The sequence below is a fragment of the Nerophis lumbriciformis genome, linkage group LG06 (assembly GCF_033978685.3).
Source record: "Nerophis lumbriciformis linkage group LG06, RoL_Nlum_v2.1, whole genome shotgun sequence".
Classification (NCBI taxonomy): Eukaryota; Metazoa; Chordata; class Actinopteri; order Syngnathiformes; family Syngnathidae; genus Nerophis; species Nerophis lumbriciformis.
Genome location: NC_084553.2, coordinates 12,174,271 through 12,246,359, shown reverse-complemented (window position 1 = coordinate 12,246,359; position 72,089 = coordinate 12,174,271). Strand labels below are relative to the sequence as shown.

General features: G+C 39.6%; 1 protein-coding gene and 1 long non-coding RNA gene across 2 annotated transcripts; both read right to left on the bottom strand.

Moving 5' to 3' along the window:
- Positions 1-32,472: 32,472 nt before the first annotated feature.
- On the bottom strand, positions 32,473-36,947 carry LOC140678871 (SLAM family member 5-like). The gene is made up of 6 exons (XM_072913394.1): positions 36,899-36,947; positions 35,365-35,655; positions 34,906-35,154; positions 34,690-34,788; positions 34,455-34,544; positions 32,473-34,357 (listed from the first exon to the last, which is right to left on the bottom strand). The coding sequence occupies exons 1-6, from the start codon at positions 36,945-36,947 to the stop codon at positions 34,014-34,016; spliced, it is 1,122 nt and encodes a 373-aa protein (XP_072769495.1). The 3' UTR covers positions 32,473-34,013.
- Positions 36,948-64,162: 27,215 nt separating this feature from the next.
- LOC133608271 (uncharacterized) lies at positions 64,163-70,188 on the bottom strand. The gene is made up of 5 exons (XR_012050503.1): positions 70,069-70,188; positions 69,852-69,956; positions 69,556-69,603; positions 69,288-69,348; positions 64,163-65,588 (listed from the first exon to the last, which is right to left on the bottom strand). It is a non-coding gene; the product is annotated as an uncharacterized lncRNA (long non-coding RNA).
- Positions 70,189-72,089: the final 1,901 nt, after the last annotated feature.

The following is a 72,089-nucleotide window of genomic DNA, read 5'->3' as shown; positions in this document are numbered from 1 at the left end:
TCCTATACTTAACAACCATAAAAACATTACAACCCTCCCAAATATATTTCACTATATACATTCATTCATACAATATATTACTTTCATTTACTTTCACGTAAAAAAAACACTACTTTTTAAGGTTTTGCGACTTTTATTTTATTTTGTAGTCGTAGCGACATCCTCCCGGTCAACTTCCTTTATTTTCACGTTATCGAAGTGTGTATGCAAGTGACGTCGAGGCCACATTGGGGCCTTTGCACGTTTACACTGGAGTCTGATAAAAATCACATTTTACTTGCAGTGTAAACAGGCAGCTGGAAAAAATCCGATTGAAATAAAATCAGATTTGGACAACTTTGGCTTGCAGTGTAAACATAGTCTTTGTCACCTGCACTTTTTACTGTCCGAAAACAATTTAACACTAATAAATGGAGACAAGTCAAACACTGGCGCCAGGCAGAAAAAAGCCCCCCAGGCTGAAACTTGTCTTTTTAGACCACTCACAAGCTTGTTGATTGGCTCTCTGGGCTGCCTTCTGCCATCATTTGAGGATGTATCATTCAAAATGGAGATAAAACAATCATCCATACCTTGTATTACTATTTACAAACTACAAAAAAAAAAAAAAATATATGTGTTTATTGATTATTTTACTGAATGACTTTCAGTTATGTGCACTGTTTTTGACGGTTTTGTCATTACGGGGTACTTAAATGTGCAAGTGGATGTAGCCAATGACAGGCATGCTAAAGAACTCAGTGTTGTCCTTGAAATGTTTTGTCAAACTCGCATGTAAAGGAGCTCACCCACAGCAGTGTGCACACTTTTGATTTGATCATTATCAAGAGTCTTGGGAATGTTGTCGATCCTGCTTTATTGGATAGTTTTTGTGTTTTCTTTGACTTGTCGGTAGACCTAAACCAGCAGATAGGTCTGTGGTTGTTCGGGGAAGACTTAAAAATGACAGCATACGGACACAGTTTGTGGAAATGATTAGGTTTGAAAATGCCAGTATGTTCATGTTGATGATCTGTTGAACTTTTATACGTCAAGTGTTGTAAATGTTTTGGTTAGAATGGTTAATAGTAGGCAAAAGGCGCCACAGAGAAATGAAGACTTGTTCTCGGCACAGAAAAGGGAGTGCCGCTAAGCTGAATGGAAATGACAAAGTCAAAGCTCCAAGTCTATTATGAGATTTACAAAGAAAAGTTAAATGTTTGCAATCAGTAAATCAATCAACGTTTATAGATACAGCTCTTAATTAAAAATATCTCAAAGGGCTTCACAAACCACAATGACATCCTTGGATCTGATCCCAAATCCGGGAAGGAAAAAACTCAACCTAATGGGAACAATGAGAAACCTTGAAAGTGACCGTAGATGTGGGCACCCCAACCAGACTTTGTGTAGAACAAGGGAAAATATATATAGCCACTCTGCAGCTACATAGTCAAAAAGAGCTGGCATGTTTCACTCCTGTCACTGACAAAACAGTTGAAGAGATCATCCACAGTCTGAGTCCATCAACATGTCGTCTTGATGAGTTACCCACTAGATTTCTTTTTTTTTTTTTTTTTTTTTTTTTTTTTTTATGTCCTGTCCAGCTTCTCAGGCAAATCATATAGTTGATGTAGATGCCCATGTTGGCTGTTCAGATTTACTTTACAAAAGAGAAGTGTAGGATACTTCTCTTGTTGCTTTATTTGTATTTGACTTTATTAAATGTATTTATATTATCATTTAGTGCAGCCGGGCCGGAGCAGGAGGGGATAGAAAGAGAAAAAAAAAGAAGACAGAGGGGGAAATTGTGGGGACAAGAGGGGGATTAGACAGAGAGACAAAAACAACAACAGCAAACAACAACAACAACAACAATAGAGCAACATCAGCAAATATGACATGTACAAATATGATGGTAAAAGTAATAGCAAATAAGCAGTTAGCGAAAAATAAAAAATAATACAGAAATAACAATGAGCATTATTACACTACAAATGGATCAATACAAATACCAATAGAAATAGCGCTATTGATAATGAACAATACCAATAATTTACCTTTATTATCAACAATACAGTTGTTTAAATGCAACAATACATATACATAATGATAACTTGAGATACGAAAGAATGCAGAAAAATGGAGGGGGAGAAAGAGAAGCAACCTACATTAACCTTGTAGATTGTTATAGTCACAATAGGTTAAGCTTTGTCAGTGTGCCATGTGTTACACCCAGTTTACCCTAGGGCAACAACGTTAATATATGTTTGATGAAACGTGATTATGTGCATGAGTGTAAGTATGCATATGTACTTGTATATGTACAGAATGCGTATATGTGTTTGTACAGTGAATGTATATGTACAGTATGTGTATGTGTATGTTTGTATATTGAATGTGCGTGTGGATGTACGAACATTAGGTAGGTAAATATGTACTGTATTTGTGTATGTATGTGGGAGCGTAGGTACCTATGTACGTATGTGAGCATATGTGAATTTGCATGTACAATACATTCGACTCCCAGAGTGCGTGGGAGCCAGAGCACGGCCCCATCACCCCCGAGAGCCCAACCCACAAACAGGAGGCGTGGTGCCCAGGGAACCAGGGACCACCGCCCCCACGCAGCCAAGCCGGCCAGCGACAGGAACCCCAGAGCCCGACCCACCGTACCGCCCACAAGGGCCAGCAGCAGGCCGCAGACAGACGCACCCGGCAGAGGACAGGGCACGAGAAAAGCAGGGGACAGCCAGACCCCAAGCCAGCGAGAGACCACACCCCACACGGGCAGAAAGGCGAGACGCCCCGCTCGAGGGACCCAGAGACTCCCCGCAACCGGACGGGAAGACCGCCCCCGCCCCACCGGCAACCGGGCCCCCACGAGCCCACCCCCCACCCCCGGAGAGCGCGGCGAGGCCAGCCCCCGGCCACCCCACCCAAATCGGCCGCCGCAGGACCACCCAGGCACAGGGCCACGGGAACCACCCACCCCACCCGCAGGGACCCCAACGATGGAGATGGAACAACCAGCAACCGCCCCGCCGAGCCCCCCCCCCTGAGGGAGGGGAAAATTAAAAAATAATATTAATAAAATATATTAAAAAATAAATAAATAAATAAATTAATTAATTAATTAATTAAAAAAAAAAGAATTAAAAGAAGATCACAGACATGCTGACAAACAAGGTCACTACCCCAGCAACTGGCCGACTCGCAGCACCTCGGAATACCTTGCAGCACCAAGCTACCACAATAGACGCAGGGACTAGGCCCAACAGGCCCCAATCAAGACGGGCACCCGGAAGGGATGGACAGCAGGACCCAGGAGCTCCAGACACGCAGTTCGGATGCAGTAGCCTGAGGCGTCGACCCCCGTCTGACAGGCAGGCCCAGAGCGTACCCCCAGAAATATACATACATACATACATATATACATACACATACACACATACACGTATACATACCCACACATACACATATATACATATACATACACATATGTACACATACACATATATAAACATACATACATACACACACATATACATACATATACACAGTTCGTCAGCCCCGACAGCCATCACGCGCGCGCGCTGCCATCAGTCACAACTTCAGCCACACCCCTGCACCAGACCCAGCAGCCACGGGCGCCCACACCACAAACAAACGGCAGCAGAAACAGCAGCCGCAATAACCCCAGACAGCCAGCACCAGCCAATCAAATCAAAGCGATAAAAAAAAAACTGCGACCAGCAACCACACGCCACCAGGGCCATGGAGACCAGCCGGCGCCAGCCCGCCGGTCAGCCCGAACGCCAACACGCAAACAAGAGACACCAACAACCCCCCCAACTAAAAGGCCCCCCACCCCAACCCAAACCCGCACAAACACACCACCGCCCAAACAACCGAGACACAGCATCCAGACCAGACACGGGGGCTGCGCCGCCACCACACCAAGTCACCAACAGAGACCCCACAGCGCAAGGTCGGGCCACACGGGCACGGACCCCATCCAACAGGAAGTGAGACCCGCGCGACGCCACACACAAATAAATAATAAGATTAAAAAAAAATAAAAATAAAATAAATAAAATAAAATAAAATAAAAATTTTAAAAAATAAAATAAAATAAAAATAAGTAAATAATAAAAATAAAAATAATAAATACATTAAAAATAAAAAAATATATATAACAATAATAAATGAATAAAAGCCTGGCAGGCCACCAGACCGCAGTCCCCGCCGGCCGACGAGGCAATGAGGGGTGCGCCGAACCCCAAACCCCCCATGCATGTGTACAAGGCCCCCAGAGTGTCTACTGTGTAGTTAAAATTAGGAGGTCAGCCGTTACAGCCGACCTCCAGTCCCTATTGATGTGTGTACTGTAGCGTGAGTCAGATATGTATGCTTGTGGGAACTAATAATGCGATTAAAATTGGGGGACATCAAGGTCATGGTGGGTCCCAACCAAACCAAGCCCCCCAAATCCTAAGTGTCTAATATGCAGCTAAGATTGAGGGATGGACGAGCAGGGGACAAGACAGGAGGACTGGAGCCCCATTGGAGGCATCCTCAACCCCCCGCCATGCCTCACCGCAGGACAATCCCCAAAGTCCTATATATGTGTGACTGTGTGCGCTATAAGTAGGAGGAGTAGAGGGCCCGGACATCCCCCCAGTCCACGCGGCCGACAACCAGGAACTACGGCCAGGAGGCCGCCACCCCCCGCCACAGCCCGTGACCCACACCAGACCACTTTAACGTGACGCCACGCGAGCCCCTCCCCCCGCCAAACAAAGCCAGCCCCCGCCCGCCCCAACCCAACCCTGCAGAGCCCATACCGGCAACCAAACGCAGAGAAACCGCACAGCCCCCACGCCCAATGCAAACACCGCATCCCGGCCATCCACACAGCAACGTGCCCATACGAGTCCCGGCCAGGGGAAGGAGCCCCCCAACGGGGAAAGAAGCCAATGCATCCCGTCCGCCCGCCAGCCCCCAAACCAGCCGGCAAGCCAACGCCAGCCAGTCCCACAAACCCACAAGCGCACAGACACCAGCCACAGTCCCCCAACCACTCCAACCCAACACAGCGATGCCAACCGCTGGTATCACCGCAGCAACCATCACCACCACCGCCCGTCCGCAGCGTAAACACCCGCGGCCGCCGAAACCAAAACAAAAAAGCGACCGACCCCGTAAACCACAACAACGCACACCCCCGGCTACCACCGAGGCCACCAACCCACCTACCCCAACTCATCCACAGCCAGGCCAATTGAGCCACCGGACATCCACACCCATGCACACACCTACACATTCATATACACATACATACACACATACATATATGCATATACATATACATACACATCCACACATATACACACGCATGCATATACATATAAACATACACATCCACACATATATACACATTAATACACCCACACACATATACATAAGCCCACATATACACAAACACATACATACACAACACACACAAAAAAAAATAAATAAATAAATAAATAAATAAATACAAAATTAAAAAAAAAAAAAAAAAAAAAAATAGAAAGAAAAGAGAAAAAAATAAAAATAAAATAAAAATAAACCCTTTAAATAAAATAAAATAAATAAAAATAAACAAGAGGCCTGGTCGCCAACAGTGCCCAACGCCACCAAACCCCGCAGCCCCTCCCGCACGTCCAGGCCCCCCCCGCCCACCACCCACCAGGCATCCCATCCGGCAAAAAGCCATAAGGGCCCAGCCCTGCGCCCACAGCCGGCATGCCACGGCACCTCAGCAGACCCGGCGCCGCGATCAGCAATGCACACCGGGGCAGCGACACATACATATGTACCTACATACATACACACAGATTTCACCATACATATATACAAACGTACACACACCCACATACACGCGTACCCATATATAATTTAACAGAATAAGTTAAATATATTAAATAGATTAAAAAAAAAAAAAAATAATAATAATAATAATAATATATATATATATATATATATACATACACACATACATACATATATATACACATACATACACATACATACATACATTCATACATACATACATATATACATACATACATATACATACATATATATATATATATATATATATATATATATATATATACACATAAAATGAATTAAAATAAATAAATAAAATTAATAAAAAAATAAGGGCAGAGTAAAACACAGGAGGGGGACTCCCGCAAGGCAGTCGGGCAGCACCGCCGGGGCCCCAACAAGGGAGGCAAGCAGTCCCCCCAACCCGGCACCAGGCAGGCCCGCACAGCCGCAGCGCAGGGCGACCCCGGGCAGACCCCGCCCCGCGCCCCAGGGGAAGGAGGAAGCCCACGGACACCCGGAGCCAGAGGGGCACGAGCCGACCCCCGCCCGACAGCGGCAAGACCCCAGCCCCACGGGCGCAACCCCCCGCCCAGCTACCCACTAGATTTCTAAAGTCTGTGCTGAGCAGTTTGTTACCACAATTTGCTCATCTAGTTACCATCTCACTTCAGACTGGAACATTCCCCAAGGTCTTAAAATTGCTGTCATTACACCCCTTTGAAAGAAGAGTAGTCTAGATATCACAGAAATTAACAATGTTTGGCCCATATCCAACCTGCCATTCTTGGGCAGAGTCCTAGAAAAAGTTGTATACCAACAACTCAGTGACTTACTCCTGTTTAACAATTTGTTTGATACTTTTCAATCTGGCTTTAGGCCACACCCAGCACTGAAACAGCGCTGATCAAGGTGACAAATGATGTCCGCCAGAACACAGACGCAGGAAACGTCTTAGTCTTATTACAGAGGTTGGAAGACATGGTGGCAATATCTGGTTCTGTCCTTCACTGGTACAAGTCCTATCTGGACCACATTTTTGGAATTGGCAACTGTGGTAACCTTGAGACCCTCTTCATGAAACCTAATAATCAAGTTAGAAATCTGGGGGTAATAATGAACTCAGACTTGAACTTTAACAGTCACATTAGGTCAATAACATCAGCAGCTTTTTACCATCTGTAAACATCGCCAAAAACCAGGAGAATAATGTATAAGTCAGTCTCAGAAAGACTAATCCATACCTTTGTCCCCAGCAGGTTAGACTACTGTAATGGCCTTCTCACTGGGCTCTCTAAAAGCAGCTTAGTATATCCAGAATGCTGCTACTCGAGTCCTGACTAGAAGCAGGAAAATACGACCATATTAGTCCAGTGCTTAGGTCTTTGCACTGGCTTGTGTTGCTCAGAGAAACAGCTCTCCAAGTCTTTTCATGGTCTTGTGCCAAAGTACATATCTGACATGTTAGAACCATATGAACCATCTCGGGCTCTGAGAACCTCAGGGAGTGGTCTCCTGCTGGTTTCCAGAGTCAGGACAAAATATGGCGAGGCTGTGTTTCAGTTTTGTGCTTTCTTGTAAATTTCTGTAAAGCACTTTGAATTAAGTCGTATACGAATTGTGCTCTATAAATAAACTTGCCTTGCCCATTTATGAGAGGCATTCCACTCTTCCACTACCACCACATTCCTCTACTTGGACTAACTGCCCAAAACTTGTTGCCAGAGACATCTCGGGGATTTTGAGTCTTTCTGCGCTGCAGATGAGTTCAGTGTGTACAGTTTTTAAAATCATATTATTAATGATAAACGATTAATCTGCATAAATGCACAGACTTTGACAGCCCTTGCTAAACAAAACATTGGTACAGTCAACCGGTACAACAAGTTTTACATGTTGGAGATATACTTCCTGCTTGTCCTACCATAATGCATGATTTTTATTTTCAACAAACTAAATCTGAATCAAAACATTTCAAACAGTTTACAGTGTATTTGTTTCCCTGTAAATCCATAAAATTGGTATAGAACCACTACTACCTGGTGGGATATTAACTATTTTTCTTTTAAAGAAACTTGTATGAACAAGGTAAATGAATAAATGCATCATTGAAATCGTCATCGTTCACACCTTACAGAAATACCAATATTAATAAACTGTACAACCTACAAAACATATCAACATGGAATTCTATCGAAAATATATTCTTATCACCACAAAAACAAGAGTATTTATAAAACATGATGACATAACTTACCTAAAATGAGAGAAGTCATGAAATAAACTAAGACATGTTGAGTCATTCTTGATGATCAGCTTTCACAAAAATCTATTTGATTAAAATTTGATGTTTTTTTAATGAACTGCTACTGAACTGATATTTACAAGTGTCTATGAGGCTGTGATTGAGGCTGTGACTTATGAAACGTGAAACCAGTTTGTGAGCTAGACACATCAGCAGTAGACTTTCACAATAAGAGCAGAACAACGAGGTATAATAACACAGTTTAAATTGGCACTCATCTCTTAAATTGTTGCTCATCTCACAGGATATGTTGGGTTTCTACTATTTACAAATCACTACAAAATTCGAATTTGTTATTTGATTATTTTATGGAAGTACTTTCATTTGTGTGCACTGTTTTTGACGGTTTGGTCATTACAGGGGACTTAAATGTGCAAGTGGATGTAGCCAATGACAGGCATGCTAAATAACTCAGTGTTGTCCTTGAAATGTTTGGTCTAAGTCGCATGTAAAGGAGTCCACCCACAGCAGTGTGCACACTCTTGATTTGATCATTACCAAGAGTCTTGGTAATGTTGTCGATGCTGCTTTATTGGATAGTTTTTGTGTTTTTTAGACTTGTCTGTTAGACCCAAACCAACAGATATTGAAATTCATGTTGGAATCAAATAGTATTAAAATGTTGAGACAAATGTAAAAAAAAAGACCAAAAACAATTCACCACGCTGGTATGTGTGAAGACAATCAGGTCGGTCTACAAGATGTCTCTTATTTATTTTTCATCGAGTTGGCAACTACAATCTCTACTAAAGATGTGAAAATGACATTCTTCTAAGCAGGGCCGGCCCGTGGCATAGGCCGTATAGGCAAATGCTAAGGGCGCCGTCCATCAGGGGGCGCCACGCCAGTGCCACAAATGTTGGAGAAAAAAAAAAGAAAAAAAAGTTGGTACTATTATTTCTAAATACAAAAAATAATCCCACGTCAATTAAAATGCAAAGTAAAGCCTATTTAATAGAAATATTATTTGTTACAACATTACCCCCCCGCACGGTGCGCCCCCTCCCTTTCCGTATCATGACTCTTTTTGGACGTCACCACATCAAAAAATCAACACAAGATGTCAAAACGGCCAAAACTGTCAGGTGCCCAGGGAAGAAAAAAGAAAAGGAGAAACGAGAAAAGACAGAGGTAGCAGGTAGGTAACGTTAGCCTACATTAAATTATTTGTCTGTTACAGAATGTGATAGTAGCTGGCTTTTTAGCATTAAGCTAATGTTACATGATTCAGCTAATCAATAAATAGCTAGTTCTGTTTTAACGTCGGGTTAATATTGTGGAGGGGGCTAAATTGTTATGGAAAATAATAATGTAACGTTAGGTAATTACAGTACTCCCACCTTACATTCCTCAGGGACATTTGTATTAGATCTTTTAAGCAGGTGTTTTTTGTTTACATTATTGCCTTCTGGTTAGCTAATGTTTGCCCTGCAGGTAATAGTCACTTTTCCACCCCTTTATATATTAGGTATAGTTGTAAGTAAAAAAAAAAAGGTCAAAGACAAAGCTATTCGGTTTCTTGTGAGTATATACACTTGCTGATGTGGGGGGGCCACCTAAAATCTTGCCTAGGGCGCCAGATTGGTTAGGGCCGGGCCTGCTTCTAAGAATATCTCTATTAAACATGTAACATGACATTTCTATAAAATAATAATTCTACTTGGTAGTTTTCATCTCCACATGAACAAGACTTCTCCAAATGACCATCAGAACTTACCTACCACACCACAAGTAAAGAAATAGGTCAGGTGTTTGTAGTCCATTAGTAAATAATGCTGAGTCACTGTCCATCTCACAGCAATCTTACATTTACTTCAGACTATTTGATGCTAACTACATCTTTTTCTTGAAAGACAAACACAGATCAAACCTTTAAAGCTGTCAACAGATAAGTGAAAGTGAAAGTCTGCATGGATTTTCTACGTTAACAAAATCATTAAATGTGTAGGAACTTAATACTTTTCTCCACTTGATGTCAACTTTTTGTGTTTTGACATTTATAGAGAGGAACCTCCATGCAGTATTTGAATGTATAAACACTGCCCCCTACTGGCAAAATACTATTCTTACAGTTATTTTTTTTCACCAAAACATACCCTTCAGGATTTAAGAGTGTCAGACATCAGTTTAGGGCAGCACTGTGGTACAAGGGTTTAGTGCGTGTGCCTCACAATACGGACGTCCTGGGTTCGATTCCTGGCCTCGGGGTCTTTCTGTGTGGAGTTTGCATGTTGTCCCTGTGACTGCGTGGGTTCCCTCCGGGTACTCCGGCTAACTCCCACCTCCAAAGACATGCACCTGGGGATAGGTTGATTGGCAACACTAAATTGGCCCGAGTGTGTGAATGTGAGTGTGAATGTTGTCTGTCTATCTGTGTTGACCCTGTGATGAGGTGGCGACTTGTCCAGGGTGTACCCCGCCTTCCGCCCGATTGTAGCTGAGATAGGCTCCAGCGCCCCCCGCGACCCTAAAGGGAATAAGCGGTAGAAAATGGATGGATGGATGGATATTTCTAATAGAAACTTATTAAACAAACACTGACATCTACAGCATGACACATGTAATGACATCCAATTTAAATATATATGACACAGCTCAGGAAATAGTCCTCGCTCCTAAATGACAAATACAACCTGAGATATTACATTTATATTACATATTGTGGATATTTAATCTAAATAGTAAAAGTACAACATCAGTTGAATAAGCTTTAATAATGGATTAGATTTATTTTGCACTGTTATAAACACTCATAGTGCTTCACAGAGAAGTGAGAACCATCATTCATTCACTCCACACATTGATGGTGGTAAGCTGCATTTGTAGCCACAACTGCCCCAGGGTAGACTGACTAAAACGTGGCTGCCAAATAGCGGCTACTGCCCCTCCGACCACCACCAAACATTCATCCACATTCATACACCAGTGTGGGAGCAAGATGGGTGAAGTGTCTTGCCCAAGACTAGGATGGTGGGAGCAGAAATCGAACCTGCAACCCTTAACTTGCTGGATGGCCACTTTACTTACTTCATCTAATCTACTCCTCGCTAAGTTATTAATCATTTTTAAAATGTCCTAAATAAAGACATACGCCCTTTAAGGCAATAATTTTGTTGAATGCAAATAATGTAGCATTACAAACAATACATTTTGAGTTTACAATGAATGTGTTGTTTACATTGTTAAATGTGTCTTCATTTTTCATTGAAGAGTAGGAGGTGATACGGTATGTATCATACACAGCTACAAACATTGCAAAGATAGCAGCATCACAAACACAAAACATTGTCTGGTATTAAAACCTTGCAACAGAATAATCACATCTTATGCATAGCAACAAACATCATCACAGCTCATGTAATTTACAAAAGTTGAATTGGGACAGACAGACTTCTTGTGAGTTGGAGAGTTCCCATGTTTATGTCTCTGGTGTGTGTGTTTACACACGAGTCCTTTCTTAGCACGTGTGACAGGTAATAACGACAGGTCATCCCCTCCGGGGTGACAAAGGGCGGTTGTAGCTGAGATAGGCTCCAGCGCCCCCGCGACTGCAAAGGGAATAAGCAGTAGAAAATGGATGGATGGAAGTTTCTTCAGATGTGAGACATTCTTCTGGGGAGAAACGTTAGAATGTTGTAAGTTGATGACAGGTCATGTTGCTAACCTCCATGTTTGTTTCAAGAAGTTAAGTTAATCAAAGATGGCTTCCTTCACAGTGTTTTCAAACTGTCTATTATGACAATAAAGCTGATTCTGATTCTGATTCTGTTAATTCCATCAAAGGAAGTGTCTTCATTCTCTTCCACAGATATTTCCTATTTTTGAGATGTACATTTCTGTCATATGTAGAACTGGTTCCTGTCCAAGTGTTTCTTCGTTTTATGTGGCTTCTGCCCCCCAAGTGACTGAGTGCCTTTCCACTCAGGAAGTCATCTTTTTTCACATTTTCCTCTGAATTTTTCAGATGAACTTGCTGATTATTGCTGGTTTCTGAAAGTTCAGTGATAGTGTTTATGTCTGTTGAAGAGGAATGAAGTGCATGAACAGGAGCAGTGAGTAGCATGGCTCCTTCTGAATCCATCTCCTCATCCTCAGTCAAAACGTTCAATCCTAAAACACACCAAAAAAGGTCAAAATGCAAAACATTCTGAAACGGGATGAAAAATAATATGAAGCAGAACACAATAAGTGTAATGACTTAGTTTACCTGAGTTGGAGGGAGGAGTGAGTAGTTGGTCTAAGGATGTGTTTTCATCACGCTCTTTGCACACTGAAACAACAACACAAAGACAATTACATTGCAATCACCTTAGTGAGGTAAGGAAACTAACATCCCAACTAGGTATTAATTACATTTAAATAAATAACTAATATGACTTTGATTGATTGTCTTTTGTCATGTCGAGTTTCTGTACCTTTTAAATGTTGACGTTTTATGTATAAAACACAACACAAGATGATGACCAGAATGAAGATACAGACGAACATGAAAATCAGTAGAGCATCTGATCTTTTACCTGCACAGAAAAACAAAAGTCGAACTGAAATCAACTTTTCAAAGTACATTATATCCAAAATAAGATTTAAATATGTACAACCACCATTTCATAGCCATCATTATTGATTATAATTACCCAGGAAGCAGTCCTTAGCGGTGAATGAAGCCTTTTCATTGGTCAGAGGGTTGCTGACATCACAACGATAAACTTGATCATCATCTTCATTCCTGACAGTTATTGTTGAATTTGGTCCAGTCTGCTCCTTTCCTGCTGAGCTCCACTTAAACTTTAATAAATGAGGATGTTTGGACTCTGTTGAGCACACAAGTGTTGCCTGCTTTGTGTCGCTCATCTCACAGGATATGTTGGGTTTGGATACTTTGTCTGTAAGAAAACAGAAGGATGGTCAACATGAGGTCAGATGTTTTTTTTTGTTTTTGGGGTGGAGATTCATGTAGTGTTGAGTCGTGTTCACATTTGAGCTCAAATGTAACACAATCAACACTATTGTTAATGAACCTAGATTAGACAAGTTAATATTTAAAGTGCTCAATATTTGTGTTAAAATGTTCATGAATGGAAATGTAAACTTACCTATAACTTCAATTGTACACAGGAAAGTATCCTGCTCGCTGTTTATGTTCATTTCTAGGTGATAGACTCCACTGTCTTCATATGTGGCGTTTTTGATGGTGAGTTCTGCAGAGACCCGGTCCAGAGTGATTCTGTTCTTGTATGAAGAAGACACATAGTCCGCCGTGCCAGTAAAATATACCACATCATTTTCATTATGCTGCCAGAAAATTCTAATAGGTCGTTCAGAGATGGATGGCATCAAGTGTATGTCCTGACCCTTCAGGAAATATTTCACATCCTGTGCAGAAACTGTGAAAGGGACATAAACAGATAAATAGTCTTCAGCTGTAGTGGTGCACCATTATGACCCTTTTTTATAAACAAAACACAAGAGACTTTAATGTGTATAAACACAGCATTATCTACTTTGCACGATTGTAATGAGAGTAATTACCATACTAACAAATAACATGTTACCTGCACTTTTTCAAAAAAGCAGCTTTTCTCACCAGCGCTTTTTAATGTTCAAAAATAAAAAGGTAAAAAGTGGTGAAATTACTCTCTGCATTTGACCCATCCGCATATTCACCTCCTGAGAGGTGAGGGGAGCAGTGAGCAGCAGCAGTGGCCGCGCTCAGGAATCATATTTGGTGATTTAACCCCAATTCCAACCCTTGATGCTGAGTGTCAAGCAGGGAGGTAATGGGTCCCATTTTTAGGGACCGCAATGTCCCTTTGGGACAGAGGACCCTATTGTATTTCGTGCGTTTTATTATTATTATTATTCCGCCGCCTCTTTGAGCTGTAGTTTGACCCTCTTAACATGCTTCAAAACTCACCATATTTGACAAAAACATCAGGACTGGCGAAAATTGCCATCTAACCAAAAAACCAAACCCCAAAACTCAAAATTGCACTCTAGCGCCCCCTAGGAAAAACACAGACAAAACTGCTCTTAACTTCCGGTAGAACTGTCGTAGAGACATGAAACAAAAACCTCTATGTAGGTCTGACTTAGACCTAGATTTCATACATTGACATCCTTCAGCAAAAATCAACAGGAATTCCCCTTTCAAAACAAACATTTACTAAAAACAGTCACTTTTGCCTCTTTGAGCTGTAATTTGACCCTCTGAACATGCTTCAAAACTCACCAAACTGGACACACACATCAGGACTGGCAAAAATTGCGATCTAATAAAAAACCCAACCCCAAAACTCAAAATTGCGCTCTAACGGCCCCTAAGAAGAAAACACAGACACAACTGCTCCTAGGAAGAAAACTCAGACAAAACTGCCTGTAACTTCCAGTAGAAATGTCTTAGAGACATGAAACAAAAACCTCTATGTAGGTCTCACTTAGACCTACATTTCATATAATGACAACCCCCAGCAAAAATCAACAGGAAGTTTGCAATTCCCCCTTCAAAACAAAAGTTTTGTAAAAAACGGTCACCTTTTTTCAAACATTATCTCCTCTGAGTGCGTTTGTCGTGTCGGCTTCAAACTAGCACAGGAGAGAGATTGAACCCTTCTGATTAAAAGTTGACCAAAGAGTTTTAATTACTGCTCCGGTTTGGATTTTATGTGCCGTCAAAGTCGGTCCCGTCAATCGCTGCTTGCAGCTTTAATTAAAATATTTTTTGGTGTGACTCAGCCGGGGTTTGAACTCACGACCTACCGATCTCAGGGGAGACACTCTAACCACAAGGCCACTGAGCAGAACATAGCATTATTATAGTTTTTGACTTGTCGGTGGACCCAAACCAGCAATTAGGTCTGTGGTTGTTCGGGTAAGACTAATAAATGACAGCATACGGACACAGTTTGTGGAAATGATTATATTTGAAAAGGCCCCGTATGTTAATGTTGATGATCCGTTGAACTTTTATACATCAAGTGTTGTCAATGTTTTGGATACCATTGCTGCTGTCAGGGTTAGAATGGAGAAATGAAGACTTGGTCTGGGCACAGAAAAGGGTTGCAAAGTTCCAAGTCCATTATGAGATTTACAAAAAGAAGTTCAATGTGTTCAACAAGACTTTGTGTAGAACAATATTTAGTTTGGTAGCAAAACACACAACAGGTGCAACAAAACACAACGTTAGATCTTCTTTCTATTTGTACAAAGTCTACATTTATAAAGAATTATAGGAAAAACAACATCAGAACTTACCTGCAGTGAAAGTCCACATGAAATAGACCAGAACATGTTGGTAGTCCATTATAGACCATTCACTTTCACCAATTTTACCAAACTAGTTTGCTGTCTTTTGATAGCTTTTCACTGAACACAGCAAATCAAATGGGTGTGATACGTCAAAGTGAATGCCAGATAACCTACAACACCTGAGTTTTTTAACTATTGATTTTCAAAATAAGAGCATAGCCAGAGCATTCATGGTATGTTAACACTTGTAAAGTATATGAAACAGCTGATTTAAATATGTGGCAATCTCTAACTAGTTCCTTACACTTTACATCAGAGTTTTGTATTTTAACATTGATAAATTGCTAACTGGATGTTTTAATCTGAAAAAAGGTCTGCATGATTTATTTTTATATGCATGGTTGTCCGTACGGCTCATGTCTTCACTCATGGTGAAGTCAGTACCGCGGGCCACGCCCACTTGCGCTATCTCCTCTGGCTGCTCGCCCGGACACGCCCACGACCGCAGCGCACATCCAGAACAGGCCGCGCGCGTCTCCGCCCTACAGCTGCCGCCAGCTGCAATCACTTACCCACAATCAGCACACCTGGTACTGATGAGGGCGAGCTGCATAAAGGACCAGTGGACCCTAGGATCGACGCGGGAACTTATAATTTACCCTTTGGATACCGTAAGGCTTATGCTCTCTCTCTGCGTTTTTCTCTCGTGTCTGATATCCTTGTTTGTTCTCCCCTAGTTACCTCTTGGTGTACCTGCCTTCGAGTCTCCCCTTCGACATCTCCCGTTGTCCCCCCCCCCTGTGTTTTGGACTGCCTTCCGCGTTTCCCGACTCCTCGCTCGCCCCCGGACTCTGACGTCTCTCTATGCCCCACGGACCCATCGCAGATCTTGGACCCCTTTTTGCCTTGCCCTCCATGGACTTGTCTGCTCCCTCATCCAACAGCACGGTAATACACAACAGCTAACTACACACATAGTTTGACACCACTCACTCTAGGGTTTTGTCACACACTCCATTTCATTAGTTTAGTTTATATTAGTATTGTTTTATTATTATATATATATAAAATAAATCTTTGGACATACTGTCCCCTGGTGTCTGTTTGCCGTCACCTCCCCTTAGTCCAACCATAACAATGGTGTGATTAAAGTTAACTGTAAATATATCTTGATAACTCAACTGATAACCAGAGCTGAGTCACTGTCCATCTCACAGCAATCTTTGATTTGTTTGAGACTTTTTGATGCTAACTGCATCTTTTTCTTGAAAGACAAACACAGATCAAACCTTTAAAGCTGTCAGTGAAAGTGAACGTTTGCATAGATTTTCTACATTACCAAAATCATTAAATGTGTAGGAAGTTGATCTTGTCCTGACCGTACTTTTACCCAGGTAAATTCAGTTTTTCTTTTTTTTTGTCTCCTCAGACCAAGACTTTTCGTTTCTTTGGTTGTTTTATTGCTTCGGCCCTGACCGCAGTAATTGCACCAATGGCGTTCTTCCCTCTTTTTAACGAATGGGGTTCTCGAAGAAGTCCTGCACTTTGTGGCTGTGAGCACACTTTGCAACCCTAATGGCACGGTTCAGGTTGGCTCTGGCTCTTTTAAGAGCTACCATGCTGCCAGATTTAAAAGCCTTGTTCCGAGCCTTCAGCATGGCACGTACCTCACTGTTCATCCATGGTTTCTCGTTGGCCCGTGTGGGGATGTTCTTGATCACACTGACATCCTCCATGCACTTCTTCATTCATTTATTTATTAATCAAAAGAATGCAATCAACATATTTTTGAATTAGAAATATAATTTCTGACACTATTAATTTCTGCTCCAGTGTACAATTCATTGTGATGCATGGATCTGCGTGTGTAATACATGTTACTGTAATGTGCAAGAGAATATTATTCCCTCTGGCAGGGGCGCCGCTAGGGATATTGGGCCCCATGAAAAGAACCTTTACAGGGCCCCCAACACAGTGTCATTATAATTTCATCATCATTAGGCCTCCATCATGGGCCCCTAGAATCCGTCTCCTTTACCCCCCCCTTTTCGGCGCCCCTGAGTGTAGGTCTGACTTGGTAGGATATGTACAGCTAGTAGTGGACATAGAGAGAGAGAGATCAGAAAGCATAAGAAAGAATATTTACATTTGATTATAAACAATCCGGGGAGGGTGTTAGCTTAGTGTTGAAGTTACTTGAAGGTGTTCTTTTAGTGCTGTTTTGAAGGAGGATAGAGATGCCCTTTCTTTTATACCTGTTGGGAGTGCATTCCATATTGATGTGGCATAGAAAGAGAATGAGTTAAAACCTTTGTTAGATCGGAATCTGGGTTTAACGTGGTTAGTGGAGCTCCCCCTGGTGTTGTGGTTATGGCGGTCATTTACGTTAAGGAAGTAGTTTGACATGTACTTCGGTATCAGGGAGGTGTAGCGGATTTTATAGACTAGGCTCAGTGCAAGTTGTTTCACTCTGTCCTCCACCCTGAGCCAGCCCACTTTGGAGAAGTGGGTAGGAGTGAGGTGTGATCTGGGGTGAGGTCTAGAAGTAATCCGACTAGCTAGTTCTGGGATGTTTGGAGTCTAGATTTGAGGGTTTTGGAGGTGCTAGGGTACCAGGAGGTGCATGCGTAATCGAAAAAGGGTTGAATGAGAGTCTTCATGGTGCTTTTGTTGACCAGAGAGGAGATTCTGTTGAGAAATCTTATTCGTTGGTTGACCTTTTTGATTACCTTGGTTGCCGTATTCTTAGAAGAACGTCATTTTCACATCTTTAATAGAGATGCCACCCTCCTCAAAGTCAATAAGTGCCAGTAAGAGAGATACAGACCCCCTCAGGCCATGACAGAGGTGTCTGTCAACTAGTTGTAAGTCCATGTATCGTCCCAAAAGTTATGAACACATTTTATGAAGGTTGTAAAGTTACTTAGTGCTGCTTTAAATAAACACCAAAAGGTATGTTCAAAATGATTGTGTTCAGACAAATAGTTTTGTGTAAGAAACCTTTATTACATTAAAAGATTTGTCTGAACACAAGAATTCCAAACATAGTTCAAGATGAACACAATGGATTTACCAAAATACTTTTTTTTTTTTATTGGAATGGAGAGTTTTCAGCACAGGATAAATGACTGTTCCAACAGAAAGTACAATGACAAGTGCAAAAAAACATGTCTCACAACACAGACATTAACAAACTCCATCTTTACATGAAGAGAAATCAATAAAAGTGAACATATTTGTGTGCCAGGACTGGAATCCTACATGTACCTTTTATACCAGTGTTAACTAAGCAGCATTGACACTTTCCCATCGCCTCCCTCCTCCCTGATTGGTTCGCTGACACAGCTGTGCACTGTCAGGTCAGCCAGAACAAAACAGCACGCTCGTAAAATGTTGAAAATAATGTACATTTAATAAAAGTAACCGGTAAGTAGCCTATTGATTCACCCGGAAGAAAAAGAAAACAAAGACACAAATATAACGCCGTAAATAGTCACTGTCAAATCCAGTATGAACCAGAGTGAAACTAAAAAAACATAGTTTTAATTCATGTTCAAAGCATGAGAAAACATCATCAGGGTGTTTGGAAAAAGACACTCAAAAGTTCAACACTTATAAATTTAAACTGAAGTTATACAGGGTGTCACTAAGGAAAAAGTGGTTGTATTGCACAAGTTCATGTGAATCTTGCAAAACAAAAAACATTTAAATATTAAACATTTTTGAAAAAGGTTGTTTGACAGGCAGGTGATAATCCAAGATATCTAAGCACGCCACTCAAGAGACTTAATCATAGTAATGATAAATTACTATTACTTACACTCTGGACTATACACAGACACTCATCTATGTCTAAGACAATCATACATGCGGGTTCATGAGAACATGTTTTCTAAATTAAGTGTATAAATATTTTTTACCATTCATTTTTTTTTAAATATTTCATTTAGAAAAGTATTGTATTAAATAGAATTTTATGAATCATTGTAACAATATTTTTTAACATTATTCTTTGAAAATTAAAACATTTTTAATCTATAAAATATATATATTTTTGTTGTATTTAATGTAATTTTGTAAATGAAGTGTAATCAATTTTCAGATTTTTTTTCAAAATTAATCAATAATTATTTTTACTTAAAATGTATTTAATAACATTTTATTAAACAATGTAACAATATTTTTATACTATTTTTTTTAATCTGTTCAATACAATTTTCTTATTTAAAAAAAATATGATTATTTAAAAAGATAATTGTATTTACGATTTTTCAAATTGTGTGTCAATATTTTTATGGTGCCAGTAATTCACAATTATTATTATTTCATTGTGTTTGATATCATTTTTTGTAATCTAAGTCCAACAATACATTTTACGATTAATTTTTCTAAATAAATCCATTTAATACAATATTTTAAATAACAATGTTTAGTTTTGTCATCACGGTGTGCCACCTATTATGTATGCTGCAGCTACATAGACCGCGGATATGACTCATATTGTATTGTAAGTATTTATTTATTTCGGACATGATTAATACATTTAAAAAAATATCCCTGGCTACCTAACTTAAAGGGATACAAAAATCATGCAATAAAATTATGACAATAAAATCATACTATGGCATGTAATCAAATTAAGAAAAGTCATAAAATGCCCTTTCATGGACACATACTTAATATACAATACAACCACACCTCATTTACATCATCACACAAAGACAATACATGCTCTTGTTCACATCTGCCATCACTTGTAAAAACAACCATGATTTTAACACACACACCTCACTATTTACAACAAACATGCTCTCATGGGTAAATATAATACACATTAAGTTGGCATTTCAAACAAGGTGCCCACCTTAGTGACCGTGTGAGCACCTTTGATTGCTCCAAAGCCACTTTTTAAGTTCAATTGGGAATGAAGAGTAATCTGTTAGACTTTTCATTTTTGTTGTGAGGTCCTTCCATTCCTTTTTTTGAATAGGCTGATTGTGCAAAAGATGTTTTACATCTGGGTGCGCTACACTTCCCCCTGGTGGAGGCTCTCTCCAAACAGACTCTGGTGTGGCAGAAACCTAGCAGCTGGTCTCCATGGCCAAAAGGCTCACAGGAGGCAGATCCAGAAGTCACGAAAGCGGCACCCCTTGTCACACAGTCCTAAAGGGTCCCGAACCAAAAGGCAAAAAACAAACCCCACATGAAAACATGAGGGAAACACCAGGAACACAGAAGGATGACACAAGAGCACAGAGCTCCTGCCACCAGCAGCCACTACAGCGGCGACATCTTGGGAAAAAAATAATTATCCAGTTGTTAGTGAATTTGTCAGCTCATGTTGCTATAACCTCCATTTTTGTTTCAAAATGGCCTTTTAACATGGATGGCTTCCTTCACTCCTTTTTCAAACTAGTAGTTCTTTTGGGCCAAGAACCTGGCTGTAGTTTCTCCCTGAAATCTTCCTTCTCTTTGACATGCTCATTTATGTTTCCTGACCAACTGCTGTTTCGTCTTCTAATTCCTCCTAAACCACCGTGTGTCGCTCCACTCAGGAAGTCATCTTTTGTCACATTTTCCTCTGAATTTTTCAGATGATCTTGCTGATCATTGCTGGTTTCTGAAAGTTCAGTGATAGTGTTTATGTCTGTTGAAGAGGAATGAAGTGCATGAACAGAAGCAGTGAGTAGCATGGCTCCTTCTGAATCCATCTTCTCATCCTCAGTCGACACGTTCAATCCTAAAACACACCAAAAAAAGGTGAAACTGCAAAACATTCTGAAACAGGATGAAAAATAATATCATGAAGCAGAACACAATAAATGTAATGACTTAGTTTACCTGAGTTGGAGGGAAGAGGGAGTACTTGGTCTAAGGATGTGTTTTCATCACGCTCTTTGCACACTGAAACAACAACACAAAGATAATTACATTCCAATCACCTTAGTGAGGTAAGGAAACTAACATCCCAACTAGGTATTAATTACATTTAAATAAATAAGTAATATGACTTTGATTGATCGATTGATTGTCTTTTGTCATGTCGAGTTTCTGTACCTGTTAGATATTGACGTTTTATGACCCCGAAAGGAATAAGCAGTAGAAAATGGATGGACGGATGGATGTATAAAACACAACACAAGATGATGACCGGAATGAAGATACAGACTAATATGATAATCAGTCGAGCATCTGATCTTTTACCTGCACAGAAAAACAAAAGTCGAACTCAAATCAACTTTTCAAAGTACATTATATCCAAAATAAGATTTAAATATGTACAACCAACATTTCATAGCCATCATTATTGATTATAATTACCCAGGAAGCAGTCCTTAGCGGTGAATGAAGCCGTTTCATTGGTCAGAGGGTTGCTGACATCACAACGATAAACTTGATCATCATCTTCATTCCTGACAGTTATTGTTAAATTTGGTCCAGTCTGCTCCTTTCCTGCTGAGCTCCACTTAAACTTTAATAAATGAAGATGTTTGGACTCTGTTGAGCACACAAGTGTCGCCTGCTTTGTGTCGCTCATCTCACAGGATATGTTGGGTTTGGATACTTTGTCTGTAAGAAACAGAAGGATGGTCAACATGAGGTCAAATTGGTCTTTTTTTGTTTTTGGGGTGGAGATTCATGTAGTGTTGAGTCGTGTTCATATTTGAGCTCAAATGTAACACAATCAACACTATTGTTAATGAACCTAGATTAGACAAGTTAATATTTATAGTGCTCAATATTTGTGTTAAAATGTTTATGAATGGAAATGTAAACTTACCTATAACTTCAATTGTACACAGGAAAGTATCAGGCTTGTTGTTTATGTTCATTTCTAGGTGATAGACTCCACTGTCTTCATATGTGGCGTTTTTGATGGTGAGTTCTGCAGAGACCCGGTCCAGAGTGATTCTGTTCTTGTATGAAGAAGACACAGAGTCCTCCGTGCCTTTAAACCATACCACATGATTTCTATTATGTCGCCAAGAAATTCCAATAGGTTGTTCAGAGATGGATGGCATCAAGTGTATGTCCTGACCCTTCAGGAAATATTTCACATCCTGTGCAGAAACTGTGAAAGGGACATAAACAGATAAATAGTCTTCAGCTGTAGTGGTGCACCATTATGAACCTTTTTTATAAACAAAACACAAGAGACTTTAATGTGTATAAACACAGCATTATCTACTTTGCACGATTGTAATGAGAGTAATTACCATACTAACAAATAACATGTTACCTGCACTTTTTCAAAAAAAGCAGCTTTTCTCACCTGCACTTTTTAATGTTCAAAAATAAAAAGGTAAAAAGTGGTGAAATTACTCTCTGCACTTGGCCCATCCGCATATTCACCTCCTGGGAGGTGAGGGGAGCAGTGAGCAGCAGCAGTGGCCGCACTCAGGAATCATTTTTGGTGATTTAACCCCCAATTCCAACCCTTGATGCTGAGTGTCAAGCAGGGAGGTAATGGGTCCCATTTTTTAAATATTTTTTGGTATGACTGGGCCGAGGTTTTAACTCACGACCTACCGATCTCAGGGCGGACACTCTAACCACAAGGCCACTGAGCAGAACATAGCATTATTATAGTTTTTGACTTGTCGGTGGACCCAAACCAGCAATTAGGTCTGCGGTAGTTTGGGTAAGACTAATAAATGTTTGTGGAAATTATTATATTTGAAAAGGCCCCGTATGTTAATGTTGATGATCTGTTGAACTTTTATACATCAAGTGTTGTCAATGTTTTGGATACCATTGCTGCTGTCAGGGTTAGAATGGAGAAATGAAGACTTGGTCTGGGCACAGAAAACGGTTGCAAAGCTCCAAGTCCATTATGAGATTTACAAAAATAAGTTTAATGTGTTCAACAAGACTTTGTGTAGAACACTATTTAGTTTGGTAGCAAAATACACAACAGGTGCAACAAAACAAAACGTTTCTATTTGTACAAAGTCTACATTTATAAAGAATGATAGGAAAAGCAACATCAGAACTTACCTGCAGTGAAAGTGCACATGAAATAGACCAGAACATGTTGGTAGTCCATTATAGACAGTGTTGGGACTAACGCGTTACAAAGTAACGCGTTACTGTAACGCCGTTAGTTTCGGCGGTAACTAGTAATCTAACGCGTTATTTTTTTTTATTCAGTAATTTAGTTACCGTTACTACATGATGCGTTACTGCGTTATTTTACGTTACTTTTGATGTAGTATCGGCTAGAAACAGAAGCGCTGCGGTGTCGTTCTTCTGAATCTTCCTTTGTCACAAGCCGGAGAGAAGAAAAGAGGCGCGGTCTATGTGTGTGTGGGTGTGGGTGTGGGGAAAAAAAGTTGTTGTCACGTTCAGTCCACACACAGCGTGGTCATGGCGAGCGGAGTAACGGAGGAGCTTGAACGCCCCCGCCATTGAATCGGTGTGTTTATAAGTGCAGACTCGGTTGTGCAAAACGAGGGTTTTAAACACATGCTGAACGTGCTTGAACCACGTTACGACATCCCGTCGCGCACCCACTTCAGCAATAAGATTGTGCCAGATCTTTATGAGCAGGAGAAGAAAAAAGTTGTGGATGAACTATCCCGAGCATCATCTGTTGCGCTCATGACAGACGGGTGGACGTCCAGCGGAACTATAAGCGCTCACTTCATCACAGCAGACTGGGAGATGAGAAGACACGCCCCCTCTACGAGAGTCACCTTGCGCAGGTACTGACACAAGCAGTGGAGGACTGGAAGATAAAGATATCCCAGTCACACGTGATAATGCCAAAAATCAAATAATTACAGAGAATGAGGCAGGACTGGGACCACAGATAGGTGCTTTGCACATGTAGTGAATTTGGCATCACAGAAGGGAATCTCAGTCAATAGGATGGAGCGCCTCTTTGGGAGGATCAGGAAGGTTTCTTACTTCCACCCAAGCACAACAGCTGCTCATGTGCTTAAGACAAAGCAAGAAATGCTAAAGCTGCCTGCTCATACATGATGTCCCAACGAGGTGGAACTCCACTTATGATATGTTGGAGCAGCAGGCAGCTATATACTCTGCATTGACCCACAACACCCTGAAGACAAATGTCACCCTGTCTGATGATGATGTGAGAGTGGCAGGTGAGGTCCTCCAGGTGCTTAAACCCCTCAAAAGTGTTCCATCTCTACTGAGCACTGAAACTTCACCATCTGTGTCAATGATCCTGCCACTGAAAACAAGGATTCTACAATCCATGGCTCCAAGTGTGGAAGACAGCAGCATCACTCCAGATGTCAGGCTTTATGTTTCAAGGAAGATGATGTGCCTTCTTATGTTGCACTTTAACTTGTTTTTTATTCATGGTCATTGGTCCAAGTTTAAAGAAAGGAGGAATGCCTTTTTATGTTGCACTGTTTTTCATTAATTATGTTAAAAGGAAAATAAAAATGTATGTCAAGTTGATCAACAGATTGTATTATTCTCCAGTGCAATAACAGTACTGAAATGAAGGCAAAAAGGGCATTAATGGAAGCTTTAAAAAAAAAAGAAGAAAAAAAGAAGTAACTAAATAGTTACTTTTCACAGTAACGCATTACTTTTTGGTGTAAGTAACTGAGTTAGTAACTGAGTTACTTTTGAAATAAAGTAACTAGTAACTGTAACTAGTTACTGGTTTTCAGTAACTAACCCAACACTGATTATAGACCATTCACTTTCACCAATTTTACTAAACTAGTTTGCTGTCCTTTGATAGCCATCATTATTGATTATAATTACCCGGGAAGCAGTCCTTAGCGGTGAATGAAGCCGTTTCATTGGTCAGAGGGTTGCTGACATCACAACGATAAACTTGATCATCATCTTCATTCCTGACAGTTATTGTTAAATTTGGTCCAGTCTGCTCCTTTCCTGCTGAGCTCCACTTAAACTTTAACAAATGAGGATGTTTGGACTCTGTTGAGCACACAAGTGTCGCCTGCTTTGTGTCGCTCATCTCACAGGATATGTTGGGTTTGGATACTTTGTCTGTAAGAAAACAGAAGGATGGTCAACATGAGGTCAGATGTTTTTTTTTGTTTTTGGAGTGGAGATTCATGTAGTGTTGAGTCGTGTTCACATTTGAGCTCAAATGTAACACAATCAACACTATTGTTAATGAACCTAGATTAGACAAGTTAATATTTATAGTGCTCAATATTTGTGTTAAAATGTTCATGAATGGAAATGTAAACTTACCTATAACTTCAATTGTACACTGGAAAGTATCCCGCTCGCTGTTTATGTTCATTTCTAGGAAATAGACTCCACTGTCTTCATATGTGGCGTTTTTGATGGTGAGTTCTGCAGAGACCCGGTCCAGAGTGATTCTGTTCTTGTATGAAGAAGACACATAGTCCTCCGTGCCTTTAAACCATACCACATGATTTCCATTATGTCGCCAAGAAATTCCAATTGGTTGTTCAGAGATGGATGGCATCAAGTGTATGTCCTGACCCTTCAGGAAATATTTCACATCCTGTGCAGAAACTGTGAAAGGGACATAAACAGATAAATAGTCTTCAGCTGTAGTGGTGCACCATTAAGACCCTTTTTTATAAACAAAACACAAGAGACTTTAATGTGTATAAACACAGCATTATCTACTTTGCACGATTGTAATGAGAGTAATTACCATACTAACAAATAACATGTTACCTGCCCTTTTTCAAAAAAGCAGCTTTTGTCACCAGCACTTTTTAATGTTCAAAAATAAAAATAAAAAGCGGTGAAATTACTCCCTGCATTTGCCCCATACGCATGTCCACCCCTTGGGAGGTGAGGGGAGCAGTGAGCAGCCGCAGTGGCCACGCTCAGGAATCATATTTGGTGATTTAACCCCCAATTCCAACCCTTGATGCTGAGTGTCGAGCAGGGAAGTAATGGGTCCCATTTTTAAATATTTTTTGGTATGACTGGGCCGAGGTTTGAACTCACGACCTACCGATCTCAGGGCGGACACTCTAACCACAAGGCCACTGAGCAGAACATAGCATTATTATAGTTTTTGACTTGTCGGTGGACCCAAACCAGCAATTAGGTCTGCGGTTGTTCGGGTAAGATTAATAAATGACTGCATACGGACACAGTTTGTGGAAATTATTACGTTTGAAAAGGCCCCGTATGTTAATGTTGATGATCTGTTGAACTTTTATACATCAAGTGTTGTCAATGTTTTGGATACCATTGCTGCTGTCAGGGTTAGAATGGAGAAATGAAGACTTGGTCTGGGCACAGAAAAGGGTTGCAAAGCTCCAAATCCATTATGAGATTTACAAAGAGAAGTTCAATGTGTTCAACAAGACTTTGTGTAGAACAATATTTAGTTTGGTAGCAAAACACACAACAGGTGCAACAAAACACAACGTTAGATCTTCTTTCTATTTGTACAAAGTCTACATTTATAAAGAATTATGGGAAAAGCAACATCAGAACTTACCTGCAGTGAAAGTCCACATGAAATAGACCAGAACATGTTGGTAGTCCATTATAGACCATTCACTTTCACCAATTTTACCAAACTAGTTTGCTGTCTTTTGATAGCTTTTCACTGAACACATAGCAAATCAAATGGGTGCTGTTTGTAAAAGTGAAACTAAATAAGAAACTGACGTGTTGGTTATGTATTGACTTTCAAAATAAGAGCATAGCGCATTCAAGGTATGTCAGCTGATTTAAATATGTGGCAATCTCTAACTAGTTTCTTACACTTTACATCAGAGTTTTGTATTTTAACATTGATACATTGCTAACTGGATGTTTTAATCTGAAAAAAGGTCTGCATGATTTCTTTTTATATGCATGGTGTGATTAAAGTTAACTGTAAATATATCTTGATAACTCAACTGATAACCAGAGGGAATAATATTCTCTTGCACATTACAGTAACATGTATTACACACGCAGATCCATGCATCACAATGAATTGTACACTGGAGCAGAAATTAATAGTGTCAGAAATTATATTTCTAATTCAAAAATATGTTGATTGCATTCTCTTGATTAATAAATAAATGAATGAAGAAGTGCATGGAGGATGTCAGTGTGATCAAGAACATCCCCACACGGGCCAACGAGAAACCATGGATGAACAGTGAGGTACGTGCCATGCTGAAGGCTCGGAACAAGGCTTTTAAATCTGGCAACATGGTAGCTCTTAAAAGAGCCAGAGCCAACCTGAACCGTGCCATTAGGGTTGCAAAGTGTGCTCACAGCCACAAAGTGCAGGACTTCTTCGAGAACCCCATTCGTTAAAAAGACGGAAGAACGCCATTGGTGCAATTACTGCGGTCAGGGCCGAAGCAATAAAACAACCAAAGAAACGGAAAGTCTTGGTCTGAGGAGACAAAAAAAAAGAAAAACTGAATTTACCTGGGTAAAAGTACGGTCAGGACAAGATCAACTTCCTACACATTTAATGATTTTGGTAATGTAGAAAATCTATGCAAACTTTCACTTTCACTGACAGCTTTAAAGGTTTGATCTGTGTTTGTCTTTCAAGAAAAAGATGCAGTTAGCCTCAAAAAGTCTCAAACAAATCAAATATTGCTGTGAGATGGACAGTGACTCAGCATTATTTACTAATGATTACAAATGTAGCAGGTATATAAGATATATTGTATGCATTCGACCAAAATTCCCTCAAGTTTTATTTTATTGCTGTATTGTTATTCATTGTCACTTTTTTTTCTAGTTTGTTTAGCAAATAGATCGTTTTGGGAGCATTTGTCATTTTATTTTGAAGTCCTACCTTCTTCCGGTAGTGACGTCGTCGTCCTCACTTGTGACGTGCCCTGAGGATGTGAACGGCTTTCTCTGCTCTCGTGTTGAAAGAGAATATAACAAGTGCAAACAGGTTCTAACGGACTCTTGTGCTGCTAATGTTGCTGATATGTTCGTGTACACTTGTTTTAATCAGAGTTTGAGTGTTTTAGCAAACTTTTTGCCCTTCATTGAAGTTTTCCCTCCATTTTAGACTGGTGTGCTGTGTGTTAATGTTGCCGCATTACTTCCTCTTTATTTCATACAGCTATGTTTCTGTTGCTCCCAACACTTTGTTCTATTTTAATGTATTGTTTATTTTCCTATTATATAAAATATTAGACGGTGGTGTATTCTTTTTCAGTGTATTTGTAATTGTGATGTATTGTAAATGTGTTATATAGCTTTTTTTTTTGATTGATTGATTGAGACTTTTATTAGTAGATTGCACAGTGAAGTACATATTCCGTACAATTGACCACTAAATGGTAACACCCCAATAAGTTTTTCAACTTGTTTAAGTCCACTTAAATTGATTCATGATACAGCATACTTGCCAACCTTGAGACCTCCGATTTCGGGAGGTGGGGGCGTGGTCAGGGGTGGGGCGGGGCGTGGTTAAGAGGGGAGGAATATATTGACAGCTAGAATTCACCAAGTCAAGTATTTCATATATATATATATATATATATATATATATATATATATATATATATATATATATATACAGTATATATATATATATATATATACATCCTGAAAATATGCAAACAAAACTGTGTTTAGATAATTGATACTTCAAATTTGCATAAATAAATCTTAAGAAATATAACATAACTTGGCTTCTGAGAGCTTCAAAATATAATGAATAAAATGCTAAAGTTGTTGATAAACAAGCAATTATTTTAATAATTAAATATGGTCATTTTAAATTAATTATGATCATTTAAAATTAATTATTTCAAATATGTTTATTTTAATGTATAATTCTATGGCTGGATGTAATAAGGAGTCAGAAAAAATACAATTAATTTTGATGTTTTTAGCAAAATATAGTAAAAATGTATTTCGTTTTTTTTTTTTTTAATTAATAAATATATTTATTTTTAGGTAAGATAAACATAATAATACAATTTATCTCTAGTCTGGATGATTTAGTTCTTGTCACCCTGTTGTCCGCCCGTCTGAAAAAAGTCTGTCCTCACTCAGGTCCGCATGGAGCTGGAGGGGGCGTGGCCTCCAGCTCCGGCTGAAAATCGGGAGATTTTCGGGAGAATATTTGCCCCGGGAGGTTTTTGGGAGAGGCGCTGAATTTCGGGAGTCTCCCGGAAAATTCGGGAGGGTTGGCAAGTATGTGATACATATATATACTATCATCATAATCAGAGGTGGGTAGTAACGCGCTACATTTACTCCGTTACATCTACTTGAGTAACTTTTGGGATAAATTGTACTTCTAAGAGTAGTTTTAATGCAACATACTTTTACTTTTACTTAAGTATATTTATAGAGAAGGAACGCTACTTTTACTCCGCTACTTTTATCTACATTCAGCTCGCTACTCGCTACTAATTTTTATCGATCTGTTAATGCACGCTTTGTTTGTTTTGGTCTGTCAGACAGACCTTCAAAGTGCCTGCCTTACTGGTGACGTTTCACTTCGTTCCACCAATCAGATGCAGTCACCGGTGACGTTGGACCAATCAAACAGAGACAGGTGGTCACATGACCTGACTTAAACAAGTTGAAAAACTTATTGGGGTGTTACCATTTAGTGGTCAATTGTACGGAATGTGTACTGTACTGTGCAATCTAATAATAAAAGTTCCAATCAATCAATCAAAAGTGTGAAGGACAAATATACTTGTTTTATTTCAACCGTACATCCCGTCAAAAGCCTCAAGACTGACCGCACATGAGGACGTTCCTGTCTTCACAATAAAAGTGCCGCTCCATCGCGCCTGCGCTTTCAAAACAAGAGTCTGCGAAAGCCAGCGCAAACAAGCTAGCAAGCTACGGAGTTTGACGCCAATATATTTCTTGTAAAGTGTATAAAAACGAATATGGAAGCTGGACAAATAGGATGCCAAAAACCCACCACTTTCATGTGGTATTAGACAAAAAGGAGGAACTTTTCTTCTCCATATTTGAAAACGTGGACATTATCATCACTACTGTCTGATTACAATCAATGCAAGTCATCAGAATCAGGTAATACACCAACTTATATTCTAGACTTCATGAAAGTAAGGAATCTATATGTTAAACATGCATGTATATTCATTAAAACACCTTTAACATGTAAACCAAAACAGCAAAATAAATACATATAAATTATATACTGTATATATCAATGTATGTGTATGTATATATATATATATATATATATATATATATATATATATATATATATGAGTGTGTATGTTACTCATCAGTTACTCAGTACTTGAGTAGTTTTTTCACAACATACTTTTTACTTTTACTCAAGTAAATATTTGGGTGACTACTCCTTACTTTTACTTGAGTAATAAATCTATAAAGTAACAGTACTCTTACTTGAGTACAATTTCTGGCTACTCTACCCACCTCTGATCATAATGCAGTCATCACACAAGATAATCATCATCAAGAGTATATACATTGAATTATTTACAATCCGGGGTGTGTGTGTGTGTGTGTGTGTGTGGGGGGGGGGGGGGGGGGGGGTCTGACTTGGTAGGATATGTACAGCTAGTAGTGGACATAGAGAGAGAGAGATCAGAAAGCATAAGAAAGAATATTTACATTTGATTATTTACATTTGATTATTAACAATCTGGTGATGGTGTTAGTTTAGGGTTGAAGTTACCTGAAGGTGTTCTTTTAGTGCGGTTTTGAAGGAGGATAGAGATGCCCTTTCTTTTATACCTGTTGGGAGTGCATTCCATATTGATGTGGCATAGAAAGAGAATGAGTTAAGACCTTTGTTAGATCGGAATCTGGGTTTAACGTGGTTAGTGGAGCTCCCCCTGGTGTTGTGGTTATGGCGGTCATTAAGGAAGTAGTTTGACATGTACTTCGGTATCAGGGAGGTGTAGCGGATTTTATAGACTAGGCTCAGTGCAAGTTGTTTCACTCTGTCCTCCACCCTGAGCCAGCCCACTTTGGAGAAGTGGGTAGGAGTGAGGTGTGATCTGGGGTGGAGGTCTAGAAGTAATCCGACTAGCTTGTTCTGGGATGTTTGGAGTCTAGATTTGAGGGTTTTGGAGGTGCTAGGGTACCAGGAGGTGCATGCGTAATGGAAAAAGGGTTGAACGAGAGTTCCCGCTAGAATCTTCATGGTGCTTTTGTTGACCAGAGAGGAGATTCTGTAGAGAAATCTTGTTCGTTGGTTGACCTTTTTGATTACCTTGGTTGCCATTTTATCACAGGAAAGATTAGCCTCTAGAATGGAACCTAGGTAGGTGACCTCATCTTTCCTGGTGATAACAATGTCACCCACTTTTACATTTCTGGTCATTTAAATAGTCACTGTCAAATCCAGTATGAACCAGAGTGAAACTAAAAAAACGTAGTTTTAATTCATGTTCAAAGCATGAGAAAACATCATCAGGGTGTTTGGAAAAAGACACTCAAAAGTTCAACACTTATAAATTTAAACTGAAGTTATACAGGGTGTCACTAAGGAAAAAGTGGTTGCATTGCACAAGTTCATGTGAATCTTGCAAAACAAAAAACATTTAAACATTAAACATTTTTGAAAAAGGTTGTTTGACAGGCAGGTGATAATCCAAGATATCTAAGCATGCCACTCAAGAGACTTAATCATAGTAATGATAAATTACTATTACTTACACTCTGGACTATACACAGAGTCTAAGACAATCATACATGCGGGTTCATGAGAACATGTTTTCTAAATTAAGTGTATAAATATTTTTTACCATTCATTTTTTTTTTTTATATTTCATTTAGAAAAGTATTGTATTAAATAGAATTTTATGAATCATTGTAACAATATTTTTTAACATTATTCTTTGAAAATTAAAACATTTTTAATCTATAAAATATATATATTTTTGTTGTATTTAATGTAATTTTGTAAATGAAGTGTAATCAATTTTCAGATTTTTTTTCAAAATTAATCAATAATTATTTTTACTTAAAATGTATTTAATAACATTTTATTAAACAATGTAACAATATTTTTCTACTATTTTTTTTTAATCTGTTCAATACAATTTTCTTATTTAAAAAAAATATGATTATTTAAAAAGATAATTGTATTTACGATTTTTCAAATTGTGTATCAATATTTTTATGGTGCCAGTAATTCACAATTATTATTATTTCATTGTGTTTGATATCATTTTTTGTAATCTAAGTCCAACAATACATTTTACGATTAATTTTTCTAAATAAATCCATTTAATACAATATTTTAAATAACAATGTTTAGTTTTGTCATCACGGTGTGCCACCTATTATGTATGCTGCAGCTACATAGACCGCGGATATGACTCATATTGTATTGTAAGTATTTATTTATTTTGGACATGATTTAATCAATTCAAAAAATAATAACAATATAGTGATGTTTTTCAAACATGTATCCAGTTACAGTTTTACATTCTCTCTAACTTGTCCGAAAGGGATTAGGAAGAAGCACAGCTTATTTATTCCTACCACTTTTTAGAAATCATTTCTAAAACAATAATAAATAGCAATACAGTTAACATCCATCCATCCATTTTCTACCGCTTGTCCCTTTCGGGGTGGCATGAATATAGTAAATGACTGTATGGTTCACATCATTTACTGAATATGTGATAAGATTATGTGTCATATAGACTGTAATGTTTCCTACTTTCCTGTAGGTGGCAGCAATGCACATTACAAGGTTTTGGACATCTAGATAGACACCACACATGAAGTGAAGCTTTTGTAGAATTTGGATTTTCAGTGTTTAAAACAGCGAAAAATCAGGACCTGATGTCCAAAAGATGCCTCAGTGGTTCCTCTCTATTCAGTCTAAGCCTGGGCCCCTGGAGAGGGGGCCCAGACTAAGGCCAAGGAAGAAAAAAAACAAACGCATAGCCATAGCACACATAAGCATGTGTGTAAGAGGGAAACATCAAAGAACACAAAGGGCATTAAAAGAGCATAGCTGATGCAACCAGCCATTTCCACATACAGCTACAAAAAAATATAAAATTTAAAAAAACATATACCGGTACACTGTGGTGGCCTCTGCGGTATTCCACGCCATCGTCTGCTGGGGTGGGGGGAGCAAGGCCAGAGACAGGAGCAGACCCAACAAAGCAACCAAGAGAGCCACTTGGCCGCCCACTAACTCGGCCAGTGTCCAGTCCGCATGGATGAGCGAGGATGCGTCTAAGGTGTCCGATAGCTGCTCATTCAGCCAAAACACTGTGAAGCCCGTCCGTCCCGGCGCTCAGCGCCAGCTCCGCAGCTCTGTCTCTTCATCCGCATCTCCTCCAGTCTCTCCAAACAGACTCTGGTGTGGCAGAGACCCAGCAGCTGGTCTCCATGGCCAAAAGGCTCCCGGGAGGCGGATCCAGAAGTCCACAAAAAAGCACCGTAGAAGTCATGAAAGTGGCACCCCTTGTAGCACAGTCCTAAAGGGTCCCGAACCAAAAGGCAAAAAACAAAACCCACATGAAAACATGAGGGAAACACCAGGAACACAGAAGGATGACACAAGAGCACAGAGCTCCTGCCACCAGCAGCGACATCTTGGGAAAACATTTTTTATCCAGTTGTTAGTGAATTTGTCAGCTCATGTTGCTATAACCTCCATTTTTGTTTCAAAATGGCCTTTTAACATGGATGGCTTCCTTCACTCCTTTTTCAAACTAGTAGTTCCTTTGGGACAAGAAACTGGCCGTGGTTTCTCCCTGAAATCTTCCTTCTCTTTGAGATGCTCATTTCTGTTTCCTGACCAACTGTTGTTTCGTCTTCTAATACCTCCTAAACCACTGTGTGTCGCTCCACTCTGGAAGTCTTCTGTTTCCACATTTTCCTCCGAATTTTTCAGATGATCTTGCTGATCATTGCTGGTATCTGAAAGTTCAGTGATAGTGTTTATGTCTGTTGAAGAGGAATGAAGTGCATGAACAGGAGCAGTGAGTAGCATGGCTTCTTCTGAATCCATCTTCTCATCCTCAGTCGACACGTTCAATCCTAAAACACACCAAAAAAGCTGAAAATGCAAAACATTCTGAAACGGGATGAAAAATAATATGAAGCAGAACACAATAAGTGTAATGACTTAGTTTACCTGAGTTCAACTTTTCATTTATTTTATTCTGATTGGAGGGAAGAGTGAGTACTTGGTCTAAGGATGTGTTTTCATCACACTCTTTGCACACTGAAACAACAACACAAAGATAATTACATTCCAATCACCTTAATGAGGTAAGGAAACTAACATCCCAACTAGGTATTAATTACATTTAAATAAATAACTAATATGACTTTGATTGATTGTCTTTTGTCATGTCGAGTTTCTGTACCTTTTAAATGTTGATGTGTTATGTATAAAACCCAACACAAGATGACCAGAATGAAGATACAGACTAATTTGATAATCAGTCGAGCATCTGATCTTTTACCTGCACAGAAAAACAAAAGTCGAACTCAAATCAACTTTTCAAAGTACATTATATCCAAAATAAGATTTAAATATGTACAACCACCATTTCAAAGCCGTCATTATTGATTATAATTACCCAGGAAGCAGTCCTTAGCGGTGAATGAAGCCTTTTCATTGGTCAGAGGGTTGCTGACATCACAACGATAAACTTGATCATCATCTTCATTCCTGACAGTTATTGTTAATTTTGGTCCAGTCTGCTCCTTTCCTGCTGAGCTCCACTTAAACTTTAATAAATGAGGATGTTTGGACTCTGTTGAGCACACAAGTGTCGCCTGCTTTGTGTCGCTCATCTCACAGGATATGTTGGGTTTGGATACTTTGTCTGTAAGAAAACAGAAGGATGGTCAACATGAGGTCAGATGTTTTTTGTTGTTTTTGGGGTGGAGATTCATGTAGTGTTGAGTCGTGTTCACATTTGAGCTCAAATGTAACACAATCAACACTATTGTTAATGAACCTAGATTAGACAAGTTAATATTTATAGTGCTCAATATTTGTGTTAAAATGTTCATGAATGGAAATGTAAACTTACCTATAACTTCAATTGTACACTGGAAAGTATCAGGCTCGTTGTTTATGTTCATTTCTAGGAAATAGACTCCACTGTCTTCATATGTGGTGTTTTTGATGGTGAGTTCTGCAGAGACCCGGTCCAGAGTGATTCTGTTCTTGTATGAAGAATTTACAATGTCCTCCGTGCCAGTAAACCATACCACATCATTTTCATTATGTAGCCAGATAGATTCAATAGGTTGTTCAGAGATGGATGGCATCAAGTGTATGTCCTGACCCTTCAGGAAATATTTCACATCCTGTGCAGAAACTGTGAAAGGGACATAAACAGATAAATAGTCTTCAGCTGTAGTGGTGCACCATTATGAACCTTTTTTATAAACAAAACACAAGAGACTTTAATGTGTATAAACACAGCATTATCTACTTGGGGACGGCGTGGCGAAGTTGGTAGAGTGGCCGTGCCAGCGATCGGAGTGTTGCTGGTTACTGGGGTTCAATCCCCACCTTCTACCATCCTAGTCCCGTCCGTTGTGTCCTTGGGCAAGACACTTCACCCCTTGCTCCTGATGACTGCTGGTTAGCGCCTTGCATGGCAGCTCCCTCCATCAGTGTGTGTGAATGGGTGAATGTGGTGATACTGTCAAAGCGCTTTGAGTACCTTGAAGGTAGAAAAGCGCTATACAAGTATAACCCATTTATCATTTATCTACTTTGCACGATTGTAATGAGAGTAATTACCATATTAACAAATAACATGTTACCTGCACTTTTTCAAAAAAGCAGCTTTTCTCACCAGCGCTTTTTAATGTTCAAAAATAAAAATAAAATGGTAAAAAGTGGTGAAATTATTCTCTGCATTAGATCCATCCGCATATTCACCTCCTGGGAGGTGAGGGAAGCAGTGAGCAGCAGCAGTGGCCGCGCTCAGGAATCATATTTGGTGATTTAACCCCAATTCCAACCCTTGATGCTGAGTGTCAAGCAGGGAGGTAATGGGTCCCATTTTTAAAATATTTTTTGGTATGACTGGGCCGGGGGTTGAACTCACGACCTACCGATCTCAGGGCGGACACTCTAACCACAAGGCCACTGAGCAGAACATAGCATTATTATAGTTTTTGACTTGTCGGTGGACCCAAACCAGCAATTAGGTCTGCGGTCGTTCGTGTAAGACTAATAAATGACAACATACGGACACAGTTTGTGGAAATGATTACGTTTGAAAAGGCCCCGTATGTTAATGTTGATGATCTGTTGAACTTTTATACATCAAGTGTTGTCAATGTTTTGGATTCCATTGCTGCTGTCAGGGTTAGAATGGAGAAATGAAGACTTGGTCTGGGCACAGAAAAGGGTTGCAAAGCTCCAAGTCCATTATGAGATTTACAAAGAAAAGTTCAATGTGTTCAACAAGACTTTGTGTAGAACAATATTTAATTTTGTAGCAAAACACACAACAAATGCAACACAACACAAAATCAGACCTTCTTTCTACCTTTACAAAGTCTACATTTATAAAGAATTATAGGAAAAGCAACATCAGAACTTACCTGCAGTGAAAGTCCACATGAAATAGACCAGAACATGTTGGTAGTCCATTATAGACCATTCACTTTCACCAATTTTACCAAACTAGTTTGCTGTCTTTTGATAGCTTTTCACTGACCACAGCAAGTCAACAGGGTTTGATTTCTCAAAGTGAAAGCAATATAAACTACAACACCTGAGATTCTTATCAATTGATTTTCAAAATAAGAGCATAGCCAGAGCATGTATGGTATGTAAACACTTGTAAAGTATATGAAACAGCTGATTTAAAATTGTTAGACCTCTAACTTGTTTCTTATACTTAACATCAGAGTTTTGTATTTTAACATTGACAAATTACTAACTAGATTTTTTAATCTGAAAAAATGTCTCCATGATTTGTTTTTTATATGCATGTGTGCTTATCAAGATTAAAGTGTTCACTGTAAATCATCATCGAACTTTTATTGCAGACTCCAATGTCCAAGTAGATATACAATCCCATACTATATATATATATATATATGTTTATATATATATATATATATATATAAATATTTTATATATATATATATATATATATATATATACTTTAAAAATGTACCCCGCCTTCCACATGAATGCAGCTGAGATATGCTCCAGCGAACCCCCACGACCTTAAAAGGGACAAGAGGTAGAAAATGGATGGATGAATAGATACTCGGTGAAGTAAGTTACATTTCATATGGTGAGATGAGTAAGATTATTTTGAAAATGAATGGATGGATGGATGAAATAAATCCAGAATGTTTATCATGGTTCTTCTTCTTTGTACTTTGTAAACACTTTAAGTTTGAAGAGTTTCTTGAAGTGGATCATATTAGTACATTGTTTGATTGCTTTGCTTAATCCATTCCATCATTTAATTCCACATACTGATATACTGAAGGTCTTAAGGGTTGTACGTGCATGCAAATGTTTTCAATTACATTTTTCTATAAGATTATATTTCTCCTCTTTTTTTGAGAAGAATTGTTGTATATTCTTGGGTAGCAGGTTATAGTTTGCTTTGTGTATAATTTTAGCTGTTTGCAAATTCACTATGTCTTGTAATAATCAGTATTTTTGATTCAATAAATAAAGGGTTAGTATGTTCTCTATATCCAACATGATGTATTATTCTGACTGATCTTTTTTGTAACACCGTTAAGGAATGAAGTGTACTTTTGTAGTTATTTCCCCATATTTCTACACAATAACTCAGATATGGTAACACTAGGAAGCAGTAGAGAATATGAAGTGATTTTTGGTCTAGAACATGTTTTGCTTTATTCATTATTGACGTGTTTCTTGCTACTTTATGTTGTATATTTTTTTACATGAGATTTCCAGTTCAATTTATCATCCATCATTATACCTAGAAATTTGGTTTCATTTACTCTTTCAATTTCTATTCCGTCTATTTGTATTTGTGTTTGACTTTCTCTTCTACTGTTACCAAATAGCATTATTTTAGTTTTACTGAGATTCAAAGATAGTCTGTTTTTGTCAAACCATCTTTTTAAATTGTTCATTTCTTCTGTTATTATTTGTATTATCTTCTGTGTGTTCTCTCCTGAACAAAACGCAGTTGTATCATCCGCAAATAATACTAACTTTAAATCTTTTGTAACTTTACAAATGTCATTTATATAGAGATTGAATAATTTTGGTCCTAGTATTGATCCCTGAGGTACACCACAGGATATATTTAGCGTTGTAGACGTGTGTTCGCAGAGCTTCACGTATTGTTTCCTGTTCGTTAGATAACTTCTTATCCAGTTTAAGACTAACCCTCTGATGCCATATCGTTCTAGTTTTTTGATTAAAATACTGTGATTAATTGTGTCAAATGCTTTAGTTAGATCCATAAACACTGCTGCCGCACATTTTTTACTATCTATTGCATTGGTAATTTCTTCTGTAATTTCACTTAAAGTCATCGAAGTTGAAACATTAGCTCTGTATCCATATTGGTTCTCTTCGAGTATTCTATTTTTGTTTGTGAAACTCTCTAATCTGTTATTGAACAGTTTTTCACTGATTTTAGGAAAATTGTGGAAGTAAGGAAACAGGTCTATAATTTGTAAATTGGTGTTTGTCTCCAGTCTTATAAATTGGTGCACCTCAGCTATTTTCATTTTGTTTGGAAATTTACCTGTTTGAAATGATAGGTTACTAATATACATTAGTGGTCCTGAGATCTCTTCAATAACCTTTTTTATCATTTCCATATCAATTCCATTACAATCAGTTGAAGTCTTAGATTTGCATTTTTTCACGATTATAACTATTTCCTCCTGTGTCAGATTACTGAGGAACATGGAGTTGGGATTTCACTCTATGGTATCATTATAGTCCTCAATTGAAACTGGGTCTGGAATCCTTTCTTCCAATTTTGGTCCAATATTTACAAAGTAATTATTGAAGCTTTCAACTACTTCCTTCATGTTTGTCAGGGCGAGGACTGTGGTGTGGTTTGTTTTCCTGTGGTGCAATGCGACTGGACTGGACAAGGCGTGAAGGTAAAGACATCTTTAATTTTACTCAAAAAAAAGGAACAAACAAAAGGCGCTCACAAGACGGAGGTACAAACTTAGCGTATAAACAAAAAACTAGCACAAAGGCAGAACTATGGACAAAAAAACCAAAGACACTAACTGTGGCAAAAATAAACAAAAAATGACTTGCGAAAGAAAAGAGCAGCATGAACTATGGCATGGGTAATCAGCATGAAGCAAGAGTGTCAGGGGTAATGTCTCCAGGCCGACTACCTGGCAACTACAGGCTTAAATACTAGTGACTTGATTAATGACAGGTGCGTGAGTCCAAATGAATCAGGTGAAAACTAATTGGTTGACATGGTGACTGAAACAATGGAGGTGCACAAAACAGGAACTAAAAGAAGTCCAAAACTAACAGAACATAACTAAACAAAACATGATCACAAACCACAAATCATGACAATGTTGTCATTACCGTACTTTTTGTTTCCGTCTAAGAAGTATTGGGGGTAATCCCTCTTAGTGCCATTTTTAATAATGCTATTGAGGATGCCCCATGTTGCTCTCATATTGTTTTTGTTCCTGTCCAATAATTCACTGTAATATTCTTTTCTACATGATCATAGTATGTTTGTTAGCTTGTTTTTATACTTTTTGTACTTATTTGTCTGCCTCTGTGGTTCTAATGTGCTATAAATGTTCTATATAGTGTATTATTCTTATCACAAGCATTCTTGAATCCTTTTGTCATCCATGGTTGATTATTCTTTCTCTGCTTTCTACTGAGTTGTTTCCATGGACAATGTTTGTCATAAAGTATTATGAACTTGTTTAAGAAATGTTCATATGCTTCATCAACCTCTTTTTCATCGTACACATTGTCCCAATGTTGCTTTTCTAGCTCAATTTTGAAAGCAATCATCCTCTTCTCTGTGCAAAGTCTTCGACATGTCCTTTTGTCTTCCATGTTCTTCTTGTAGTTTCCATCATATATTGTGAAAACTGGCAGATGATCACTAACGTCGGTTATAAGTGGACCACTTGTAGTGTTATTATCATAAGTGGACCACTTGTAGTGTTATTATCAAAATCATTGGTAAAAATATCAATAGACTTTTGCTTGTTAGGGTTCAATAAGTCAATATTTAAGTCACCACATAAGAAAATTATTTTTTTACTATTGTCCATGTAAGTTGCATTGATCCATTCTTCAAATGTTTCTATACTTGACTTAGGTGATCTATGTCAGTGATTTTCAACCTTTTTTGAGCCGCGGCACACTTTTTACATTTACAATATCCTGCGGCACACCACCAACCAAAATGACACTCTTAACACAGTATATAATACATATAGTTAATAATATACTTTCTAAATGTATTTATAATCACCTAGTGTGAAACTTGGGCCTGAGCATCTAATTTACAATGGCTTTACAAGCAGGCAGTATTAATGTTTCTGCCACAGTGTGGGACTTTTTTGATTTAGCTACGAATTCAGCAACAAGGTAGCTAGCTTTGAGAGCACTCTCCTTTAGCCTTGTGGTTTTTCTCAGAAAAGTTGCCTGTTTCTCATTGTTTGTACGTAAGCGTACAAAATAGTCCATCGGCTTGTTTTGAACGGAAGGGTGTTTCGTTTGGAGATGGCGTTTAAAGGGGAACATTATCACCAGACCTATGTAAGCGTCAATATATACCTTGATGTTGCAGAAAAAAGACCATATATTTTTTTAACCGATTTCCGAACTCTAAATGGGTGAATTTTGGCGAATTAAACGCCTTTCTAATATTCGCTCTCGGAGCGATGACGTCACAATGTGACGTCGCATCGGGAAGCAATCCGCCATTTTCTCAAACACCGAGTCAAATCAGCTCTGTTATTTTCCGTTTTTTCGACTGTTTTCCGTACCTTCGAGACATCATGCCTCGTCGGTGTGTTGTCGGAGGTTGTAACAACACGAACAGGGACGGATTCAAGTTGCACCAGTGGCCCAAAGATGCGAAAGTGGCAAGAAATTGGACGTTTGTTCCGCACACTTTACCGACGAAAGCTATGCTACGACAGAGATGGCAAGAATGTGTGGATATCCTGCGACACTCAAAGCAGATGCATTTCCAACGATAAAGTCAAAGAAATCTGCCGCCAGACCCCCATTGAATCTGCCGGAGTGTGTGAGCAATTCAGGGACAAAGGACCTCGGTAGCACGGCAAGCAATGGCGGCAGTTTGTTCCCGCAGATGAGCGAGCTAAACCCCCCTGGATGTCTTGGCTCACATCGTCCCGAGGAATATCGACCCTAGCTTGCTGACATGAGGGTATGTCTCCAGAATATTAATTGATGAAAATTGGGCTGTCTGCACTCTCAAAGTGCATGTTGTTGCCAAATGTATTTCATATGCTGTAAACCTAGTTCATAGTTGTTAGTTTCCTTTAATGCCAAACAAACACATACCAATCGTTGGTTAGAAGGCGATCGCCGAATTCGTCCTCGCTTTCTCCCGTGTCGCTGGCTGTCGTGTCGTTTTCGTCGGTTTCGCTTGCATACGGTTCAAACCGATATGGCTCAATAGCTTCAGTTTCTTCTTCAATTTCGTTTTCGCTACCTGCCTCCACACTACAACCATCCGTTTCAATACATGCGTAATCTGTTGAATCGCTTAAGCCGCTGAAATCCGAGTCTGAATCCGAGCTAATGTCGCTATAGCTTGCTGTTCTTTCCGCCATGTTTGTTTGTGTTGGCTTCACTATGTGACGTCACAGGAAAATGGACGGGTGGTTAAAATCAGGCACTTTGAAGCTTTTTTAGGGATATTGCGTGATGGGTAAAATTTTGAAAAAAACTTCGAAAAATATAATAAGCCACTAGGAACTGATTTTTAATGGTTTTAACAATTCTGAAATTGTGATAATGTTCCCCTTTAAGCTTGCTTGGCACCATGGCACTATTGGATAGCTCCTTTCTTTTTACCATGAATTGATTAACGTGGACCCCGACTTAAACAAGTTGAAAAACTTATTGGGGTTAGGGATGTCCCGATCCAAAATTGCGTATCGGCAAGGCATCGGAAAATGCCGATCCAGATCCGGTTTAAAAAAAACCCAATCCGGTCCGTGTTTTCCAACGCACCTATTTAAATAATACATTCCACTTTTCTGCTGCTCCGTAATTTCCGTTCTGCATTTTCCAGCACACCTTCAACACATCCACAATTCTCACGCAGTTGCTTTTAGCTGCTGGCATTACACGACAGGCTCTTCTCACTCTTTCCTGTGTCTCCCTCTCACAGACAGCAAGCGCACCTTCTTACATACGTCACATACTGTCACGACACACGTCACATACTGTCACGTCATACGTCACATACGTATACGTCCTCTCCCAGCAGAGAGCGAGGTAGCGGCATGGCTAACGTTAGCTGTGATGCTAGCGCAGCCGCTAAGGTGCACGCCTGCTCAAGCGTCCTCTGCGCACGGCAAATCTATGCCACGCACAAAATCAAATAAAAAAATAAGCGCATAACAATTTTCGACACACGGACACGACAGAGACAACAGTTTTCATCATCATTGTTCAAATATTGTGACGTCTGTCGAGACGCTTATCTCCATTCGGTGCCACACGTCCACACCATCAAAATGCCGAGGCAAAAATTTCCACATCAACACCGTATGAAAAAATGAGTGATTTTTTTAGTTGTGATTTCCTTCTCTGCATGAAAGTTTAAAAGTAGCATATATTAATGCAGTATGAAGAAGAATGTTTTAATGTAGACATGCAAGCCTTGAAAGAACATTTTGAAAATCAAGACTACATTTCCTGCAAATGGGTGCATTTCTACCCTTTATTTTAACTTTAGATTTATTCTCATATCAAACTCTTTTGGCTGTCTTTTTGACACTTACATCAGGCGCCCCCCTCCACACCCTGGATTATAAATAATGTAAATAATTCAATGTGATTATCTTGTGTGATGACTGTATTATGATGATAGTATATATCTGATAGTATATATCTGTATCATGAATCAAGTGGACCCCGACTTAAACAAGTTGAAAAACTTATTGGGGTGTTACCATTTAGTGGTCAATTGTACGGAATATGTACTTCACTGTGCAACCTACTAATAAAAGTCTCAATCAATCAATCAAAACACATAGAATCATCATACTGCTGTGATTATATGCATCAAGTGTTCATTCAAGGCTAAGGCAAAATATTTAGATATTTATTGTGTATCGCAATATGGCCTTAAAATATCGCAATATTAAAAAAAGGCCATATCGCCCAGCCCTAGTTCAATGATGCCATTTCTGTTTGTCATGTATAATTTTGTCTATTTTGTGTTTATCCTTGAATAAACAGGTCAGTTTCTTGTTACCAACCATTGTGTATTATTCAAACTCCCCTAATTCAGCTGGCTAGTTGTTATCAAGAGTACTAAAACCCTTTTCAACATGATTCTGACAACTAAGTAGGCTAAATAACTTTAAACTTTAATCATACTTGCCAACCCTCCCGGATTTTCCGGGAGACTCCCAAAATTCAGCACCTCTCCCGAAAACCTCCCGGAAGAAATTTTCTCCCGAAAATCTCCCGGAATTCAGCCGGAGCTGGAGGCCACGCCCCCTCCAGCTCCATGCGGACCTGAGTCCAGTGTGCGCACACAAGGAGACGAAGCAGAAGAACGAGACCATAGTCTAAGAGCGCAGGGGAGACACTTCTCCAGGGCCGATGTATGCTCAGGGCAACACCTTTCACCTTACCCGGCAGTGGGTCTCCACAGCGGACGACTTTAGGGTGAATGATGAGTCCAGCGATTAGTTGCAAATCTTGCTTTATTGATTGCTTGCACACAGCCAATCCAACACAAAACCAACTAGTCCCTCCCCGCACTCACGCTACTCTCACTCTCTTCTCTCGCCCACACACTCACTGACGTCACTCACCTCACATGCTGTCACCTATTAAAGGGCCACACACACACATACTCTACTCTCATAACACACAGTACAGTTAGTAGAACAACTGTGTTTTCATTACTGTGCATTTGATAGGTGCCATTGCCCCGGAATTGTATTGCATTGTACTTTCAAGTACAACAATGAGTATATGAGTGTTATGTGTGTGTATATGTGTAAATAAATGAACACTGAAATTCAAGTATTTCTTTTATTTATATATATAATAAAATAAATAAATATATATATATAGCTAGAATTCACTGAAAGTCAAGTATTTCATACATACATATATATATATATATATATATATATATATATATATATATATATATATATATATATACATACATACATATATATATATATATATATATATATATATATATATATATATATATATATACATATATGAATGAAATACTCCAGTTGGTGAATTCTAGCTGTAAATATACTCATCCCCTCTTAACCACGCCCCCAACCACGACCCGCCCCACCCCCGACCACGCCCCCACCTCCCGAAATCGGAGGTCTCAAGGTTGGCAAGTATGACTTTAATACATGCTCGGATAGGCCAGTATCGGTATCGGTCAGTATCGGTATCGGATCGGAAATGCAAAAACAATATCGGTATCGGAAGTGCAAAAACCTGGATCGGGACATCCCTAATTGGGGTGTTACCATTTAGTGGTCAATTGTACGGAATATGTACTGTACTGTGAAATCTACAAATAAAAGTTTCAATCAATCAATCAAAAACTCACCACACACCAAGCACTGCGGAGTCGGTGCTGTCGCATCCCCGGTGAAAGTAAATCCAAATGAAAGATCGCTTTCGCTGTATTGCCTCAAGCTCACCGTCTTGTCTTTTTTATTTTGTCGACCACTCATACTAAGGCCTTCATCTGGGTCAGAATTTTGTCCAGGACCCTGTTCGGCATTTGCATTTTCCCTTCTCAAAAACTTCTCCATCACTGTCACTTGCTCGCCTCCTCTTGCTGCGATCCCACACTGTCACTGTCACGTGTCGGCCAGCGCTAACTCGATTGTCTTTACAGGTATTTATCGCCCTCTGCTGACACCTACTGAAATAGAAGAGTATTACATTATCTGCCGCACTTTATTATAGCAGAGACACCCGACAATGGTTAATTAGGAGATATTACTGTAATGATAGTGTTTGACCACATGGTGGTAGTAAGAGTCTACAAATGACTAGGAACCAATATATAGGATGTGTCAGGTAGGACTCTTTAGAGAGGTACACACCTTGTACGCACGAGTGTTGAAGTAGCGTTTGTAATATGTGATCGTGATTAAAAGACAGTTCTGCAAGTCATCCAACGATGTGTTATTTAAAACAATAACATAACATGGTACCAGGAGTGAACGAAAATTGAAGTGGTGTATTGTGAAAAGCGACATGGATTTGAAGCCACCTGAAAAGCTGAAGCTAAGTGGAAATGTCGACAGCAATTGGCGCACCTTCAAGCAGCAGTTCCAGCTGTACATGGCGGCTATGGCACTGCAGGATAAGCCCATAGGTGGATTAATGAACGGGCCTACCGGGCCCAGGCCCAGGGGGCCAGAGGCCCCAAGGGGCCAGGCCAACTTGGCCCCGCGGCCGCGACGCATGCAAAACTACTTTTGCAAAAATAATAATCTTAGGCCCCAAGGGGCCAGGCCAACTTGGCCCCGCGGCCATGATCCATAGAGGGTCAGAGGCCCCAAGGGGCCAGGTCAACTTGGCCCCGCGGCCGCGACCCACAGAGGGCCAGAGGCCCCAAGGGGCCAGGCCAACATGGCCCCGCGGCCATGATCCATAGACGGTCAGAGGCCCCAAGGGGCCAGGTCAACTTGGCCCCGCGGCCACGACCCACAGAGGGTCATAGGCCCCAAAGGGCCAGGCCAACTTGGCCCCGCAGCTGCGACCCACAGAAGGCCAGAGGCCCCAAGGGGCCAGGTCAACTTGGCCCCGCGGCCACGATCCATAGAGGGTAAGAGGCCCCAACGGGCCAGGTCAACTTGGCCCCGCGGCCGCGACCCACAGAGGGCCTGAGGCCCCAAGGGGTCAGGCCAACTTGGCCCCGCGGCCACGATCCATAGAGGGCCAGAGGCCCCGAGGGGTCATGCCAACTTGGCCCCGATCCATAGAGGGTCAGAGGCCCCAAGGGGCCAGGCCAACTTGGCCCCGCGGCCACGATCCACAGAGGGCCAGAGGCTCTCAATCATTATTATCAAAGCTAATTCTCAAATTGGATCACACAACCTCACTCACATATTCTTTATCAATTATTAAAGGTTGTTTCTGAATTTTGATCACAGAACTTAATGCAAATATTCTTGATTGATTGGCAAAGCTCATTTTAAAATTTTGATTACACAACCTTACTCTGACAAATTATCATTATCAAAAAGCTCTATCTCGAATTTGGATCACAGAATCTCACTCAAGTATTCTTAGCTGTGCCCCTCCCCCATCGAGTCTTTCATAAACCGGTCTGTTCTTTTAGAATCTCCTCATTTGGTACTTTGAACTCGTGAGTGACTGCTCAAAATTTGGTTTCCTTTCCCTCAGTTCAGACTCAGAGATAATTTGAAATCATTCCACAAGAAGTTTAACGCGCACACACACACGACACACACCCACTTGAGTTGAGCATTACTTGGAAATTCTTATATTTTCCATTTTGCTGTTATTATCAGCATCTTCCCATTTTGTCCTTTTCTTTCAAAAAAGTTTACAGTCTGACATTTGTCACTGCTGTCAGTTAATAACTTTTTGGTCTTTGACCCATTTTGTCATTTTCTCGATTCGATCGTCACTGACCACTCTCTCCTGTCTGGCAGACATCGTTGCTGCCATCATAGCCAGCAAGCTGCCTGCAGATAGCAACATTTTGGTGTCCTTTGTGAAAATATTTAGAAAGTAGACAAAAGTACACAAAGTTGTACAACTATTATCTTTATGATCTTTTTTTTTGTTTGTTTGTTTCTCTGTTACTGTGTGTGGCCAATTAAGCGACTTTTGGCCATACCTGGCTGGTGACATTTAGCGACTTTCTGGTTGTTGTTAAAATTAATAATAGCAACAGTTCTCTTCATCTTAATGCAATTTATTGTGTCTGTCTCTCCACATTTTGCCATTAGGTACTTTGAGCTCTTGTTGGTCAGTCACTCTAAGGTACATTGTTGCTGCCATCATAGCTAGCAAGCTGCCTGCAGATAGCGACATTTTGATGTCCTTTGAGAAATATTAAGAAAGAAGACAAAAGTACAAGACATTGTACGATTACTATCTTTTTTTAAATTATTTGTTTCACTGTCAGTGTGATTGAGCGACTTTACCGCTAGATTTCGCGTCTTTTGGCCATACCTGGCTAGCGACTGAAAACATCATTTAGCGACTTTTTGGTTGTGAAGATAAGTGGTAAAAGCAGATCTGCCTGTTGGTCTTCCCACATTTTGCCATTTGGTACTTTGCACTCTTGTTGGTCACTCCAAGGCATTTGTCCCTGCCTTCAGCTAGTCACTTGGCTCTTTTGGAATTTATTTCACTGTAATTGGCTCTCTCTTTCTCCTCAGTACAAATCAGTCTGTTCCCTTGCCATTCATCACTGACCACTCCGCTCTCCTGTCTGTCAGACATTGTTGCTGCATGCAGATAGCTTGGGGTCCTTAGTGAAAATATCAGAAGAGAAAAGTACACAATTATCTTAATCATCTTTTTTTATTCACTGTCAGTCCTTCAGTGAGTCCCAGTGTGTTGGCGATTAAGTAACGTTGGCATTCGATTTAGAGACTTTTGGCCATACATGACTGGCGACTCAAAACGTCATCTAGTGACTTTTGCTGTCTGAGTTTAGCATTGATTGGAAATCTGTTATCAGTTCTTATAGAAATCAGCTGATTTCTGCTTTTGACTGTTAATGCTAGATTGCTAGTTTTGAAAATTGCATCACACACACACACACACACACACACACACACACACACACACACACACACACACACACACACACACACACACACACACACACACACACACAGTTGGTTAAGCTGTTGTGATAGGCAAAGAGCCAATGTGCACAGAAAGAAGGGAAAAATGGATCATAAACGTCTAAGTGGAGGAGCTAGAAAAAAAATTCAGCAAGAAAAGAAAAAAAAGGAATCAGTTTTACTTGAGAGTGTTCCAAATATCTCCAGCTTCTTCAGTACAAAGACATCTGCTGAAAGCAATTCTATAAATGCTACTGCAAATTCAGCTAAGGTTAGCAATGCACCTGAGCTAGCATGTAGCTCCCATGATCCTGAGACCACTACAAGTGTACGCACTGAACCAAATGCTTCGGATGCTAATGATTCAACCAACTCAGCAGTAGCCAGTTGCTCGGATGAATGTGAGGTCACTGCACCTCTGGACAGCATAGAAAATGAGTTGAATCTTTCTTCAACACCATCTACAGTGACAACTCTACCTAGTGATCCCGCTAAATGGGCTGATACCCTCACTGAGTCAATGAAGGAAGTTCTTATTCAAAGAGGTGCAAAATCATTTCACAACCGTCACAGCCATTATCCAGCTTCTGTGAGGAACAGTGGGCTAGGAGGCAAAACCCGATGCCTAAACAATGAACATTTTACTTCACACCTGCCCAATGGACAACGAGTACAAAGAGAGTGGATGATGTACTCTCCCTCTACTGGTAATGTTTACTGCTTTGCATGCAAACTGTTTTCCCCAAAAACGCATTCTTTTGTGACAGGCTATTGTGATTGGAAACACTCAGAAAGATTTGGTGAACATGAGCAAAGTGCTGAGCACATAACCTGCATGCAAGCAGTCTTGAACCACGCCACAGGTGCCACAGTTGATGCACACCTGTTCAAACAGTTTCAGGCAGAGAGCAGCTATTGGAGGCAGGTGTTACAAAGAGTTGTTGCAGTCATTAAATTCCTTGCAGAAAGGGGCCTTGCATTTAGGGGTAAAAATTAATCGTTAGGGTCTCCTCTCAATGGGAACTACCTTGGTATTATGGAGGTCCTGGCTGAATTTGATCCCTTTCTAAAGGATCACATCAGAAAGTTTGGGCAGATGGGTCGAGGTAATACCTCATATCTGTCCTCCACCATTTGTGAGGAATTCATTGAATTGATGGGTGCAAAAACCAAACAGGCTATAGCAGATGAACTGCAAGCAAGCAAATACTACTCTATCATTGTGGATTCAACCCCAGATTTATCTCATGTGGACCAATTGACATTCATATTCCGTTTTGTTAGCAAAGAGGGCAGTGTTGTTGAACACTTTGTGGGTTTTGAGCCCATTACTAGCCATACAGGTGAAAGTTTGGCTAACTGTGTCATGTCTGTGTTGGAAAATATAGGGTTAGAGCTGTCAAATTGCAGGGGGCAGGCTTATGATAATGCCAGCAACATGTCAGGGAGATATAATGGGTTGCAGGCTCACTTAAAGAAAAGCAACCCATTAATACACTATATTCCATGTGCAGCTCACTCTTTGAATTTGGTGGGAGTCAACAGCATTGACAGATGTGGAAATGAAGTCTCTAAGTATTTTGACTTGATTCAGTCTATTTACAACTTCACAACTGCATCCACACACCGATGGGACAGGGTATTTGGCAATTCCAAAATAGATCTCACACTTAAAGCTTTATCCAACACGCGTTGGAGTTGCCGTGCAGAATCTACCAAAGCACTGTGGCAGAACTACAGTAAAATAAGAGCAGCACTACAGGGTATTTCCACTGATGACACAGAGAAACGAGACACACAAACTGAAGCTGACAGTCTAGTGCGGAAGCTGGATTCACTTGAGATGGCCTTCATGGCAGGCTTTTGGGACACTGTTCTGTCCAGATTTCAGGCCACAAGTCTGCAACTTCAAAAAGCAGACATGGACCTTGGTACAGCAGTTAGATTGCTGGAATCTCTGCGCACCTTTGTTCTCTCCCAAAGAGATCTATTTGATCATTTTGAGCAGAAAGCCTTAAACATGTTGGGTGGCACCCCATCTTACAGGGCTGAACGGACGAAGAAACGTAAAAAGTTTGCTGATGAATTAGCATCCCCAGATGTTGTGCTTGAGGGAAGGCAACTGTTTCAAATAGAGACATTTATTGCCTCTATTGATCAACTGAGTTCAAGCCTTAATCACCGTCTGGAGGCCTACAAACATCTGAACAATTTGTTCAGTGTCCTTTTCTCTTTGGATACAGAGTCCAATGCTTCAGTCCTTCACAAGGCCAAGATTCTCACTGAATCATACTCATCTGACCTCAATGAAAGTCTTGGACAGGAGCTTATACAGTTCAAATCTTTTATACAGCTCAACAACACTGATGAGGAGAGGACCCCTTCAGGACTGCTCAAAACAATAATACATTTTGGACTACAGCCTACGTTTCCTAATACATACATTGCGCTACAGATTTTTCTCACTCTACCGGTCAGTAACTGTGAGGGAGAACGCTCATTCTCTCTTTTGTCAAGAGTCAAAAATGAGCTGCGCACAAGAATGACTCAGAAAAGATTAAATGCGTTATCTCTAATGGCAATTGAGAGTGAGCTGACAAGAGAGTTGGACTTCAATGATGTGGTGGATGATTTTGCGAAATTGAAAGCACGAAAGAAACCCCTTGCTTAAAGGTGCACTGTGTAAGATTTTTAGGTTGTTATTTCCAGAATTCACCCATTCACTAATGTTAGGCTACCTGTTTTCATGAATACTTACCACCACCATAAAATTCTAAGTATCCATTATGACTGGGAGAATTGCACTTTCGCCATTTCTGGGAACTGTCTGTCACCTGGATTCTGAAGATAGGATTGACTTTAGGCAGAAGCTTGGTGCTTTCTCTGGCAAACTGAACCTCAAGCTTCATTCTCTGCAGCTTTGCATTCTTGTTCAGACTTTCATCGACAAGGAACTTTTCAACTTCCCCACTATCGTGAAGGGGCCACCAAAATATTTCAGTGTGTCCAGCATGTCTAGTCTCTTCTTCTCCTGTCTTTGAGCCATCTCTTGTTTCTCGTCAGCCCAACTCTCGAATTTTGCCTTCATGAGTTTACTCCAGTTGAGTTCAACCTCTCTTTTTGCTTGTGCTGCTGCCTTGAAACCTCTGAAGCTCCTGGCTCTTCTGTAAAATTATTGACCTATTGACTGCGTTCAGTGTGCCCAACTTCTTCAGTCTGTAGTCCACCTTGCCACATTGTCTCTCCATCCCAATGTTGTGCACAGGGGTGCCATCAATGTTACTAGCCTGTTCACTGACAGGGTCCATTGGGAAGGTCTCCTCATCCATCCCATAGTCCATCCTCTGCCTGGCCAGGACAGTCTTCAGATGGGGCAGCATGAGATCTGTCAGCTGCTTCACTTCATCCAAGTATTCGGTAGCCACGTCTGACACGGAGTTCAGGACATGTCCAGTGCCTGTCCAGCCACTATAGCATTCTTGCTGTCTACATCCAGATCCACCATGAAACTCTGTAGCACTTGCTCCATCTTCATATCGGCCTCCGCCAACCGCATCACTTTATTCATGGCACTGCTGAAGCCCAGTGTAGTGTGGGTGCCACAAAAGATCTGCCCTGCTGGTTTTTCCAAGTTGTTCATCTCTGCCAACAGCTTTGAAAAGCCTTTGTTGTGCTCTGTGCTGTCAGTCATATGTGCATCTACAAGTTTATAAACATCCTCCACATTGACTCCTCTGACCGACGCCAGTATTTCGAACCCCATATCCACTTGCATTTCTATGTCCTCAGTGGTCTCTCGGTGAATGGGTAAGACAGGCAGAGGAAATGGGCTATCTTGACCTGCATGCAGCCCTTGTACCATGAACTGGCCTACACCTTTCTTTGTGGTGCTCTCCGATGCATGTGTTATCATTTTACCTTTCTCCTTCTCCTCCTCAAGCTTTCCCACAAAATAGATACAGACTTTGAGCCTCAATTTGCTGCACAGCTGCCGTTATGCCAAAGTGTTTTCCTAAGATATTATTTTATTTTTAATGATAGAAGGGAGGAAAAGGGGGCAAAAATCATGTCCAATTTAGTTTTTTGGGTGGGGTGGGGGGTTTATTTCATGATAGGTACCAACTTCCAATACATAATATCTCTCAAATGACCCAATGCACCATCACTGAAGTGGGCGTAATCATTTTCCAAAATTTTTATTTTTAGGCCATTTATCCCCTCCCCCTACCTGTGTCTGTGTGAAACCTGTGCTTGTCTGTGTGGTATACCTAATAGTGTGTGTGCAGTATGTGCACTCTTCTGTACAGTACAGTGTGCATGTCTGTTTACAGTATACAGTATTTCTTGCATAGTGCGTGCGTGTGTGTGCGCGTGCACGCGCGGGGTTGAGGGGCCAAGACCATGTCAGGCCCAGGGGCCCAAAATTTCTTAATCCGCCCCTGGATAAGCCGGATGCAAGGAAGGTAGCGTTACTGCTTACAATAGCAGGCCCACATGCCATTGAAGTTTACAACACTTTTGTGTTTGACAATCCAGATGAAAAAAAACAAGTTGGATGTTGTCATTGACAAGTTTGATGCTCATTGCTCTCCCAAGAAGAATGAGACATATGAAAGATATGTGTTCCGTTCAAGAGTGCAAGCTCATGGAGAAAGTTTTGACAGTTTTGTGACTGATTTGAGGCTGAAAGCACAAACTTGTAACTTTGCTACACTGAAGGACTCTATGATAAGGGACCAGATTGTATGTGGCATAGAAGACAAAAAAGTCAGAGAAAGACTGTTGAGAGAGACAGAATTGTCGTTGGAGAATGCCATTAAAATTTGTCATGCAGCAGAATTGTCACAGATGCACGTCAAGACGTTTGGTGAAATGGCGTCCACCGCAGCCATCAGCGTGGGAGGCGATAACGTGTATGTCGTGTCAAGGGGATGGAAGTCGCAGCCTGCACAGCAGAAGAGTGACGTCATGTTCCAATGCAAGCGCTGTGGATCGCAGCACAAGCCAAAGCAGTGTCCAGCATTTGGTAAGCAGTGTTCCAAATGCTATGGAAAAAATCACATTGCCAAACAATGTTTTGCTAAAGGAAAACCATGCGCTAAAAAGGAAAAATCTGTCAATGTAGTGGAGGACACTGATCTGGGTGAAACATTCTTTGTTGGCCTAGTGAACAGTGAAAATAAAACTGAAGAAGTAGTCAATGCTGTTGAAAAAGACAAGTGGATTGCACCGCTACAAATAAATGGAACTCGAGTTAACATGAAACTAGATACTGGTGCAAAGGCAAACTTGATCAACATGTCAGACATCAAGGAATTGAGAGAAAAACCGAAAATCCACAGAACAACAGTTGCACTGAAAGACTACAATGGTCGTAGCATTGACAGTCTGGGCACATGCAAATTGAGAGTCACTGTAAAAGGAAAAGTGCACTACCTGCTATTTTCAGTTGTCACTGAAGAACGTGAGTCAATATTGGGTGACAAAGCATGTGAAGTTTTAGGACTGGTGAAAAGAGTGTATCTTGTGAACACAGATGTGAGCGCTCAAAAAATTGAAACTGATTCAATAGTGCAGTGCACTGGTGTGTTCACTGGTTTTGGTGCTTTACCTTTTACATACAAAATACAGCTTAAAGAGCAGGCACGTCCAGTTGTACATGCAGCGCGAAGAGTTCCAGCAGCACTTAAAGAGCGTCTCAAAAAGGAACTGGACCGGATGACAACACTGGGTGTAATAAAGAAAATTGAGGAACCAACAGATTGGGTAAACTCCATGGTCTGTGTGAAAAAGAAAAATGGCGATCTAAGAATATGCATGGATCCAAAAGACTTGAATGAAAACATAAAACGTGAGCACTACCAAATACCAAAACGTGAAGAAATAGCCAGTGAGATGGCTGGTGCAAAATATTTCTCAAAATTGGATGCATCAAATGGCTTTTGGCAAATCAAACTAGACGAAAACAGTAGCAAATACTGCACTTTCAACACGCCTTTTGGTCGCTACTGCTTCCAACGCCTACCATTTGGGATCAAATCTGCATCAGAAATATTCCATAGAGCAATGGAACATATCATTGAAGGCTTGGAAGGCGTGCGAGCGTACATTGACGACATTGCTGTGTGGGGAAGAACAGCAAAAGAACACAACGAAAGGCTGACCAAAGTGTTGGAAAGAGTACAACAATATGGACTCAAATTAAACAAAAAGAAGTGTCAGTTTGGAGTGTCTGAGATCATTTTTCTGGGAGACAAGCTCAGTGCACATGGCGTTCAACCTGATGATGAAAAAATACACGCCATACAAAGAATGCCGAGTCCCACAGACAAGACAGGTGTACAGCGTATATTGGGCGTGGTCAACTATATTGGCAAATTCATCCCAAACCTTGCTGTGAAAACATCCTGCATTCGTGAACTCCTTCACAATGACACAGAGTTCAAGTGGACGTCCAGGCACGAGAATGAGTGGCAGAGACTGAAGGAAACACTCACTACTGCACCTGTGCTGACGTTCTTCGACCCTACAAAGAAAACAAAGGTGTCAACAGATGCTTCAAAAGATGGACTGGGTGGAGTTTTACTACAGGCTGATGATGAACACTGGAAACCAGTAGCCTATGCATCACGATCCATGACACAGGCTGAATGTAGGTATGCTCAAATAGAAAAGGAATGTCTAGGGTTAGCATATGGCCTGCAGAGCTTCCACAACTATGTTTATGGTCTCCCTACCTTCACTGTAGAAACAGACCATCGCCCACTAGTTTCCATCATCAAGAAAAACTTGAATGACATGACACCACGAATACAACGTTTCATGATGAAGATGCAGCCATATGATTTTCAGCTCATCTATACACCTGGAAAGCACTTGATACTGGCTGATGCACTCTCAAGAGCACCCATGAAAATCAGCGTCAGTGCTACTGAAGAGGATGTACAAAACCATGTGAATATGGTGTCAGCTACACTTCCAGTGTCAGACATAAAATCACAACTATTCGCTGAGGAAACGGCAAAAGATGAAGAGTTGCAGCGTGTTATTACCAACATGCAGAATGGATGGCCTCCACGTTCCAGCCCACGGTTCTTCCATGTTAGAGGTGAACTAAGTGTTGTGGATGGACTTTTACTGAAGCGAAACCGAATAGTCATTCCACAAACATTGAGGCAGGATATACTACAAAGAATCCATGAAGGTCATCTAGGGATTGAAAAGTGCAAGAGACGAGCACGCGACACTGTATACTGGCCTGGAATCAACAAAGACATTGACAACATGATTGGTAGATGTGCAACATGTCAAAAATACAGAAACAAACAAACCAAAGAACCCATGATATTGCCTGAAGTTCTTACTGCACCATGGCAGAAAGTGGGAATGGACTTGTTTTATTTGAAGGGCAAAGAGTATGTTGTTGTAATTGATTACTATTCTAATTTCCCTGAAATGGCTTTGCTATCAAGCACATCATCAAACTGTGTGATCACGCATGTCAAATCTATATTTGCTAGACATGGTATACCGCATACTGTGGTGAGTGACAATGGACCATGTTTCAACAGTAAAGAGTGGCAGCAATTTGCAAAACACTATGATTTCAGACACGTGACGTCAAGCCCTCTGTACGCACAGTCAAATGGAAAGGCTGAGAAAGGAGTACATATTCTCAAACAACTTTTGAAGAAAGCAGTGGATAGTAACTCTGATCCATACCTAGCACTACTTAGCTACAGAGCGACACCTCTTGAGTGTGGCTTGTCACCCTCTGAACTACTGATGAACAGAAAGCTTCGTACTACACTACCAAGTATGTCTACACCAACGCAGAGTCAAAAAGTACAATGGAAGCTAAAGCAACAAAAGCTAAAGCAGAAGTCATTTTATGACAAAGCAGCCAAATCGCTCCCACTACTATCACCAAGTGACACAGTGAGAATTGAAGGTCCTGATGGTTGGAAAACCAAAGCTACTGTTCTTCAAGAAACATCACCACGATCATATACTGTGAGGAGTGAAGAAGGACAGATACTACGTCGCAATCGTCGCAGTTTGCTGAGGGTTCCAGAGACTGTTCCACACCAAGAAACAGCCGAGTCCGAGGTTTCATCTACACCGACTGTTTCAAACCAAGCAACAGCTGAGTCCGAGGTTTCATCTACACCTACTGACTGTGAAACAATGCCAATGCAGCACATGAATGAAGATGTGACTGACGATCCTGAACCTGTGTTGAGAAGATCCACAAGGCATATCAAGAAACCTGTGGATGATGACTACGTGTATTATTGAACTTGTATAATATCAAACTGATTGACAAGCTAAAGAGTTGTTTTTTAAAATATTTTAAATGTTTTCTAATACTGTGGTGCATGGATAGTTTTTGAAAAGATTGCATATTCATGTGGTCAAGATAGAAAAACAAGTAATTTGTTTAATACAAACATTGTATTAGCAATGGGTGCTTAGTTTAGAAAGGGGGATGTAATGATAGTGTTTGACCACATGGTGGTAGTAAGAGTCTACAAATGACTAGGAACCAATAAATAGTATGTGTCAGGTAGGACTCTTTAGAGAGGTACACACCTTGTACGCACGAGTGTTGAAGTAGCGTTTGTAATATGTGATCGTGATTAAAAGACAGTTCTGCAAGTCATCCAACGATGTGTTATTTAAACCAATAACATAACAATTACATCATTTCCCACGGCACACTGGTTGAAAATCACTGATCTATACATACAACTGATATGTTTTTGCTTTTTTCCTCAATATTTCAATGGTTATACATTCTAAGATATCTATAGCAAATTACATGTTTTTTTTTACCACTTTGTAGTTCAGGTTCTTCATTGCGTACACAGCTACTCCTCCTCCATTTTTGTTGGTTCTGTTGATGTAGTTTTAGTTCATATCCTTCCAGATCAAAAATCGATTCCTTTTTTTTTATATCATCAAACCATGTTTCTGTGACAGCGATCACTTTGAAGGGTTCGTTGATGTGTTCCAAAAAGTTCTTAATGTTGTTGTAATTTTCAGAGGTGTGGACTCGAGTCACATGACTTGGACTCGAGTCAGACTCGAGTCATGAATTTGATGACTTTAGACTCGACTTGACAAAATGTAAAAAGACTTGCAACTCGACTTAGACTTTAACATCAATGACTTGTGACTTCACTTGGACTTGAGCCTTTTGAATTGACATGACTTGACATGATTTGCTACTTTCCCCAAAACCCAAAGATGAAAAAGTTATTCGGGAGCGCTCCGTATTTTTCATTGTGTACTTGTCTATCAGCGTTGCGTGTGTCAGCTGGTGTGGTCTCAGTACAACAGCCAATCAAATTAGATCTACTTTGTTTTCATCACACAGCATTCATCCAATCAAATTGCAGGACAACCAACGAAGAAGACATGTCCAAACCACACGCCAGTGAACAAAAAATGATACCCAAAATAATTTTGTTTGGATATAAAAATTACGAGGTCGTCAACACAAAACGGTTTGCAGTATGCAACACATGCGGTTCGAAAATTACTGATGGAGAGGCAACAACTTCCAACTTCGTCCGGCATTTGAAGTTGCACAAAGAACGGTAAGTTTTGAATGTAAGATAACGTTTATTGGCTAAGTAACGTGACTTTTATTTGCTGTGTAGTTAAATCAGTGAGGCTGTAAACTCACTGCTAACGTTATAACGTTATTGCAAACACGGGAATCTGTTGCAGTTCACTACCTTATTCATACTTTTTGTTCAGTGATTTTTTTTAAGCAGGGTTACGTTAGTCAATATATCACACGTAACGTTAGACGGCGGTCAGCAGCACCGCGTATTTTAGCCACCTAAAAAAAGACAAAAATAGTCAAAGGTCAGTTAAAATGTATACTATATTATGAATATGTGTACCGTTTTAGCTAGCTTTCTGACATACATGTTGGTTGTTTACCTCAGTGGTCCCCAACCACCGGGCCGTGGCCCGGTACTGGTCCGTGGATCGATTGGTATCGGGCCGCACAAGAAATCTTTTTTTTTTCTTTTCTTTTTTTTAATTAAATCAACATAAAAAACACAAGATACACTTACAAGTAGTGCACCAACCCAAAACAACTCTCTCCCCCCTTTTGTTCTGGGCATTGAACATGAAGACTCTTCCTTCACTGTTCCGAGTGGCCATGAGAGTCTTGGCAGTGCCTGCCTCCAGTGCTCCAGTGGAGCGAGTTTTCAGCCATGGTGGCATCATACATCATACTACGCCCCCATCGTGCACAAATGACTGACAGACTCTTGGCTAATTTGGTCTTTTGCAAATGCAATGCAGCATAGGGCCCTGACATATAAAAAGTACAACTTTTTGTTATGTTCACGTATATGTCATGTTTTTTCAATGTTAACACTTTTGTACAAATAAGTACATTTGCACTTTATTTTTCAATGTGTTTGTTCTGTAAAGGAATGAGTTAATGTTTAAAATGACTGGTTAATAGTGCTATTATAAAGTGCAATGTCAGCACAATTTTCTTTCCTGCAATTTAAAATGCACTTGTTTTAATAAATAAATACAGCGTTTGAAAAGCATACACAATCTGTGTTAATATATTAGTCTGTGGTTAAAAGGACTTGAAAGGACTCGAAACTCAAAATGCAGGACTTAGGACTTGACTTGAGACTTTCCAGTCTTGACTTTGGACTTGACTCGGGGCTTGCCTGTCTTGACTCGGGACTTGACTCGGACTTGAGGGCAAAGACTTGAGACTTACTTGTGACTTGCAAAACAATGACTTGGTCCCACCTCTGGTATGCAAATTAGTAATTTGCATACAAACCGTTTAAAACCGTAAGAGAAGACGTTCGCCAAGGTGGGCTGGGTGAACCCGGAAATGATGTCATAACAAGTTGACCAATCACAGCTCTTTTTTCTCTAACTTTATTTTTCAACAATATTATACACAACATTTAAACAATCAGAACATAAAACAGAACATGTCAAAATATATACAAAATATGTATAAAGAGTATATTTGTCCTCTATAATGTTGAACCAGTAATTAAGACATTGAAATAACTCGACTATAACAAAATAATAAACAAAAAGAGCATGAACACGAGCAAGGGATAACAAAATAAAATAAAATAAATAAAACAAAAACATCATATCGCAATTTTTCTTAATTTAGTTTTTGACGGAAATTGTGTTTATGTGTTTTAGGATGTGGGAATGTGCAAAAAAAGACCTCCAAACTTTGCTCAGTGCAGTGAAATCACACATGCTATTAGCTAATCACAATTCGGCGATTAAAGTCAGACAGCAATTATTTTGTCAGATTTATTTGGCGTGACCAACAAAGCAACTTCTGCTTTATAAAATAAATTAAAACAGAAATACACACTCATGTTTAAAAGCTGTGTAAGCCAATTGTAATTCACTACAGATTAACAGTCAATGTAAACTTTTCAACTATTCAAAATTATCATTGTCAAATTCTTAAAATGTTGTCTATACAGACAAATTATTTGATAAAATATTTGTATTGTCCTAAGCTAAGCTACTAGTTACTCTCCATTTAATGTAGCTAAGCTACAGGCGAAGCTATCCTCACAGAAGTGTAGCAAGCTGCATTACACGCTACATCAACACTACATACATACATACTAGAGATGCGCGGATAGGCAATTTATTTCATCCGCAACCGCGTCAGAAAGTCGTCAACCATCCGCCATCCACCCGATGTAACGTTTGATCAGAACTGCACCCGCCCGCCATCCGCCCGATCTAATATAGATGATGCAAGGCATTAGTGAGCCTGCCAACTACTCCGGTTTTCCCGTAATTCGTACGGTTTTCATCAACCTATTCCGGGTTTTTCATTAATTAAAAAAAAAAAAAGGGTGAAAACTACGCGAATTGCACCTTGTGCAGACAAGATTTTTCGATCGGACACGGAGGAATTAGGGATGTAAAAGACCACGTTGGGACAAAAAAACACAAGTCTAATGCCGTTGCTAGCGATACAAGTGGAAAACTTTCAACGTTTTTCGTCGCCCAAACAGATTCTTTGGATGTGATGAATGCCGAAGTTTTATTTACGGAGGCAATAATTGAGCATGGATTTCCAATCGCACTGGCTGATCACATGGGACAGTTAAATGTTTGTCATGCAACCTTTAAAAATCATTACGCGGTGATCGCGGTCCCAAAAATAAACTTTTCTTAAAGTTAAAGTTAAAGTTAAAGTACCAATGATTGTCACACACACACTAGGTGTGGCGAGATTATTCTCTGCATTTGACCCATCACCCTTGATCACCCCCTGGGAGGTGAGGGGAGCAGTGGGCAGCAGCGGTGGCCGCGCCCGGGAATCATTTTGGTGATTTAACCCCCAATTCCAACCCTTGCATGATAATGTCCAGAAAAATTCGCTTTATATTACTATAGAGTCCTTTTAACGAATGAGTTTGATGGTTTATCACAAACCTTAAATGAAAGAAGTCCTTTGTTCTCCTGCACCATGGCCTTGCTTCGTGTTTGGTGCGCAAGCTTTATAACCTCACTGAGGTTATAAAGCTTTTGCCTGTTAAAGAAAGGAGACTGATCCAACGCAGCACAGACTTTCGCGTGCCACGCTGTCACGACCCAGACGCACACCAGTGCGCAATCATATGGGAGCCGCGCTGAGCGCACCTCCAAGCGCGTCTCGCTGCCGGCGACGGCCGGGTATATGGGCCCGACGCTCCAGCGCCATCCATTTTCAGGGCTAGTTGATTCGGCAGGTGGGTTGTTACACACTCCTTAGCGGGTTCCGACTTCCATGGCCACCGTCCTGCTCTCTATATCAACCAGGGTGAGCCCCACCCCTTTCGTGAGCGCACTGCGCGCGGAGTGACCCCTGTTACGCGCCCCCGGCAACAGGGGTGGCGGGCAGGTAAGCTGCGCGGGCGGAGCGCGCGGAGTGACCCCTGTTACGAGCCCCCGGCCACGGGGGTGGCGGGCAGGTAAGCTGCTTACCTGCTGCGCGTGACGCCGGCCGCGGCGAAGGCGGACGAGGCGGGGTGTCGGTGCGGTGGGCGCGGTAGTGACCCTGGACGTGCGTCGGGCCCTTCTCGCGGATCGCCTCAGCTACGGCTCCCGGTGGGGCCCTCTCGGGGGAAGGGGCCTCGGTCCCGGACCCCGGCGAGGCGTCCCTTCTCCGCTCCGTAAAAGTGTCCATCTCTTTTCTTTTTTTTTCTTCTGTTGTGGCATATGCTGCAGGTGCCTGCTCGTTTTTCGTATGTGGGTAACAACATTTAACTATGTATATATATTTCCGAATTGGATTAACTGCCACCCGCAAAAAAAAAAAAAAAAAAAAAAAAATATATATCTAATTAATCCACCCGACCCGACCCGCGAGCGGATAAAATCTTATTTTTTTTAATTTCATCCGCCCGATCCGCGGATAATCCACGGACTCCGCGGTTGTGTTTGCAAACCGCGCATCTCTAATACATACATACATACATACATACATACATACATACATACATACATACAGACATACTTGCAAAGTTGCGGCATGATGTACAAAACGAGGGGGAGGACACTGACTGGACACACATGAAAATAAAGGAAGTTAAATAATATTATAATAATATCAAATAAAGACTAAAATATACACTATAGCTTATATATACAATGACTGTTTTAACACAACAGTGGCAAAGTGACAATAACCCGGCTAAAGGAAAAGTGCAAAACATTTGTCACACAACACAGATATTGACAAATTTCATCTTCATATGGCCGGAAATCAATAAAAATGAACTTTTCTTTGCTCCAGGACTGGAATACTACGTAACTGTAATACCAGTACTAAGCAGCATTGCTGCGTTCCCATCGTCTACCTCCTCCCTGTTTGGTTTGCTTACACAGCTGTGCACTGTCATGTTAGCAGGAACAAAACAGAACGTTATTAAAATGTTAAAAACAATGTCAATTAAGTAAAAGTACAGGTAAAATACCTATTGATTCACCCTGGAGTTATCTAACACCGACAACTCACAGGGTTTTGTAACCCCCCTGCAATTCCCAGAAGGCAGCCAAAAGGTTATTATTAGTTTAAAAAGTACCACTCAACAACCGACAATTAGCCCTCTTTTTTTTTGTAAATGCACCCATGACATCAAAATGTGGTGGACCACTCTAATGCTCAGATGAGTGGGAGGGGATTGCCTGACTAGAGGGATGTTTCATACATCTACAGAGAGTTGTTGTGTTGCTGTAGAACTGTAGGTAATAGTAGCTGTAAATATGTCTGATCTGAGTAGAAATACTATTTTTTATGTAGTCAATATCCAAGCGCCGTTTTGCAAAACTGCCATTGACTTTTTAGATTGATGTTTTTATTTGATAGTGTTTTAATTTCTGTAAAATGTTTTTGTAAAATGTCAACCTTTGGTCAAAATACTCCTAAAGTGAATAATTGTTGTACAATGACATACACATCTATTTTTGTAAAAAAACTAAACTTTTTTCCACAATATTTTTTCACAATGCTTTAATCATTGTAAAATTTAAACGATTGTCTCAAAATATTCCAGCAGTGCATAATTATTGTACGATGACAACTCACATTATTACTTTCTTTCTTTCTTTTTTATTTGACTTTATTCCCCAAAAAATTGCATGGTTTGTCTTGTTAAGTTCTTTCTCAGAATATTGAAAAAAATCCTGTATCAAAACATTTTCTAAAAATACGGCAACTTTTTTTCTAAAAAATATGACTTTTTCACAATATATTTAACTTTTATCATGTAAAATAGCATATATTTTTCTTTAAAAAAAAAGAAACTTTTTTTCTTAAAACATTTTCTTTCTTACAAAATGTTTACACAATTCTTGTAAAACATTTTTTTGGACAATTTTGCATTTTGGCCCTAGTGTGTGAATGTTGTCTGTCTATCTGTGTTGGCCCTGTGATGAGGTGGCGACTCGTCCAGGGTGTACTCCGCCTTCCGCCCGATTGTAGCTGAGATAGGCTCCAGCGCCCCCCGCGACCCCAAAGGGAATAAGCGGTAGTAAATGGATGGATGGATGCATTTTTCAATAAATAAATATATATATATACACACACTCACACGATATTTGATTTTTAATCCTGCAAAATAGCATATTTTTTTTCGTAAAATGTTAACTTTTTTTGTCAACATATTTCGACCTATTTCTTGTACAACTTTTCTTCACAATATTACTAATTTTTCCTAAAAAAAGACTACTTTTTAAAACTATTTTTAAAAAAAAGTTTTTTTTTTTAGGAAAAATTAGTAACTTTGTGAAGAAAAAGTTGTACAAGAAATATGTCCAAATATGTTGACGAAAAAAGTTAACATTTTACGAATAAAAATGCTATTTTGCAGGATTAAAAATAAAATATCTTGTGAGTGTATATCTATATATTTTTTGAAAAATGCAATAATGTCAAAAAAAATTGTTTTACAAGAATTGTGTAAAAATATTGTAAGTAAAAAAATGTTTTAAGAAAAAAGTTTACCTTTTTTTTAAAAAGAAAAATATATGCTATGTTACATGATAAAAGTTAAACATATTGTGAAAAGTCATATTTTTTACAAAAAAAGTTGCAGTATTTTTAGAAAACGTTTTGATACAAGATTTTTTTGGAATATTCTGAGAAAAAACTTAAGACAAACTATGCAATTCTATTGGAATAAAGTCAAATATATTGTTCATAGGTATCTTTTTTTCTAAAAAAAAAAAAAGAAAAGAAAGCAATAATGTGAGTTGTCATCGTACAATAATTATGCACTGCAGGAATATTTTGAGACAATCCTTTAACATTTCCCACGTTACTGGGAAATGAAGATAATTTTTCCTAACTTCCTAATTTTTCTTTACTGCCAATCAATGCTGATATCTGCAGAAAGCCACAGTGTACAGCAGAAGTCTCCAACAACAACAACAACGAAACAATGGCAGAGAGCTATTCATTTTTGTAACTTTTGTAGCCTTTGGTTTGATAGCTTATTTCATAGTAAACAAAGGGAATGCTCTTGTTTTGCCAGAGCATTAAGAACATGTAAGTTTCCACAACTCACATTTTGTTTTAAAAACATCTATAAGACAAAATGTTGTTCATCTGCCTGACAATGACACAATAAACGGCAAATACTTAATAATGTTATTTACATCACATGTGGTAGGTGTCAGGTCTGCACGATTTCCAAGTGGTTACCATGACAACATTATAGTCTGCAATTCATTACTCCAGTTTCCTCCTACATCCTGAGAGTGCAAATCTAAAGTGCATATAAAACTAAACTCACTTTTTGATCATAGACGGTTCAACAGCATCATAACATGATTGTATCATTATAAATGGTGTACCATAAGTTTCCATACATTTAACATTGTACTCTTTTATACTTCTGATAACCTAGAACATAGATGTCAAACTCAAGGCCCGTGGGCCAAATCTGGCCCGCCAAATCATTTTTTTCTGGCCCACCATATCATTCTAATGTGGCCCGCCACGTCATTTTATTGTGGACAGTCACTTCCCTTTATGGCTAATTGTATTTATTCTTTCAATTTTGCATATGTTCTACACTTAAATATTGTCGTTTTTTTGTTTGTTAATAAAAAATAATTACTTAAATATCTGCTGGTCATCTTCACTTACAAATCTCAAAGTAAGTTATTGATCACTATGTAAAAAAATATAATAATTAAAAACAATTATACTAGAAGATGCATTTGAATAAAGACCAACACTTTTAAATAATCCTGATGGCCAGAAAACATGTTGGGTTGTTTTTTTAGATAAAAAAAAGGTAAATTTTTCCTGTGTATGGAAATGTATGGGACACCATGTACAGTAATGTCATCATCTTTACTGCTCACATAATCAATAATCATCTGTAAATGTTCAATAATGACACATGGTTAGGCCTGGTTACAATTACTATAAGGTATGCATTAAAGGGGTTTGTGGTGTTGACACCAGGAGTCCTGATTCATTATTAATGAATGTTTTCCTCTTTTAGAGAAGCGGAGGAGGGGACTTTTCTCATTGTGACATGATTTAAAGTGCCTGTGTTGCTTGTTCTGATAACTTCTACTCGCCAGTTGATGAGTGTTGCTTGACTCAGTAAGTCATCTTCATGTTTCACATTTTCTCCTCCATAAACTTGCTGATCCTTTCTGGTATCCTCAAGTAGAGTGGTAGTGTTCATGTCTGTGGAGGTCAAAGAAGGATTAGAAGAAGCAGTCTACTGTATATTTAGTACTGGAGTTGCTTCAGAATATAAAATACAAATTGTTTCTGGACTATAAGCCGCACTGGAGTATAAATCGCACATTTTCAAATATTTTTCTAAAAAATATGGGAAAAAACGATTTTTCCATATATTAGCCGCACCGATATATAAGCCCCAGATATATACGTTGTGAAAATTAGTTATTTACACTGAAATATTTTGTAACTGTTTATTTACATATATCAAGTGTTTGCACACAGTTTTTGTAGAACAGCAGTCATTGATGTCTCTATAAAATAAATTAGATTTTCTCCTTTTTTAAAAAGGTTCAATATGTTTATCAGGATTCTTCTTCCTTGTACTTTATAAACACTGTGAGTTTGAACAATTTCTTACAGTGGATCATTTTAGTACATTGTTTGATTTCTTTGCATAATATATAGTTGGTACATAATAGGGAAAATACGTCAATGAAAAAATAAGTCGGATCACAAAGCAGAACATGGTAACTAACTACTTTAAATCTTCTCAGTTATATTTGTCCTTTTGTTCTAAAGTAAACTTTTCGTTCTGTCTCCGATTGGAAAAAAAAAGGTTTGTGCTCTGTCGAGGAAGAAAGTGTTTTCTTTTTCACGCTGTTTGAACACTGAAACAAACACTTGGCAAACATGCAACATCACAAAAATGTCCAAACTTGTTAGCAAAGTAAGGAAACTATTAAGATCCCGGCAAACCTATTTGAAAATCAAAGTCTAAACTAAGAACACAAGTCGGATCATGAATCAGAACATAAGTGTACCAACCATACTTGCCAACCCTCCCGAATTTTCCGGGAGACTCCCAAAATTCAGCGCCTCTCCCGAAAACCTCCCGGGACAAATATTCTCCCGAAAATCTCCCTATTTACAGCCGCAGCTGGAGGTCACGCCCCCTCCAGCTCCATGCGGACCTGAGTGACGTGTCGACAGCCTGTTTTCAGATCCGCTTTCCCACGATATAAACAGCGTGCCTGCCCAATCACGTTATAACATCTACAGCTTTTAGAGCGCACACAACTGCGCACACAACAAGGGGAGGAAGCAGAAGAACGAGGAAGTTACAGCCATGGCGACGCCGACGATGAGTAAGATGAAGAAATACGCTTGTAAGTTCCAAAACGAATGGAAACACGAATTTCAGTTTATCCAGGACAGTACGAAGGGGAAGGGGTATGTTGCCGCTAAATTTTGTAGATCAGACTTCTCCATTGAACATGGTGGCCGAACGGATATAGTCACTCATGAACAGTCAGTGAAGCACAAAGCGGCGGCAACGCAGCACCGGTCACAGCCCAGTATTATGGGCCACCTCGCTAAATGGAGTCTCGAGGGTGTAATTTATGCCGAGACAAAGATGGCTATGCTGATAGCTGGACGCAACATCCCGTTCTCATTTGCGAATGTCTACAACAAATCCGTGAAGGATATGTTCCCGGATTCAGAGATCGCTCGCCAGTACACAAATGGCAGAACAAAGGCTATTCAAATAATGAAAGTTAAGTGTTGTTGTTTTTTTAGTAAGCAGCAAGCACAGTACAGTTAGTAGAACAACTGTGTTTTCATTACTGTGTATTTGATAGATACAACAATGAGTAGATGAGTGTTATGTGTGTGTTATATGTGTAAATAAATGAACACTGAAATTCAAATATCTTTTTAATTTATATATATATGTATATATATATATATATAATAAAATAAAATAAAATATATAGCTAGAATTCACTTAAAGTCAAGTATTTCTTATATATATATATATATATATATATATATATATATATATATATATATATATATATATATAGCTAGAATTCACTTAAAGTCAAGTATTACTTATTATATATATATATATATATATATATATATATATATATATACAGGTAAAAGCCAGTAAATTAGAATATTTTGAAAAACTTGATTTATTTCGGTAATTGCATTCAAAAGGTGTAACTGGTACATTATATTTATTCATTGCACACAGACTGATGCATTCAAATGTTTATTTCATTTAATTTTGATGATTTGAAGTGGCAACAAATGAAAATCCAAAATTCCGTGTGTCACAAAATTAGAATATTACTTAAGGCTAATACAAAAAAGGGATTTTTAGAAATGTTGGCCAACTGAAAAGTATGAAAATGAAAAATATGAGCATGTACAATACTCAATACTTGGTTGGAGCTCCTTTTGCCTCAATTACTGCGTTAATGCGGCGTGGCATGGAGTCGATGAGTTTCTGGCACTGCTCAGGTGTTATGAGAGCCCAGGTTGCTCTGATAGTGGCCTTCAACTCTTCTGCGTTTTTGGGTCTGGCATTCTGCATCTTCCTTTTCACAATACCCCACAGATTTTCTATGGGGCTAAGGTCAGGGGAGTTGGCGGGCCAATTTAGAACAGAAATACCATGGTCCGTAAACCAGGCACGGGTAGATTTTGCGCTGTGTGCAGGCGCCAAGTCCTGTTGGAACTTGAAATCTCCATCTCCATAGAGCAGGTCAGCAGCAGGAAGCATGAAGTGCTCTAAAACTTGCTGGTAGACGGCTGCGTTGACCCTGGATCTCAGGAAACAGAGTGGACCGACACCAGCAGATGACATGGCACCCCAAACCATCACCCAACCATGCAAATTTTGCATTTCCTTTGGAAATCGAGGTCCCAGAGTCTGGAGGAAGACAGGAGAGGCACAGGATCCACGTTGCCTGAAGTCTAGTGTAAAGTTTCCACCATCAGTGATGGTTTGGGGTGCCATGTCATCTGCTGGCGTCGGTCCACTCTGTTTCCTGAGATCCAGGGTCAACGCAGCCGTCTACCAGCAAGTTTTAGAGCACTTCATGCTTCCTGCTGCTGACCTGCTCTATGGAGATGGAGATTTCAAGTTCCAACAGGACTTGGCGCCTGCACACAGCGCAAAATCTACCCGTGCCTGGTTTACGGACCATGGTATTTCTGTTCTAAATTGGCCCGCCAACTCCCCTGACCTTAGCCCCATAGAAAATCTGTGGGGTATTGTGAAAAGGAAGATGCAGAATGCCAGACCCAAAAACGCAGAAGAGTTGAAGGCCACTATCAGAGCAACCTGGGCTCTCATAACACCTGAGCAGTGCCAGAAACTCATCGACTCCATGCCACGCCGCATTAACGCAGTAATTGAGGCAAAAGGAGCTTCAACCAAGTATTGAGTATTGTACATGCTCATATTTTTCATTTTCATACTTTTCAGTTGGCCAACATTTCTAAAAATCCCTTTTTTGTATTAGCCTTAAGTAATATTCTAATTTTGTGACACACGGAATTTTGGATTTTCATTTGTTGCCACTTCAAATCATCAAAATTAAATGAAATAAACATTTGAATGCATCAGTCTGTGTGCAATGAATAAATATAATGTACAAGTTACACCTTTTGAATGCAATTACTGAAATAAATCAAGTTTTTCAAAATATTCTAATTTACTGGCTTTTACCTGTATATATATATATATATATATATATATATATATATATATATATATATATATATATGAAATACTTGACTTGGTGAATTCTAGCTGTAAACTTACTCCTCCCCTTTTAACCACGCCCCCCGCCCCCGGAATCGGAGGTCTCAAGGTTGGCAAGTATGGTACCAACTTTAGTTTACCTGAGTCAAGCTTTTCTTCTGGTTTCTGCTGTTTATTCATCTTCATCACTCTGTCCGGACACTGAATCGTCAAACAACAACACAAAGATAATTACATTCCAATCATGTTAGCGAGGTAAGAAAACTACTAACATCCCAAAAAGCTATTAATTACATTTGAATAAATAACTCTAAATAAATAACTAATATGATAATTTGCTGATGATTAAGTCAATTGTAATTAAGTGAATATGAAAAGATTACATGTAACTATAATTAAGGATCATACCTCTTACTGCACTTGGTCTTCTGTTCCAAATATATTTATCCAAAAGTGCTGCAAGATCAAAGAGAAAATTAACATTTCATAATATGTAATGACATGAAAAAGACAGGAATAAAGCGTGATGTGGGTTTAAAGGTTGTGCACACAAAAAGTATTACTTTTAAAATATTTTTGAATGTACATGATATTAATTCATCATCAACAGTTTAATTATCTTCATGGGATGAAAGAGTGCATCGTTTAAATCATTCAAATATTTTTAAAAGTGTTTTGTCCTTTGTTATATTGAGTTTCTGTACCTTTTAAATGTTGACGTTTTGTGTATAAAACACAACACAAGATGATGACCAGCTTGATGAAGATAAAGTATAGGATGAAAACCAGTAGAGCATCTGATTTTTTACCTGCACAGAACAACAAAAGTCAAACTCAACTTTTTAAAGTACCTTATATCCAAAATAAGATTTAAATATGTACAACCACCATTTCACAGCCATCATTATTGATTATAATTACCCAGGAAGCAGTCCTTAGCAGTGAATGAAGCCGTTTCATTGGTCAGAGGGTTGCTGACATCACAACGATAAACTTGATCATCATCTTCATTCCTGACAGTTATTGTTAAATTTGGTCCAGTCTGCTCCTTTCCTGCTGAGCTCCACTTAAACTTTAATAAATGAGGATGTTTGGACTCTGTTGAGCACACAAGTGTCGCCTGCTTTGTGTCGCTCATCTCACAGGATATGTTGGGTTTGGATACTTTGTCTGTAAGAAAACAGAAGGATGGTCAACATGAGGTCAGATGTTTTTTTTGTTTTTGGGGTGGAGATTCATGTAGTGTTGAGTCGTGTTCACATTTGAGCTCAAATGTAACACAATCAACACTATTGTTAATGAACCTAGGTTAGACAAGTTATTATTTATATTGCTCAATATTTGTGTTAAAATGTTTATGAATGGAAATGTAAACTTACCTATAACTTCAATTGTACACAGGAAAGTATCAGGCTTGTTGTTTATGTTCCTTTCTAGGAGATAGACTCCACTGTCTTCATATGTGGCGTTTTTGATGGTGAGTTCTGCAGAGACCCGGCCCAGAGTGATTCTGTTCTTGTATGAAGAAGGCACATAGTCCTCCGTGCCAGTAAACCATACCACATCATTTTCATTATGTAGCCAGATAGATTCAATAGGTTGTTCAGAGATGGATGGCATCAAGTGTATGTCCTGACCCTTCAGGAAATATTTCACATCCTGTGCAGAAACTGTGAAAGGGACATAAACAGATAACTAGTCTTCAGCTGTAGTGGTGCACCATTATGACCCTTTTTTATAAACAAAACCACACAGAAAAGAGACTTCAGTTCCAATAACCACAGCATGATCTACTTTGCACGATTGTAATGAGAGTAATTACCATACTAACAAATAACGTGTTATCTGCACTTCAAAGTTTTTGGCATGCAGGTTTTGTTCCCGTTTACACTGCACACCAAATCAGATTTTTTTGCCCTCAAGTGACACGGATCTGATTTTTATTTCCAGTCTAAACGCTCCAAAGTGCTTTAAATCTGATCTTTTCAAATGTGACTTCGGTCCAAACACAATGTGACCTGAATCTGATTTTTTCGTCAGCTTTGGGCGAGCTACATGAATTTGTGTGCGCCGGAAAGACGCAGTCGCCAGCAGAAATGGATATTTCATCACAACATACGGTTTCAATTTTTAGTTAAGACGACCACATTTTCGTTGCATCACTTGTCAATAGTGCGCAAATAATAGGCTATATGTAATATATGAATATATATTTTGATTCCGAAGATATAGTGATTGTTGAAGGGCCGGAATTGACGCTGTGGCACATTTGCTTACATGTGAGTTGAAAAATAAAGCTCCTGTAGATCCACACTTATGTCCCTGTCTCCTCTACTTAACAAGCATAAAAACATTACATCCCTCCCAAATATATTTCACTATATACATCCATTCATACATTATATTACTTTCATTTACTTTCACGTAAAAAAAACACTACTTTTTAAGGTTTTGCGACTTTTATTTTATTTTGTAGTCGTAGCGACATCCTTCCGGTCAACTTCCTTTATTTTCACGTTATCGAAGTGTGTATGCAAGTGACGTCGAGGCCACATTGGGGCCACATTGGGGCCTTTGCACGTTTACACTGGAGTCTGATAAAAATCACATTTTACTTGCAGTGTAAACAGGCAGCTGGAAAAAATCAGATTGAAATAAAATCAGATTTGGACAACATTGGCTTGCAGTGTAAACATAGTCTTTGTCACCTGCACTTTTTACTGTCCGAAAACAATTTAACACTATTAAATGGAGACAAGTCAAACACTGGCGCCAGGCGGAAAAAAGCCTCCCAGGCTGAAACTTGTCTTTTTAGACCGCTCACAAGCTCACTGATTGGCTCTCTGGGCTGCCTTCTGCCATCATTTGAGGATGTATCATTCAAAATGGAGATAAAACAATCATCCATACCTTGTATTACTATTTACAAACTACAAAAAAAA

Bases quoted from the DNA above. Each gene is read 5' to 3' on its own strand.
- LOC140678871 (XM_072913394.1), bottom strand. From the start codon at position 36,947: ATGGACTACCAACATGTTCTGGTCTATTTCATGTGGACTTTCACTGCA. The intron at 34,789-34,905 runs GTAATTATAATC...TTTTCTGTGCAG, and splicing joins CGCTAAGGACTGCTTCCTGG to GTAAAAGATCAGATGCTCGA. The intron at 34,358-34,454 runs GTAAACTAAGTC...GGTGTGTTTTAG, and splicing joins AAATGAAAAGTTGAACTCAG to GATTGAACGTGTCGACTGAG.